Source organism: Rhinolophus ferrumequinum, chromosome 5 (genome assembly GCF_004115265.2).
Source record: "Rhinolophus ferrumequinum isolate MPI-CBG mRhiFer1 chromosome 5, mRhiFer1_v1.p, whole genome shotgun sequence".
Classification (NCBI taxonomy): domain Eukaryota; kingdom Metazoa; phylum Chordata; class Mammalia; order Chiroptera; family Rhinolophidae; genus Rhinolophus; species Rhinolophus ferrumequinum.
In genome coordinates this window covers 67,462,160-67,534,248 of record NC_046288.1, presented here as the reverse complement: position 1 = coordinate 67,534,248, position 72,089 = coordinate 67,462,160, and positions in this window count along the sequence as shown.

Below are 72,089 nucleotides of genomic sequence, written 5' to 3'. Positions count from 1 at the left end.
CCAATTGTGGAAACTCAGGTACAGAGAGGCAAGGTAAAATTACTAAAGATCACATAGGTAAATAGCAATACCCAGGAATCTAGCTTCAAAATATACGGTCTCAATCGTTGTGCTATGGTAGCTCTCAGTGTGGTAAGAGTTCTGAAAAAAATAAAAGTGGAGCGTGCTAAGAGAAAGCAAAAATGAATATGTAGGAGAGTGGCGTGTTTTACGTGAGGAGGTCAAGGAAAGCCTCACTGAGAAGATGTGGTGGATACGCATGCAACTAGATGAGGAAGAATTCTGAGGAGAGTGCAAGGGAAAAGCCTTGCATTGGCGATGTGCTTCCTGTGTCCAGGGAGCAACACAGAAAACAACATGGACGACCTGCAACGACAGGGAGATTGTGGATATGTTAACAGAGTGGGCAGGAAGCAGATCTTGTGGGACCCTGAATCTCAGTACAGTTTTTATATGTGATGAAAAATCCTTGAGGAACTTGGAGCAAAGAAGTGATACATTCAGATGAAAAGGATTAGTTGGACTAATAGTGTGGAAAGTAGCATAAGGACACTGAAAGTGGAATAAGAAGAATCAATAAAGATTTGGGAGAGGATGCCTGGGGTTTTTACAGTGGAGGTAGCTAGAGATGGTCAGATTTTTCACATATATATTAAGATTTCCTCGTAACCTGGAAGTGGGATGTGGAGATAATTGGAGTCAAGTTTGACTTCAGAATTTTTTTACTTTGCCATTTATAGGCAAATGGCAGTGCCAGGTACTTCAATGGGGAAAACTAGAGGAAGAGCAGATTAGGGGGTAGGCAGACTACCCCCTAAATTGGGGTAGATTGGGGTTCTATAACTTTGAGACACTTGCTATTCCTAAACTGTGAAATGTGGTAGTCTTTAGTACTTGTGATGTGGCTAGTACAAAGCAAATTTCGCATTTCATTTCATTTACTGAATTTAAATTTAAATTTTAAAACTGCTACTCAATTCTGTCACTGAATAAATGAGGTGTGTTAGGATCAACTGGATTTGTGAATCTAGTTTTCCAAGGGTAATTTTATGAAGTCTAAAAAGAGGTCGAGTAATTGATGAAAAATTTGCATCTGAACTGAGATATTAAGTATAAAATACACAATGGATTTCCAAGACTTCAGTTGAATAGAACATAGTATATACATCAAGTCTGGAGTTCATTAGAGAAATTGTCGGCATCAGTATATGAATGGTATTGGAGTTTCAGGACTCAATCAGCCAATCAGAGAATGAGTTTGGTTACTAAGGAGCAACATCTTCATGTGGGATGCCAATCAGATTATAAGCAATACCTGGCTTCTTTGCATGAGGCTTGGTTTGTTTATTTCACTTGCATGCAGAGGTTGGGGTAAGGTGGGGTCGGGTGGGAAGCAAAGGAATGAAAGTTTTTATCTTCTTTGTTTTCATACAATCTTAGAATCAAAGGTAGATGCTTGTATTAATATTTCAATCCCTTTGGTAAAAATCCCTTTGGTAAAAAAACTCCCCTCCCCATCAATATATAGAGACCAATTTTGAAAAGTTGAAACCAAGACCCAGATCATTCCGCTAATTTTCCAAAAGTTTCCCAGGTAAGTAGTGATACATTTCAGTTAGAATTTATATACATTTAAACTCTTAATTCAGCATTTATTCTACTATATACTTGGGGTGAGACCAGATGACCTGGTTTGCCTGAGACTTTTCTGGTTAACTGTGTCTTATCCTGATTTAATTACCAGTATGTCCCCTTTCACTCCAAAAGGTTTCCTGATTTAGATGACAAATTATATACTCAACCAAATTATTCTGTTATTTTTCTTTTAGTTTGATGAACCAAAGTTTTCTGTTAGTTTGTTTGGAGTGGATTTCTGTTTTTGTTTGTATTTAGTTTGTTTTACTTTCTTTTGTTTTGTATTGCCTATTACCTGTCATGTCATTCTCTCTGTTCATCTCTACCTTATTACTTCATATCAAAACTATATCAGTTCTTACTTGGATAATCAATCAGATTTTAACTAATGTTCCTGCCTCCCCAACTCACCACTTTAATCCAATGAACATGGCAAACTTTGGAAGCCTATTCTTTTCCAAAACATATATCTTAATAAGAACAATAAAGGAAAGCAAATGCAAAGGAGTTGGGATTAAAGGAAACAAAGAGATTCAATGTAAAGAAAACTGGAGCTGAGTGCAGCCACATGATATACTGACATTTGAATTGAACTTTGATGAATAGACAAATATTTTCTTGGGGGCGAGGGAGGAGAACAGGCAGGGGTACTGATGACCAAAGAAAGAATGGTAAAACCAAGAGAAATCTATGGACCTCCCTGACATATGACTGCTGCCCAGTTAATGTTTTGTTTTGTTTTGTTTATTTGTTTTGTGTTTTTTTCCTAAACTGCTCTTAACTTTTTAAAAAATCCCTTTTCAGACAATGATTACCTTCTTTTTCAGAACAATGATTTTTCACCCAAAACACACTACATAAATACCCTATAAAAAGTGATATTTCAACAACATGATCTCAAACAAAGACACATCAACAATTTGCAGAGGTTTCCAGGACAAGTTATTAAGTTTGTAGAACAGCACATGATACACGTTTGAGTTATAAGCCATGTTTGGATGAACCCCAAGCAATTCACTTTCCTCTGTATATGCCAATCAAAGGCAGGTAAAAATATGGCATTTACTGCAACTCTGTTTCACATATGCATTATTTCCAAATATTAATGTACTTATTTAGCCTTTATTTTTTCCTAAGAATTGTTTATGTGTTATAACTTGTTTTAAAGGCATTTTTGTTGTTGTTGTTGTTGTTGTTGTTCCCAATAACTGAAACTATGAAAGATTGAAAAAAATACACAAGGAAGAATGCAACTTCCTAAGAACGATCACTTTATTGCTATGATCCATTAACCACCAGTCATCTATACTTTTTTGATGAGTGCCTCAGACCTTCAGTATATTACACCTTATGAAGAAAATGTATAAATGACTGATTAATAATTTGATGTTTTAAACAATTCCTGTTAGGACCAGAGACTCTTAGCGTAAAGAGATGCTAACTATAACAACTTCTTCCAAGTATATACACACAGGCTCATGGCAACAGTGAAGTCATTTTCACAAGGGCATGAGTAGATAGAATAATTGGGAATCGGGAGATTTGCACTGGAATCTTATACTTCAACTGAGAAGAATCCTGAAAATATGGACTTTATATGCTGCTGTATTCTAGCATCTACACCAAAGTCTAATATGTATTGTATTAAACACTAAATAAACACTAATGAATAAACTCATGGATACCAAGCACAACAGTTAACATCGCAGATCTTCAGTTTCCTCTCCTGAAGTTAAACGGACATTTCAAAGGCTTCTAATATCTCTACTATATCCTATAGTCTATATTTTAGCTAACAAACAAGGTTAATTGTTGTTTTTTGTTACCTTTCCCCCCACAGATACTTCCTTCTTTCCTTTTCTTCTCCATCTCTTCCTTTATTTTATTATTTTTTTCCCTCAGCTTTTTCTTTCTTTCCCCACCCCCTCCCTTTTTTTTTCCTGGTGAACTTATAGAAAATAACGTTGCATTTTTTTATTTTATTTTATTTTTTTTACAGTTTTTCAGTGGCATGAGTTGTCTTTGCTTGGAAGCAGGAAATAAAGAGTGGTCTACAAAAGGGGAAACAAGGAATTCTCCCCTATCTCTAAGAGAATGCACAGAGCACACAAAACACTTCTCTTCATAAAGGAAAGGAAAGGTTATCAGCCCTAAGATACCGGGTGGTTCTGAGATATCCCGTTCCTATCTTTGCATCTGCTGTCAACTTTTAGTTCCAAAGCTCTGGCAAAATTCATGTCTCAGTCATGAATGTGGGCTCTTCCCCGGCCACAATGTTCTGTATTGTCTCATTCTATTACAGCTGTTAACTTTATAGAACCCTACAGTTGGGCTTCAGGTTATCTTCTTATTTCAGTTTGTCTGGAATGAAATATACAATTTTGCACATGTTTTTCCCCACCCATTTACAGTCCAGAAATTGATGACATGTATATCTATACTAGATACTCAATTTTAAAACAATACGGGGAAAATAATAATCTAGAGAAATTAACAGGTGAGTTTTTAAATTTTCATTGTTATCTCTAATTTTGAGGGTTATTTTTGAGGTCATTTGTTTTTTTCGCTGAAATCATGCCAATGAATAAATGAGTGCTTCTTTGCTTCCCAAACATAAGTATCATTTCTGCCAAAATCAGATGTGTGGGCCAGGCTTCAGCTATCGTTGCTTTTGTTTTTTTCTTTTTTATTCATCTGGATGTAATTCTAGCTACTAACTTATCTGGCATTTTAGTGCACTTAATGCCAGAGCATGCTGACTTAGAAACAATAATAACAACAAAACGTTTGAACAGACTGGTGAACAGCAGTTAATGAGTAAGGGAAGACTTTAAAATCACAAATGATGTCTCAGAATAAAGGCAAAATAATTCCTTGCAGGAGACTGCATGTGACTGGCAAGATCTATACCTGTTAATGCATGAAATTTTGAAAAATTGTATACTTTTATGTTTTTTTCTTTCTTATTTCCCTGTTTTCTTAGAAATGAGTAATTTACACATGTCAATCATCACACAACATGATTCACTGGCTCTTTTACGTCATTTTTAAAACATGTATTAATTGATTCAGTTTATTCAATGTATAAATGGTCACTGTTGCCTGACCACTAACCTTACCCACTTACCACTGTCTTGTTGAATTTTTCTTAGCTGTTTTAATTTTTTCTTATATTTCCTTTCTTTACTCTTGCTACTTTAAGTTTTATTCAAATCCTTTTCATCATTCTTTTACCCAATAGTAATGAATTCTTAAGTGTCCTTCCTTTCTCCAGTATTTCATCTTTTAACTCTATCTAGCAGTCTACTTCTAGATTCACTTCCTCCCAAAGGTACTCACATTACCTCACTCTATGTTCAAAAATGTCTATACTTCTGCATTAAATAGAGTCCAACCTGGCTTGTTATACGACCTAGATTAAAGCTATATTTCCAACTCTCTGATTTGGTATACTCAGCAGAAGACCTTGAAGCCAAGATCCAAGTGCAATATTTTGATAGTGATCACGGTAGAGAAGTAGAGAAGCAGCGGTAGAGAAGGAGAAGCAAGACAAAATGGAAAGTAGCAGAAAACTATACATTATCAAGCAAGTTAGCACTGTGTGGGTCTGGAATTATTTATGCAAGTGGGTGACATTGGGAATTAATGGAGGATTTAAGCCTCTGTGTTTTCCCATGCAAGGGGCAAGAGAAGGGATTTTTATGCATAAATAGATATGAATGATGATAATAATACATCAAGTTAGTATTTAACCGATGTTGGGCTCTGTATTAGGGTCACTCAGATGCATTATCAATCTATCAGCACAGAAAATCTGTGAGATTGCTATCATTATTACAATCCCCATTACACAATATTTGCAGATGTTAGGTGACTTGTTCCAAGTTAAGCTCACAAACATCTGAATTTGATGTAGTCCCATTTGTTTATTTTTTTCCTTAGTTTCCCTTGCCAGAGGAGCTACATCAGAAAAAAAAAATATATATATATATATATATATTCCTAAGAGCAATGTCAGAGAGTTACTGCTAGCATTTTCTCCTAGGAGTTTTATGGTTTGGGGTTTTATCTTTAATTCATTAGGAGTTTATTCTTGTGTATGGTGTAAGAATGTGATCTGGTGTGGAATATAAAGAATAAAATAAACAAATAAACAAAACAGAAACAGACTTTTAGATACAGAGAACAAACTGATGGTTGCTAGATGGGAAAGGGTTGGGAGGCTAAGTGAAAAAGGTAAAGGGATTAACAAGTACAAACTGGTAGTTACAAAACAGTGATGGCAGTATATAAAGTACAGCAAAAAGAATATAGTCAACAATATCATAATAACTATGTTTAGTGCCAGGTGGGTATTAGACTTATGGGGGGGTCACTCTGTAAATTATATAAATGTCTAAAAACTATGCTGTACATGTGAGACTAATATAATACTGAATGTGAACTATAATTGAAAAAATAAAAAAAAAGGCTCACATTCAAAATTTAAACTCCTATCTTTTGTCAACGACAGTCAATATTTGACCACTGTTCACTGTGCACTGCTTTTGGTAATGAGCTTTGGATCATCATTGGAATCATAGGAAAGAACCATCAGTTTTGTGAATTCGTATACCATTCAGTGACTGTGCATGTGATCCAGCAGTTGACTTCTTGTCTCCGCAATTTCTGGAATTATTTCATCAGTCTCAGCTTTGTCTACTTAAATTACAAACTTCCTCAAAACAGTGACAATTTTCTCTACATAATTGCTACTACATAACAATCTAATATATAATTATTTTCTATGATATTGATAATAATTAATTTTTTCCATTGCCTATTATTTAAACATTGCATCTAAACATTTCATATGTATCATTTTCAATACCAAATTTATTAACATTCATTACTATGTCTACTACAATGTTTTCTAATTTAATAGCTGTTGTATTGCATGTTTTCTATACCTTTTTTCAACTCAGTGACACTAAAGTGTATTTGTACATAAAATATATGCAAATATATAATGTTATACATCTATTTAATAAATACATTAAAATTAATTTGGAGTGCATTCTTTAGAATGTATAATTTTTTGGATTGTTTGAAAGTGTTACTAAAATGTGCTAACAAAACTATCTTATGTTAAGGAAATACATATTTCATTTTTGGTAGCAATAATTCACTATGCATCTTTGCAGTCATTTTCTACAAGTGTAAAAAAGCAATGTAATAAGAGCTTGAAAAGACACATAATCAAATGATTAATAGATATCTGCAAAATTTTTAAAGAACTTGACTCTCTTTTTCTGTTTAACAATGCTTATGTTATTTATAAGATAATGCGAATATTCTCACATTAATTCACCACAGCCTCCTTTAAAAATAGGAGAAATTGTTAAATGGGGTGAAAAATGCAAGATATTTTTAAATTAAACTACTATGCTGAGTTTATGCAAATATGAATATTGCTAGCTAAAATAATAATTTTTAAAATGTTGCCTTTGAAGTGTTCATTTCATTAGCATGAATATTTCTCTAAAAATCCTGTATTTAATATTGTTATTTTGAGATAACATAGCGATATATTATGTGCACATAGTAAATGCTTCATTGAATATTTCACTTTAGCATATGAGACATAAGGGAAAGGTTCTCAGATTTGGAGCCATTTTCAAGTAGAAATAAAACATCTATAATTTAATTGTTTTCTTTTGTATTTGTGCGCAGTTTGGATAGTCAGTAATATTATCATTTAAGTTCTGAAGATTACTGATAATACAGACTCCCTATACCATGCTTATTTCCAACAAGAAATATTTTCAAAGAAAAATTAGCTGCAAAACAGATTTTCTTTGCAATGATGTTGATATATTACCTACTTCACTCCCATCCCCAAAACCTGTTCAGACAGCATAATGACATAAGCATAGTGCTGGAAAGTAAGCTAAAATGTTATCACTCTGAGCAAGAACTTTACCTACTATTCATTGCAACATCCATAATACCTAAAATACTGCCTGAAATACAATGTACGAAATAAATGTTAGTCAGTTATTTCTTTGAAAAGATATATTCAAATGTATGCTTGATTAATACTACTAGGTGCATCTTCTTTTACTTATTTATTTTTTAATTTATTGGGGTGAAAATTGTTAGTAAAATTACATAGATTTCAGGTGTACAATTCTGTATTACATCATCTATAAATCCCATTGTGTGTTCACCACCCGGAGTCAGTTCTCCCTCCATCACCATATATTTGATCCCCTTTACCCTCATCTCCCAACCCTCACCCCCCTTACCCTCTGGTAACCACTAAACTATTGTCTGTAGACACATCTTCTTTTAAAAGTGATCTTGTCACTAAACCATTTTAGACCAATCACTTTTTTCCCTCTACATCATGCATTTTTAAGCAAATATTTATTAAATATTTACTTTATTCTGTGCACTATTATAATTCCTAGAGACAAAGCACTAAGTTACATTGAAAAACATCTCATAGAGTTTAAAATCTACAGCAGGATTATAGACGAAACCGAAATAAAAAAACAAAAAAAGCGATGATATATCTCAGAAGAAAAATAAATCAGAGAAAATTAATGTGGGAACAGGAGATTTCAAGGAAGGATTTTTGAAGGTTACACAAAGTTTCACTAAGAAGATGCCCATTGAGTAAAAACCCACTAAATGAAGTAGGCTAAACCATAGTGATATCTTAGCAAAAATTATTCCAGACAAAAACAGTGAAGTATCAAACTCTCAAGCAGAACCATGTATGGTGTGTCCAAGGATCAGCCAGAAAGTTTCCGTGACTGGAGTGGAATGAAGAAGGGGCAGTAGAAGATGACAGCTAACTAGTGATTATACTCTTACCACCAGCTACTGATTCTGGACTTTTAGAAGTAAGGATAATTTAATATGTATAAGCCTCTAAAAATAAGAATACCTATTTGCTTTTCAAGGTGCCAATGCTTAGATCCAGATGGATTCTAGTACATGTGAAAAAAAAAAAAAATCAAGTGGCAGGTTGCAATGCTGGTCAAGAGTACAGATTTTGAAATCCCAGCTACATCAATTTATAGATGTACAACCCTGAGTAAGTGATTTAATCTTTCTGTGCTTTAGTTTTCTCTATTCCAAAATGGGAACAATGATTGTGTCCCATAGATTTGTTGGAACATGAAGTGAAATATGTACATAGTGCTCTCAACACAACGTCTGGCAAATAAATTGCTCTAAAAAGTCTGAGATTTACTATTTATAATTTTAAGAGTTGTAATAATAGAGTAGTAATTCTAATATAGTGGCAGAATTAGTATGGGTGGCTTTGAGAATCATAACAATGACAAAGTTGTAAGCCATTTATGCAAATATTCTCTTGATATTCAGGAAAAAAAACAAAAACAAAAGCATTTGGATTTCAATAGTCAACTACACCCTACACCTGGGCAAGCATGTTGTTGATATATAAGGATTGGGGGCTTTTGAAAGAGAAAATTATGATTCCTAGGCCATAGTAAGAATTGAGCAAGAACAAGTCATGCTAAATCGACCATGTAATGGAATTATTAAAACAAAAAGTTCTGAGAGATGCAATGAGGATTTCATATCTTAATTTTATTGGAATGTTAACAAATCTCTGACAATGTTATCTTTATAAATGAACAAAGTCAGCCTATGAGATGTGGAGAAATTGAATCATTTGCCCAAGATCACACTATTGGTTGTCTTTAACAATAGAAGTGATATTAGACTCTCTATCTAGAATGTCCTATGTGGTCAAATATCCCCCCAGTTTTCCTCCTTTAGTTGTTTTTTGCTTGTGGCCAAATGCACCTTCTTGAAAATACAGAATGAGGCCAAAAATATAATTTAAGTTCCTCAGTTATTAATTTACAAACTCGTGGACTTATATCAGTATCTTTAAGAAAGAAGTAAAAAAACAAAAAGTCTTAAAGGATAAAAGAGACCATGAATTACAGGGTTTCATTTAATGTCACTGTGATGGCAACCATTTAAATATTATATATATATATATATATATATATATATATAATATATAAAATTATTATATATAATATACAATATTTATAATTATATATAATATATATTATATATTATATATATAACGTATATTATATATAGTATATATATATATACTATATATATATATATATATATATACTATATATGTATTCTATTGTACCGTTCTAGGATGCGTAACATTTTATTCTCATTGTTAAATACTCATCTATCTTTCTAGGGTGACTATAACAAAAAAATAAGTGTTGGCAAGGATGTGGAGAAACTGGAACCCTCATACATTGCTACTAGAAATGTATCTAATACTAGAAATTGCATCTCTGCTGTGAAAAACAGTTTGGCAGGTCTTTAAAATGTTTACTATAGCATTATCATATGATCCAGTATTCCACTCCTAAGTGTATACTGAAAAGAATAGAAAACAAGTACTCAGATGTTTATACCAATGTTCATCACACCATTATTTGTAATATCCAAAGGTGGAAACAACCCAGGTGGCCATTGAAAGATGAGTGGATAAACAAAATCTCGTATATACACACAATGGAATATTATTCAGTCACAAAAAGGAATACATTCCGATATATGCTGCATCACGGATGAACCTTGAAAACATTATGCCTAGTGAAATAAGCCGGACACAAAAGAACTAATGTTCTATGATTGCACTTTCACAGAATATCTAAAATAGGGAAAGTCATAGAGATAGAACATATTCATTGATTAGAGGTTTCCAGGGGCTGTCAGAAGCGGGTATACAGGAGTTACTGATTAATGAGCACAGAGTTTCTTTTGGGGTTTGTAAACATTTTTGTAAATAAATAGTGGCAATGATTGCGCACCATAATCAATATCAATACGCCAATGAATTGCAGGATAAAAAATGGTTAAAAGGGCAAATATTCTTACATGTATTTACCTCAATAAAAATAGTATATAAAGGTGACTTGATTTTGAAAGCAGTGTCTGAGATCCTAAAATTTTATGCATTAAGATAATCTCCTTAGTATTTATAATAATAATAAGAAGAAGAAGAAAACTTGCATTGTAATTAGTTTTGATCCTTTAGCAATTTTGACTCTGGCAACTCAGCAGTCTATAACTGTCACATCCCCAGTGCATTTTCCCTCTTAACAATAATTTTATTTTTCTTTAGATTCTTTTCTCTTTTTTATGTGAATAGAGTATTAAGAATAGAGTATTAAGAATGTCATATTGTAAGTGTACTATGAGATATCATGTTTTGAATTTAGTATGTACATAAATTTTTCTGTCTCTGGAAGTTCAAATTTCAGGCATAAATTGTTGAATACACTTTAGTATGTGTAAATACTTTAGATATGCATGCTTTATTTAGAGATAAACCAGGAAGTCGAACTGCCTAACTTTTCCCACCAACTCTGGATATTAGAATTTTCATTCCTTCTCCTTTCGCACAAGCTGTCTTTTATCAGTCACAAAGTCCTATTATAGAACTTAATTACCCTCTAACTTTTCCACTTGTTTCATAGCCCCCGCTATAGATCATACCTTCGGCATTCTTGGGCTGTCTTACTGCAGAAGCCTCTTCCAGGTCTGATTCGGAACTTTATTGTAATTACTAGTTTGTTTTACTTACCACCAAGCGTAAGTTCTATTAGGTCAGGTATTTAGGCCTATGTTTAGCTCTTGTCTCTTTTTAATCTTTTGTACCTGTGGAATATAACTCAGTGTTTGGGAAATATGGTGGGCAATAAATATTTGTTTAATGATTAACTAGCAAGTGGTCTGGATTCACACAGACTAGCTTGGACTCTGAGACTGAATGATACAAAATTTTGAAATTTGTGCTATGGTAAGAATGGTTGTGCCCCTTCCCCCGATTAATATGTTCAAATTCTAATGCCCAATGTGATGGTATTAGGGGGTTGAGTCTTTGGGAAATGCTTACTTCAGGAGGGTGGAGCCCTTATGAATGGGATTAGTTTCCTCTTAAAAGAGACTCCACACAGCTTCCTAGCTCCTTCAACCACGTGAGGATACAAGGAGCAGTCTGCAAGGAGGAAGAGGGCCTCCATTGACCTTGCTGACACACTGATCTCAGACTTCCCAGCTCCCAGTCTTGTTGTTTATAAGCCACCCAGTCTGTGTATTTTGTAATAGCAGCCCAAACATAGATCATCCTTAACATGGTTTTGAGTTCACAGTGAACCTGTTTCCTTGGTCTGGTACCAGCCTTCTCCTCTTACCTCAACAGCTTCACCTCATATTTATCTCTAGACATGCGAGTACTATGGTTATTTTAGGTCTTTAATGGGGCCACATTCATGCTTGACTCCAGGTTTCCCCACATGCTATTTTTTTCTTTCTTCCACACTGTTCTATGTCTTTGCTCCTCCTGTCAACTCTAAAGAATTTTTATTTATTCAGCTCTTTCTTAATCTTGAATACACTTATAACCACTAGGAAAATATTGGTTTTCCTATATATATTGTAGTGTTTATAGGGCAGTGGCTAAGTCTATTTTGGTTAATAATATATGCTCAGTGCCTCCTACCATATTAGATGGCACAGAGTAAAACCTCAATGAGTATGAACTGAATGCAAGATAACTAAAACAACCCTTGAGATAAACTATACTCAAAATATAGAGTGATATGTAGCATAGGATGTATATTTTTTATGATAAAAAATAAGCTATACCACCATATGGTATCAGTTTTTGTTCCACCCTCATTAAATAAATGACAGTAATACTTAATAAGTGTAATTAAGGGCAGATCTCTATATTTATTGGCTCTAGAGAGTCTTTCTAACATTTAAATTTCCCCTCGTGCTATACAGATTGGTAGGGTAGGGAATAATTTCTTCTTTATTTGTAACCATTGTTACCAATTATATGTAATTCTACATCTTTCCACAGAACCCTTATAATGGTTGTATAATACTTCATTTATTTCTAGATATTGTAGGATTTATTTGGAATCTCTCAGGGGAAAATCAATTTCCTGCTCTGGATGCTCTTGAAGTTTTTATGTTGTTTTTGGTGGTGTCATTGTTTGTGTGTGTGTGTGTGTGTGTGTGTGTGTGTGTGCCCGCGAGCATGCGCAAGAGAATATTCTCCCCTTTACACTAGGAGACGACCAACAAAATAACAGATTTACCATTTACCTAGAATAATAATTCTAGTTTAATATTATTAAGCTCTAAATGTATTAATAATTTCAAACCAAGACAGTAATAACTGTTTGTTGAGCTTTTATATGGAAGCAAAATGCTAACTGCTTTACACAATCACCTTATTTAGTTTGTCAATAAATTCATGTACCAAATACTATTAATAATATTACTATATTACTGATAAAAGCCCTCCCAGTTCAATGATACAATGGAAACAAAGACAAAAATACACGTATGTTCATCCTTTCAATCATTGTACTATGTTGTCTCAAAATTAAAAGGAAAAGTAATGAAATAATGCTAATTGTGTACAACAAAATGTACTTACAGATGTAGTTTTTTCTAAAAAATACAACGTATGTACTCTGGACAAGGAAAATCAGGCCCGTGCATATGAAATCAGAGGGCCACAATGACTAGAAGCTCTAATTATGCATTAAAAAAAAATTCTCATACAATCTTTCTATTCCTTACATAATGTTAGTTTTGTGGCAGTTTTAATATGCATTTCTATAATTGCAAATAAAGTGTAATTCACCAGGATTTAAAGTATTCAAAGCTGTATCTTTGGTTTACGTTTTCCAAATAAATTGTTTTTACAGAATGATTTACAGAGATGACTGAATATATTAACTTCTAAATAAAATATGACTGTGTATAGATATTCCTTAACTTTTCCACAAAATGAATTTCAAAGATCCTCTACTCTTCTTGAATCCATTATGCTAATAAAAATTACTACTTAAAATATTTTGTTTGTGCTAAAATATTTGACTTTTCAGATTTCCATTTATATCTAAGATTTTTAATAACGATGCAGTGCATAGTCAACACAGGACACTGAAACTCATAAACCAAAGTGTATATCAATGTGACATGGATTTATTTTGTTAATGTGCTGGACAAGTTGAAAGCAAGTGACTCAGGAATGCAAATAGGCTTTGGTTTGGAACATAGCTTCTGAATAGAGATGAATGAAACTAGTGCTGGGTTTGAAAACAGAACTTAGCCAATGTGCTGTAGCCTGCTTACAATGCAGGCCCATTTCTGAGAATGACTCTGGAAACAAATTCTGGATGTGACTTCAGTGTTTATGAAAAATACTTCCTTGTTTTTGTCATAAAAGTCAGTATCTTCATTGATCACATTTCTAATGAAATTAATCAGTAAATACAAAGACACTGATTATTAAAATAATGAGTGTAAGACTTTAAACATACCTTAAAATAACATTTGGTGTTAAGTATCAACTCTCCCATTTAACTAGCTTAAAATATTAATATATCCTTTAACACGGAGAGATATATTTTACTTACTATATGAGTGACATAGGAAAACTCAGGTGGGATATTTGATGCCAGCATTAATGAAAAGCCTAGAGTACTTTACTGGTTTTCTTTAATTTTGTTATTTCTCTTCCTTATTTACTAGCTTTTTATGTACTTGGTATTTTTTGCTGTTCTGACTAGCTTAAGTGCCCTTGTCAACAGCTGAGCTGTTGAATGAGGCAAACTGTTAGTTATAGTGTGAAAATATGGTGTGCTGTCAGAAAAGGGCAAGCCATTAACTTGCGAATTTCAACTTCCAGTGTTCCATAGCTCAGTGATAGCTGAAAAGCCTCCCTTCTGAATTACTATTAAGGGTAACATGACATATGCATTTATGAGCTTTGTAATTATGCATGATACAAACCTTCATCATACAAAATTACACTTGCAGGCTTTTTTTTTTTTTTAATATATCAAAGGCTCTATAACTATAAAATGGATGTTATTTTCAGAGATATAATTTGGGACAAGAATGCATCCTCCAAGAGACGACCTACGAAACTCTTATGTCAAAGGAACCTATTTTCAAATAATCTCGATAATTTTTGAAGTTGAGAACAATCAGAGTCAATTATGTTATTGATACAATACATCTAAGTCAAACCTTTGTATAAACAAAATAGCAGAGTGTATGGAGGTTCACGACCTTGCTTCAGAGTAGAGTGCCAAGAAACTGCATGATCAGTAGTCATTCAAAATGGGAAATATTATGTGAGGACAGGGTGATGATGTGTTATCATTCTATTGCACAAAACAACGCATTATCTTTAGACTCCATGGTTATATGGAAGTTATTCTAAGCACTCTTAGAAACTTTGAAACATCTGTGGCATGTGTAATTTCTGTCATTTAAAGACATTTAAGTATCAAACATTATGTAGTTTTTAGGATTATTCTGAATCCTGATTTACATAATATGAGAATGTATGAAAATAAGAATTGTCTATAAAATTCCCAGTAGAGAATCATAATCTCACACACACACACACACACACACACACACACACACACACACACAATTTTTTTTTTTTTTAATTTAACCTTAGCAGTCTAATGTAGTGTTTTGAAAACTTGAGACCATTGACATTCTGGGCGCATAATTCTTTCTGGTGGGGGTTGCCCTGTGCGTTGCAGTGTTCAGTAGCATCCCAGGAATCTATTCACTAGGACCAGTAGCACAGTCCCCTACAGTTGTGACAACAAAAATGTCTCCAGACATTCAGTGCTAAATGTCTCCTTGGGGTTGAAATCATGTCAATTGAGAACCACAGCACTAAATCAATGTGGGATAATATTTTAATGATGAAATAACTGTAAGGAAATCTCAATTCTGTTTAAAATGCCTTTGAATATGAAATTTTTCCCCACCTCCTCACCCTCGCGCTGCTTCACCTGGAAGATGATAGCACTGGACTAGAGAAAAGTTTTCAAACTATGTTCTTCAGGTATTCACTGTTCCCACAAATCAAATTCAAATTTTAATGGTTTTCAGGTAATACTTAAGGTAATACTAAGTGTAAAAGTGAAAAGTTTAGAAAAGACTCTAATTGACTCTGATATATACCAAATAATGTTTTCTAAACACTCACTTGTAGCACTTTTTTGTGCTGACTTCAGAAATTATGCTTCTTGCCCTCCTACCGCTGTGCATCCAACAGTATTTCTTTTTTCTTTTTTTTTTAAGAAGGGCACGGCTCACAGTGGCCCATGCAGGGATTGAACCAGCAACCCTGGTGTTATTAGCACCATGCTCTAACCAACTGAGCTAACCGTCCACCCCCAGTATTTCTTATAAATATATGATTGAGAAGAAAGGGTAATATTCTGCAGTTGATTTTTTAAAACAACAGCGTGTGCATGCACAACCATCTACTCTTGCCCTGCGAATCTCATTGTGTAACATATAAGAGCCTGCTAAAGTATATGTCAGCTAATTGTCAGGCTTATGTGCTCTTTGACACCTAATTGTCAGTAGAAATGGGTAATATTGGAATATAATTGTCGTGCTGACTTGTCAGCTTTGACTATTTTCTGTTATGTTATTGACCAAGAATGAAAAGTTACTGGGTCTTGAAATTTAATACAAAAATCTCCTACTTCTATTTCAAACTTCTACATTTGTTTAACTCAACAGTGCCTTGAGGTTACCAAAAGTCCTACGAGAACTATTTCCATTTTCTTTGATTTCTGTGGATTCATATTTTTCAAAACTATATTAAAGAGAAAAAAAGAAGACTAGATACTGACACTGGTATTCTATTAAACTGTAATCACTGCCCATGATAACCACTACTAATATGTATTTATTAAAACAGGCTCATTCCTTCCATAGGTTGACTTATCATATGTACATAGTTTATATTTGAACTTATAAAATTAACTTATTGTAATAAAGCACCCATTTAATCCATTTTTGATATTAGAGGGCTGCTTAAGTTTAATGCGAAAAATAGTTCAACTTTCAAAAAATATATGAAATCAACATCTTTCGACTGCAATAGCTCTGTTTCTATTCTTTGTATATCAGAAGTTTGCACACTGTGAAGGCATTTAGATGAGGGATATTTTTTGCCAAGATCTTAGTTTTTATATAATTCTCTGATTAAAATAATTGCAGAGGCACTTTTCCTGCAGGTGTGTGTTTTTATTAAAATCACAGTATGAAATACAGCCATCGCATTTTTATCCAATCCATGGTAGTGGGCCCCTTGTGTATGACTGATCCTTCACAAAATGGATGTGGTCTGCCCCATTTCTCCTTTGCCACAACCTGTAAATACTTACTGAGTTTTCTTACTGAACTTAACTCCCAATTGCAAATAGATGCCAAATAATCCATTGTCAGATATTATATTTGTAAAAACTAGAATCTATAGCCAAGGAGGGTGCGAATTATTTCTCCACAGGTGTCTTAGCAAGTATAGATGGTGAAATCTACTCCTTGTTCCTCACCACTCTCTTTCAAGAGAAACACACCCCAGTTCAGTTTTCACCTTAAAATTCCCCTTAGGAATTTGAATACGTTGAAATTGCTGGAGGGAATGGGCTATTGGATATTTTTCACATGATATTAAAAATAAAAAGAGGCAGTGCTTTCAAGACACTGCAGTCCACAATCTCGGTCTCTTAAGTGACACATATTTGTGTCTGCTATCTCTCACTTTTCTATAAAAATACACTGGAAGATTCAAAAACATAGAAGTAGTACAAAAACAGACATATGTGATTGACGTGAGGGAATTCTTGTGAATTTCCTGGAAAATAATGTAGGTGGAACTGTCTACAGTGGTTCAATGTCTAGGCTTTTGAATGAGACAGATCTGATTTTGAATTCTAGGTTTGTTTCTGTAACTACGAATAGTGCCGTCTATGCGTCTATTCGTAGTTACAAAAACTACGAATAGTTTTTGCTGAGTTTTTGATATGTTTTGACTAAGGTCTTTGCATTTTCTTATTTACCCCTTACACGGCTACAATATAGATGTAATTACTGCTGTTATACACTTGATGGATTTAAATGAGCCTCAGAGAGGTTGTCTGATGTCACAAAACCACTTAGTGGCGAATTCAGGTTACTGCCAAGCTCTGTTACTTTTCCCTTTCCAAGAGTTAACCAAGAAAGGATCAAAATAATTGGAGGAACAAAGCACTAAAAATATTATGGAGCAAGCCCCCAATTTTTTTGAACATCAAATTGTTTTCCTTACTCTCTTTTCCAACTCTGAGCAAGTGATTAGTTTGTCTACAATCTAATCCAATACTCTTCTTAAACTCTATGCTCTATACTTTCCCAATAATATTATCACCTACAGTAAGATAATTTCTCAACATCTCCTTTTCTTGTCTTTAGAAGATGTAAGAACCAAAGTGAAACTAAGGTCAGTGCTTTTGATAGAGCCTGAAAATTAGTAAGTTGTTTACAAAAGACATCAATTACTGAGTACTTACTGGTTCAGATTATTGGGTACATTGCATGGCCTCATGTTAAAGAGGCACATAGGCAGGTAACGATGACCAGGATATTCAGAATAAATTTAGTTGCAGAACTTGAAAGAAATGGTAAAATTACTCATCTTCTTAAAATAAATTCTCTAGTAAATTGTTTGACTGATTCATTTAGCAGGCATTTATTGGCATCTATGACATGCTAAGAAGTAGGGAGATGTTTTTTTACTTAATGTGTAAGTGTCTCTGCAAAGGGAATTTATAACGTGTTAGAGAATGTGTTCTGTTATTAATGGTAACAACACCAGGATCCTGCTTAGGTCGTTTCGCCATATCCACGGTGGTTTAAGACTGGCTTGGCCTTAACAGAGTAGAGCAGGGTAAGGCTAAGTGTTGGCCATCTGCATTTTGACTGGGGTAAGTAGTTGAAAACAAACAGCAGGAAATACCTCCACATTAAGTTTCTTGAACAAGTTGCCATGTTCCTGCCTTAGGTCCTTTGCACTTATTTCTCCCTGTGTCTAGAACCCTTCCCCACAAACCACGGCCCAATATCTGAAGGCTTGATCCTTCACTTGCTTCATACCTCTATTCCAATAATCTCTTTCCAGTATGGATTTCACTAACTATTCTATTTGAAAACAGCACCACCACCATTAAAGCCTTCTAAATCCACTGCTCCTAAAATCTTTATACTTATCTGCTTCAGTTTTTCCCATAGGAATTTTCAATCCATGCTATTTTTTACCATCATCCAAAACAGTTCTTTTCACAGTGTTGGTGCTCAATAAATATCTGCAGAATCATTTTTGCGTTCTAACAACAGTGTGGTCTTGAGACCCGCTATCCCAGGAAATCATACATTTCATAGAATCAAACAGTTATTTGCAGTGGCCTGCTTTTATTAAAGAAAATAGGAAGAGTGATGTGGAAGCTGTTTAGAAGGTACAGTATTCCTGGAGAGAGAGGTAGTCTGGGGACTGCTTTACTCACTCAAAAGCCAATGGAGTAGAACCTTTTAAAGGATCACTTAGAAAAATCAGTTGGGCCTGCGGAAATTGAAGTCTGATATTTGGCTCCCACGTTGTGTATCTGTTAAGTCAGTAGTTCTACTGATGTGCCCTGTACTCTCTGCAGATCCTGAGATAAGTGAGGAGACATCCTGGAGAAGGAGAGTGGCAGAGCAGAGTGTCCATGTCCCCATTATTTGGCATGATTGGGCTGAATCACTAGACATTAAAGTAATTATCTGGACTTCTGTCATGTGGTCTGTACCTCAAATAAAGGAATGTGTTTTCAGGCAAGAAAACTCAGCAGCAAAAGACCATGAGGTCTAACACTGGCCGGGAAACTGTGGGCAGGGGTGAGGGTTCGATTTAGAAGCACTGAGTTTCAAAAATCTGGAAAATTTGAAGTGGGAGGGTATTTGTTGAACCCCTCTAAACCGCCCACTAAAGAACCACAGAAAAGCTGGCATTCAGTCATTGATCCCAGAATAGAAACTGAGTACCAGGTAGTGTTAGTAAGCGAAACAGGACATCAACCACAAGAGAGGCTTGTCACCTGACCTGGTAGAGTAGACAAATAGTTACCATACCCCCTCCCTGTAACAATAAATGGAGAAGCTAATGATATGAAGAGGGAGTGAAATTTCACAGCCCAAGGATCCCTTCTTTCCTCCATTACAAACAGCTCAGACCTCGACTTTAGTCTGTAATTAGGGGCGAGGAGGTAATAAAGCTTTAAAAAGAAGTCGAGATTAAAATTAAAAACAAAGCAAAATAAAAAAGGGGTGACTGGGTCTTAATGAGCCATAATGAGATAGCTATGGAAAGCTATGAATTCAGTTCAGATGTCATTATAGAGTCACTAAGTATTACTTTACCCAGTATAGTTATAAAGATGGTTATTAGAAGAAATAGACCCTTTTAATATTTATAAGTCAAGGAGTTCAATATTATAGCTACAATGAGATCTACATATTGTTTAGACACCATCTCTCTCAGTAATAAAAATGTTACTTCCATCTTTGGCAGGTATTATGCTTTGTCTTTCAAAATGAGATCTAAAATCAAAGCCTGAAACATTGGTTAAAGTCCTGGCCCAAATTATCCTATTAAAAAAACATAGCCATTTTAATTTTGATGGATAAAGGCAGTTATTGTTTTGTTAGCATGTCTCAGAGTATCTAACAAAAAGAAAGAGAGAGAGAGAGAGAGAGAGAGAGAGAGAGAGAGAGAGAGAGAGAGAGAGAGAAACCCAAATGCAAGCTGACTCTTCAATGAGCCATGTTGCATTTTAAGATGTACTATAACCAACTGATGATTTGTAAAAAAGGAAAATTTCAAGAGGTGTCTCAGCAAATGTTTGCTGAATGAAAGAAAGCACTCCATACCTTTGCATTATGAATACAGCAAAAACGACTTTAGCTGAATAAAAGGAAACTAACACTAATAATCATAATAATACTAGCATTGATTTCAAGTTTTGTGGTCTCCTATGATTAGTGTTATTCGCTATGGTCATTCTGTATTGCTGAGGTCAGTTAAGCCATCAGAATTAGCCCACGATTTGGACAGTATAAAGAATGGTCATCCCATCACATTTTTAAAATTGTTTAAAACATAGCAATCATTTAAATGGATACTTTACCCTAAGAATAATTTTAATGCATTAAAAGAATTGAATAGGCAGTGAAGAGGAAGTATTGAGCTGTGGTAAGTGGAATGCACTTTTCCTTCTTGCATTTATGTCACAACTACATGTACTGTAACTACCTGACATTTCAGTTTTGAAGTTTCAAAATGTATATCTTCTTTCTAATCAAATACTGTTTCTGTTCAAGAGAACAGTGAACATTTCTAAGTTTTAAAGTTACACATCTTGTGATCAATGTGTAATTAATACTAATAGCATTTTATGCTTAGCAGTATTTATCAGCAGTGATCAAAATGTTTTAAAGGCTTTTATTTATAACACTGTGGGGAGAAGACTGGCATTATAATCTTTTTAAGTTCTGAGAAGAAAGGCAGTACTGTGTTTCCATGAAAATAACACCTAACCGGAAAATAAGTCCTAGCATGATTTTTCAGGATGACCTCCCCTGAACATAAGCCCTAAGGAGTCTTTTGGAGCAAAACTTAATATAAGACCCGGTCTTATTTTCAGGGAATCACGGTATGTTAATACACTTTATCAGTAAGTGATTTCTTTTTAATACACAAAATAAGTGAGTAGGAAACAGCTGCCAATAGAAATAGAATATTTGAATCTCAACTCTGTACTTTTATAAAGTGAGTTGTTCATAATTATTTTGTCAGTGGCAGTGGTGGTGATGGTGGGAGGGTTCCCTCAATTTGGTGAAGTCAACACTTATATGAAAACACATTACCTTCTTTTCCTTCATTTCAATGAGACAGTTTCTAGAAAAGAACCCATAACGTTCAGAAAATTGAAATTAGTATAAAATTTCCAGATTCCTTTTACTCATAATTCTCATTTTATAATAGTAAACTCATTACATATTTTAATATACATATAGTTAAGTTCTAAGTTTAATTAGTATTAAGAATATTTAGAATGGGCCTTTTTGAATATACTTATAGGCCTTTTTACACCACGTATCTCCTGTCTTGCTGGAAATTCATATATTTTTTGGATCCTTCATTAAGCTTTTGGAGTTTAATTTTCTACATTTTACTAACGGTAGAATTATACAAGGAAGGCATTTAGTAGTAAAAGCTGGAGTTTACTCTCAAACGAGGTGAATTATTGTCACTTAAGGAGAACAAGATAATTAGGGAATGGGAATGGTTTGGGCTTCACTGAAACTGGACATGGTAGAGGGTTGTGAGGGGGATAAAGCACATTCCTGTGACAAATTTGCTTTAGCTCTGTTTTAAACTCTGAAAGGGCACTGGAAGATCTTTTTCATTCTCCACTCTGTTTGTAGCAATTACAACAATTTCTGGCACCAAATAAATATTTATTTTATAAGTAAATTCATACGTATACTTTGATATTAGGCCAGTCTCAGTATATGATTTCTTCCCCTAAGTTTTTTTAATAAATCCAAAGTGGAATTAAATTTAGTTTAACATCTAGCTTTATGATTACATTGAAGTAATCTAATACTTTTGAACTCAATTTCTTTATATCTATCTCTTCACATTCATCAATTCTTTGATTCAAAAAGACGGCACTAGCTATATCTAGACACTAGTGCTCCTGTTTATGTTTGTAAAGCACTCACAGTTCAAATACATAAAAGTTATAGGCATTGTGCAAATCTGCAGTATGTTAACCTATTTGGAACTCTGAGTATATAGGAGAAAAGACAATGCTACCCCCTTTTCTAAATTAGATACAGTAAAATTTAAAAATATACTATGTTGGTGCACAAACACCAACATTTCTTATTTTTACTTTTAATTTTGAGGTTTTGACATTTGCAATAAATATTTTACAAATTTCCGTTAAGGGAATGGATATATAGAATTAGGGCAAGAAACAAATAAAACATTATAGGGACTGGATACTCCAAAAAGAAAACAGTCTAACTAATAGAGGCAACTAACATTTACTTCATTAGTATAATATGCAAGAAAACCTCACTAACAGGAATAGGTGGGTATGTGATGGGTCCAATCAATGCATTCCCATGAATATAAATGGATGTAAGAGATTATACTAATTATTAAGCATAGGATAAATTCCAAAAATAACATTAAATGTTTTTCATTCAGAATTTCTGAAAATTAGCCATTTCGTATAATGAATAATCAAGGTAACTGAAGAAACTCATTAAGGGATGAAGGAAATAGTTTTGTGGTAGGCAGAATAATGCTCCAACCCGACCTCCACTGTCCGAGAGATGCCCACATCCTAACCCACAGACCTGTGAATCTGTTACCTTACATGGCATAAAGGACTTTCAAGAAGTTATTAAAGTCAATAATATTGAGACAGAGAGATTACCCTGGATAACCCAGAGGAGACTAAATTAACCACATGAGTTCTTACAAGTGGCATTATTCCTGGATGTAGTCTGAGAAAGAGATGTGACTATATAAGAAAGATTAGAGACTTATGATGTTGCTGGTTTTGATGATGTAAGACAGGTACCATGAGCCAATGAGTGTAGGCTGTCTTTAGAAGCTGGAAAAGGCAAGAACATAAACTGTCCCCTAGAATCTCCAGAAAGCACAGATCTGTTGACATCTTGATCTCAGCCTAGAGAGACCTGGGGCAGATCTCTGAGCTACCACATGGTAAAGTAATAAATCTGTGTTCTTCTAAACCACTAATTTTGTGGTAATTTGCTACAACAGCAATAGCAATCTAATGCAATTTCCAAAATTGATTTAATTAGTTATTGCTAATTATTGATAATTCAATAATTTACATATTGAAGATCCGAGGTCAAATCCATGCTTAGCAATTATAGCATTAAATAAAAATGTAAGAACTGGCTTCTTTTTTTTTTTTTTTAAATACAATTGATGATACTAGACTGGTATACCCTATAAAAAGAAAGAGGAAAAACTGAATTAACAGTAGTTCCTAGGTACTATATATCTGATCTGATCTGGGTATTTGTCAAATGTTACATCATTAATTGTAAGTACAATGATGTTACGGCTTTTCATTTAACAAATGAGGAAAGTGAGTCAAAAATTTAAGTAAAATTCCCAATTTCCAGACAGTTATTATTAATAAAATTTACATTCTAAAGAAGGTTTTAAACTTACCACTTCATGGCTCTGTAATAATTTCTATTCTGACTGTAATTCTTGAATCCCTTCCTTTCCACTCAATTTGCTGCTTCTAATCATGTATGGAACAGGGGAATCAGAACAACTAATTTTCTTAGAGTTGGATATGAAATAGAGTAATAATGAGGACATGAAGGTCAATCTAACAACTAAATTCATGAGCTTCAATGATGAACTTTTTATATTCATATTCATGATATGAGAAGTATGCCAGTTTTTGGACCATTGTACACTGTTATTAATATACCTGTACTGGCAGAGACAAACCCACTTAATTAGCTCAAGTTTTGGTGTTATATAGGCTGCATGTTTATTTCTCTCTGAAATTCATATGTTGAAATCCTAACTTTCAATGTGATGGTATTAGGAGGTGGGGCCTTCGGGAGGTAATTAGATCATGAGAGTAGAGCTCATGAATGGGATTAGTGTCCTTATAAGAAGAGGCATTAATCCCATTCTCTTTCTCTCTCTCTCTTTCTCTCTCTCTCTCTCCCCAGACACACTTTCCCTCTATCTCCCTTCTCTCTGACATTGAAGACACAGTGAAGAGATCACCATCTGCAAACCGGGAAGACTGCCCTGACCAGACATCAAATATACCAGCTCCTTTATCCTGAACTTCCCAGTCTCCAGATATGTGAAAAATAAATGTTTAAGCCACGCAGTCTATGGTATTTTCGTTATGGCAGTCCAAACAGACTACGACAATTGTCAACCTCAAGATAAAGGGCGTATTAATAAAACTGTGCACATGGCATGGCTGAGGTCAAGGGTAATTTAGTTTCCTAGGGCTGCTGTAATAAAGTACTAAAAATTGAGTGACTTAAAATGGCAGAAATGTATTGTATTACATACAGTTCTAAAGTCCTGAAGTCCAGAATCAGGGTATTGGCTGGTCCACGCTTCCTATGAAACCTGTAGGAGAGAAAACTTCCTTGCCTATTGCAATACTTTTATAGTCGCAGTTGTTCCTTACCTTGTGGCAATATAACTCCAATTTTTTCTTCCATCTTTTCATGGCTACCTTCTCTGTGTGTGTGTGTGTGTGTGTGTGTATGTGTGTGTCTTCACATGGAATTCTCATCTCTGCATATATTTTTGCCCAAATATGCCTCTTCATATAAGGACACTTATATGAAGGATAATTCAACTTGCCATGTTGAATTAGGACTCACTCTAACGACTTCACTTTAACCTAACATCTGCAAAGGGCTTGGTTCTAAATAAGGTTACATTCACAAGTAAGGAGTTTAGGACTTCAACATACCTTATTGGGAGACAAAATTCAATATATAACAAGGGTGATTGACAGATTCCATAAAAAACTGAAAAGAAATATTTTTAAGGTGAACTAGAATCCAAATGACTAAAACTTGAACAAGTGTTTCAGAAGAGGCATTCCAAAATAAACCATTTGAATGGTGTTTGTATACCACAGCACTTACTCCTGATGGCTCTTAGATTCCTGATACGGTGGACATCTGAATGAAAACTTGGTACCTCATTTTTACTTTGCATTTTTGATGCTGTCCTAGTTTCTGATTGTTGGTTAAATGAGCTCTACATAAGTGGGAAGAATATAAATTTGATTATGACAATAAGAGAGAAGGATGAATACACATTTAATTTAGCTATAAAACACCATCTTCAGATTTTTCATAGGGACTGAGATTGTAATTAGGCAGAAAAAGAAGGATGGACACAGATGAGTAACAGGAAGGGAGTATGTATCTTAGGCAAACATTAAACTCTAAGCAGAATGAAAGGACCAGTGACAGACATAAAAGGGAAACTAGACAAAAACTCTGAATAAAATTTGACTTTTTAACTTCCACAAACTGTATCTCAGATAATCGGGCATTTAACTACATGAATTCTTAGACCATTAGCTCAGCATGAAATATAATCCCAAAAAGATAGCAAGGGTTTATGCACACTTATAATTGTCTTCAAGTCAATAATCACTTTCTAATGAGTTTTATTTTCATCAATAAAAGGTATGTGAAAACACATTCAGAATGAGTAAACACATTCAGAACAAAAGAACAGAAATAACACGTTAGATTTTACATGTAAACCCTTGTCAATGCTTAAAATACAAAGGAAGTAATATACAAAAAACAATCTGTGTGATCTTATTTGTACTCCTTAAACCAATAAGTCAAATAAGTGCACCCTTTCTCTTTTTTTCTGTAGAAAATTCTCAGAAAATAATCAACTACAATTGCTCAGCTTATTCTAATTTTGTGAACTCTGTCTTCACTTATTTCTTTCTTTAGATGTTTGCTCCTGGAAAACTCTAAATATATTTCACTTATATATAAAATTTGCTTTTACAATTTAACATGGAAGCTATGGAACTATTTACTTCTGTTTGCTATTAGCAACACACTTGCAAAGTCATCGCTCCCAAATTGCACTGAACTTATCTGAAATTTAAAAATTTACAAAATTACTTTCATGTCTATTTTCACAGCATTCAATAAATCCTGTATTTTCTGTTCAGCATAATAGTTAATAGCTTAGTATCTGAAGTCAGAATGCAGAGTTTCAATTTGACCTCTAAGCCTGCTCTTTCTGCTACGAAATGAAGATAATAATGTTGCTGAACTCACAGCATCCTGGTAAGGATTAAGTGAGGTGTACGTATGAGGCATGCATACCATTACTTGCCATGTAATCGGCAAAAAATAAATGTCACATATTAATATTATTGTTAAATCCATTTTCAGAATCAACCATAATTTCAGTTTTAGAACGTCTAAGTAAAATATCACCCCTATTTGGGAAATACAAAATTGAGGAAAAAAATACATAAGTAAAGAGTAGACCAAGAGAGGAAGGCAAAACAGATGGAAGAGAATGAGCAAAGATTTTTGCAATGAACCATGGCTACCTCCATCGTGAACAGCAGCTCTTCTTTCCTCTAGAATACTCTATGTGATACATATGTTCAAATGCACACCGCACCACAAACATTACTTTTAAATAAGTCCTGTTTGCATGTTTTGTATTATTTTGTAGCACACAGTAGTATCTCTTAAAATTTGTATTTTATTTCTGTATCTATTTCTTGCACATGCAACAGCTAACACACACTTATTTCTTTGAAAATGATCTCACCACACCCTTCCCCATCTAGTTGAATAGCTCTAACCCTGTTAGTTGAATAGCTCTCTTCTTATTTTTATTATGATAAAAAAAAATTATCTGGCAATAAACAAACCATAGGGTAGAGGAATGGAAGAAACCCAATTGGCAGAGCCAGAAGCCCCTTTATTCTACAGAGAAAATGAAAAATAGGCTCAAACATTACACGTTATTCACACTGTATCTAAAACAACATTTTAGAGTGAAAAGGTAAATGTTTAGTTTGCTGTGTTAATCTGGGTCTAACCAGAAAACAGAAACCACCTGAATATATAAATAGAGTAAGGGAGAGAATTAGTTATTCAAGTGAAAGTAAAACTAAGAATGCAAAATTAGGAGAATGGAATAGCCCAGAGATTAGCAATATCAAGCAGCTCCCATGACCTCTAGGCTGGAGGCATAAAGGGAGGGGGAGGTTTTAGAGCCCCAGACCAAGCATAAGGAGGAAGTGGAATACTTAGTGGGTTTATGCGGAAGAATTTGCATCCACAGAGGAGACACAACCACTCCAGAATCATTGAAGATAGAAAGAGAAGAGGAGGAATTCATCTATTCCTTTTCTACCCCCAACTGAAAATCTCCCAACAATGCTTTCCAAGGGCCATACCCAGCAGGAGGTCAGCTGACTAGAATTCTTAGAAAATACAGCACCAGACACCCTATAATACATAGTAAAGAAAAGAGCAGTGGTCAGTACATATAAGGATTCAAGGACCAACAAGGACTGGAAAAATGCAGTTAAGTGTTAGAGAAACTGGTGCTGTGGATTTCAGAAAAACAATAATTATATTATACCAAAACTCAGATGGAAGGATGTGTGGATATATAGATGAGAGAGAGAGAGAGAGAGAGAGAGAGAGAGAGAGAGAGAGAGAGAGAGAGAGAGAGAGAAGACAGAACAAAGGAGAAGCAAGTAAACCATAAATATCTATCTTAGGTAATACTGTGTTTCCCCAAAAATAAGACTTAGCTGGACAGTCAGCTCTAATGCGTCTTTTGGAGCAAAAATTAATATAATAGCCGGTCTTATTTTACTATAAGACTGGGAATATAATATAATATAATATAATATAATATAATATAATATAATATAATATAATATATAATATAATATAAAATACCGGGTCTCATATTAATTTTTGCTCCAAAAGATGCATTAGAGCTGACTGTCTGGCTAGGTCTTATTTTTGGGGAAACATGGTAGTTAATTACGGTAAGTATTATTAGTTTCAAGGGCAGTTTTATTTGCTTTGATGAAGGTTTAGTGACATTAACTCTTTATGTTGATTTACAAATAATAAATATCTTTTATGTCATGACATTTGTGTTTGTTATTTCTTTCTGAAAATTTTCTAATAAAGAATATTAAGCGACAGGACACAACCGTATTTTTCCCCTACTTAGGGATGACTTCAGAATTGTAACTATTGTCTCACGTTGCGTAGTGTCTTTGTTTTCACAAAGTATGATTTCTTTAACAACAAGTAGTAACATCAGCAGCAGCTCTTGGCTCACTTTTACTTAAAGATTTGTAATCCGTGTTGTTCCATTTCCACACACAATATATATTCTTTGTTTACTTGTGGAGAATCGTATTTCCACCTTCTCAGCTTATTCATTGGGAAGACAATTCCATTTTCCTTCATATAGTATTTATAGCTTTGAAAATCTATATTATTAGAAACCAAGCATTGTAGTTATCTTTTTTCATAGAGCGTTAGAAAGCCTGCTTCCGAGTCTGCTCTCTCTAGAAATATGGTTGATCAGGTCAAAGTCGTCAGAAATCCATCCCATCATTTTGGGATCTCAAACTGATTCTCTGGGGGTTTTCAAGGTAAAAACGTTTACTGTGTTTCCAAGAATACCCTTAACCCAGCTTGGTCACACACTAACTAATCCGAAACAATATAAACTACTATTTTAGCCTTTGCAAACCTCCATTTACTCATTGATAATTATTCTCAATGTTAAGCTTTATGCTTTACATATGTACTCAGTTGAGATTCATGCCTTTACCTTCTATTTTTATAGAAAAGATAAAGTTTCTCAGAAGGCTTTGGGTTCTCTGTTATGGTTTTGACTCTTGTGATTGTCAGAATTTTTTTGTGCCTAGCCTCTCACCACTTTAAATGTATTCTTCCAATTCTATAACAGATCAAGCAATAATTTAACCATGCCAGCAAAAAAAAAACATTTAAATAAGAGTAGGTTGGTTCTGCGTGAAGACTTAGGAGTTTGAAAAATAATGTGTTTAATGTGTATCCGTTTTACTACATGGACTTTATGACATTAATTTTGGCTGGTTAGACCCCATTTTTTTTAACCTCATACTTGACTGAATATTGCATAAGCAAACTTAGGTTGTCAAATAATGATCTCAGTATGTGACATAATACTGTATTTTCTTTAGTATCTCTAAGAAATAAAAAAATAGTGATGCTATTTCAACATTTTGCAAATGATTTAAGAATTTTCCTCCTGTTTAAACACAATTGTAACGTTTCTTTGAATAATTCATTGTCTTTTATGATTCCCTGTAGTTGTAAAAGTAGTAACAATGCAAATGGCAACAATGAGGTAGATTTCATTATTCTCTGTATTGGTCACACTGTAAGTTTGTAGAAGCCACAACAAATTCTAAGTATAGTGTAGATAATTTCCATAGGAAAGATGAAGCATATAAAATTTGTTAAAAACCCTATCCCCTCACAGCCTAATCATATGAATTGATCTTGCTTCATAATATAAACTTATTTATTGGTTTTAAATAGTGTTTATACATACTAATAAATGTATAATTTCATTATCGCACTCCTTGTGCACTGTCACTGTTATATCTCTGATTTATTTTCTCTCCTCTATAATCATAAGGTGTTAATCTCTCATAGCAAGCAATAAAGCACCAATCATTGATGGGAACGAGTTAGAGTGACTTTTAAAGTATGATAAAGACTTATTTAAAATAATAGAATGAAATTTAAAAGTCTGCAGTATTAATTGCTTAACTAAATGCAGTTGAAATACTTCTTTTTTTCAATTGAATGAAATAATCATACAATAATATTAAGCAGCAATTATGTGAAAGATGTAGGATGCAAAATAAATAATGTTGATAGTAACATTGTTTATGTTCACCGTAACTACAATCTTATGGGGAAAAAAAAAAAAAAACAACAAGCAGATAATAACAAAGTCTAATACATAACAGAATTTTTAAATATTTATTATCTCTAAAACCTATGATGGAGGCATACGAGAAACAAAATTTATATTGACATTAGAAAATATCATGGAGAAGAGAGTATAATTGTTTTAAGTTTTTCAGGTAAATTATTTTAGAAATGGAAAAATGGGAGACCAGATCTTCTCAAACTGAAAGATAAGCATGGGCAAAGATAGGGGTAGGAAAAAGACTTTAGCAAGCAGAAATCAGTGAAATGTTGGACAAAAAAATGCTTGAGGGCAATGAATAATGAGGCTGAAAAGGCAGTCTGGGACAAACTCACACAGAGATTGGCATCCCATTGAAAGGAATCTGGTCTACGTTCTCATCTTCCTGCTTCCCAGCATACGGCTGTGTGCTCAGGTAAGAATGGCTATCGGTCCAGGCTATGTAAAGTCAAACTGGATTCTCAGACATGTAGCATGACTTGTAAATGCCCAGACACAACCACTCGGAAAACGTGTCAGAAGTTTTAACTATATAAATATAATTACACTTTTCAGTTGTGTGTCTCTTTTTTCTTTTCCTTTTTTTTTTCTTTTTGTGTCTATGAAAATTGTCAAACTTTTTGGAAGAGTCAAAATTGAATTCATTATTAACAAATGCCTCAATGAATGAATAATAGCTTGAATGTGTAATAGACATTTTATATTAAGGTGTCAAATGCAAACTGTGTTCTCTTCTCACCCAAATCTGCTTATCTAGTTGCTAGAGCAAATCAGATCATGTCAACTCCATCCTTGCATTTTTTTTTTAATAACAACCTTGGCATTGTCCTTCACTACTTCAGTAGTTTTTCAACTCATATCCAAATTCTGTTAGCTCTGCATTCAAAATCTATTAAGTTTTTTCTTACTTCTCACCAGTTCCACAGTCACCATCCTGGATTTTTCCCTGGATGTACTACCCTCCTGAAATACCTTCCTGCCTCTAGCTGTGCATGTCAGTCATTCTCAACACATCATTAGTGCATTTTGCTGTTATTATTATTATTATTAGTAGTAGTAGTAGTAGTATTGTATCATTATTATTGTTATTTATTGTAATTTTTTAGCACAGGTAAATCATACTACACCTTGGTACAAACCCCTGAAAAATGTCTCCGAATGTTAATTTTATATTACCTTGGCTTGGCCATGGGGCACCCAAACTCTTGGTCAAACATATTCTACATGTGTCTGTGAGGGTGTATCTAGATGAGATAAACATTTGAATTGGGAAGCTGAGGAGAACAGATTGCCCTCCCTAACCTGGTAAAGCCTCATCCAATCAGCGGAAGACCTGAGGAGGGCACAAGGCTGAATAACAGAGGCTCCTGTTGCCTTACTACTTGACTGGGGACATTTGTCTTCTCCAACTTTCAGACTCAAACTGAAAAATCAGCTGTACTTGTTTTTCCAGACTACAACCTTGAGGACTGGAACTTATATATTGATTCTTCTGGTCAGAGTCCTTCTGACTCAGAACGGAGCTATGTCATTGGCTCTCCTGAGTTTGCAGCTGGCCAGATTGTGGTACTTTCCTGCCCCCATAATCACACGAGCCAATTTTATATATATTCTTGCTCTATTTCTCTGGAGAAGCCTGATTAAGACAGATTTTGATACTGAGAATGGTTTTAGAGGAACGGAATTTTAAGATCGATTTCTCTGAATTTGTTCTGGGATTTATGGAATTGGTCCTCACATCTGATTATATTTGAAAATGAGCACTGATTGTCCACACCAAGATCTAGCAACAGAGACACATAAAGTATCATAACTGGACACCCCAACCAGGTACAAGAAGCAAGAAGCTAGGTGACTTTATATATGATATTTTCCGCTGGCATGGATACAATACACTGTATTACTTCAAGGGCATATGGGAACACTCCAGCTCTTTGTCATGATAGAGTTTGCAGAGATCTTTATTGCCTTTCCCTTCCATAAGACTTCACAAAGGGCCATTACATTGATGATAGCATGCTGATTTGGCCTAGTGAGCAAGTAGAAACCACTCTAGACTTATTGATAAAAATGTGCATGCCAGAAGATAAAAAATACATCTAAAAAAAGTTCAGGCGTCTTCTACATCAGTGAAATGTTCAGAGGTCCAGTAATGTGGAAAAAGTTGAGATGTCCTTTCTAAGATAAAGGATACGATGCTGCATCTGTCCCTGCCTACAACTAAAAATCACGCTCAATGCATTGGGCCTCTCTGGACTCTGAAGAGAACATGGTCTTCATTTGGGTGTAGTACTCTGGCCTATTTATTGAAGGACTCAAATGTTGCTAGTTTTGAGTGGGACCCAGAAGAAGCAAAGGTCTAGGCTGCTGTTCAAGCTGCACTGCCACTTCGCCCACATGATCCAGCAGAGCCAATGGTCCTTGGAGTTTCCGTGTTATGGAGGGATGCTGTTTGAGCCTATGCCAGGTTCCTACAGAAAAATCACTGTGAAGACATTTGGATTTTAGAGAAAAGCTCTGCCATCCTGTGCAGATAACTACTTTCCTTTTGAGAATCAGCTCTTGGTCTATTACTGGGTCTGGGTAGAAACTAAACCCTTAACCATGGACCACCAACTTACCATGTGACCTGAGCTGCCCATCAAGGGCTGGGTGTTATCTGACTCACCAAGCCATAAAGTTGGGCAAAGATAATGATATTCTATCATCAAATAGAGGTGGTATACATATGATCAGGCCCTAATAGGACCTGGAAGCACAAGTAAGTTTCATAAAGAAGTAACCCAAGTGTCCATGGTCCCCACTGCAACTACACTACCTTCTTACTCTCGGCTGACCACATGGCATCATCGGGAGCTCTTATAGTCAGTTGACAGAGAAAGAAAAGTCCTAGGCCTACTTTACAGATGGTTCTTCGCAATATGTAGGCACCACCAGAAAGTGGGCAGCTGCCTCATTACAGCCCCTTTCTGGGAAAGCCATGAAGGATGGTGGTTAAGGGAAATGTTTCCAGTGGCAGAACTTCAAGCAGTGCACCTGGTCGTTCACACTGCTTGGAAAGAGAAATGGCCACATATGTGATTATATACCGATACTTGTGCTGTGTACAAAGGTTTGGCTGGCTGTTTGGGAACTTGGATGGAACATGATTGAAAAACTGGTGATGACAGAATTTAGGGAAGACAAGACTTTTATGTAGACTTTTTTATGTAGACAGACTTTTCAGAATGGGCATAAAACATGAAGATATTTGTGTCCCATGCACATGCTCACCAAACGGTGACTATAGAAAAGGAGGATTTTCATAATAAAGTGGATAGGATGACCTGTTTTGTGAATCACTGTCAGCATCTTTCCTCAGCCCCGCCTGTCACTGCCCAATGGATTCATGAAGAAATTGGCCATGGTGGCAGAAATGAAGATGATACATGGGATCAAGAACATGGACTTCGATCATCAAGGACAACCTGGCTACAGCTATTGCTAAGTGCTCAATGTGCCAAACATAGAGACCAACATTTAGTCCTTGATGTGGCACCATTGCCCAGGGTGATCAGCCAGTGGGAGGTATTTAGAAGCAACTACAATAGTATGTTTTCCTGAATTTCAAAATGGGAAAGGAAAAAGGAGATGGATAAGAGTTAACAATCAAATGCATATACAAAAGCATAAGCTATTCTAACACAACCACCTTTTTCTTTCTTCAATAGTGCTTCTTATCCTTATGCAAATAGCCAAGCACTCGTAAAACACAAGGTGTTAATTTGTCATTAACCCAAGATGTCTACAGAATACAGTCATGTTCTACAGGCCAACTTGGAATCTAAACTTAATCATAAAGGTCTCCTTAAAGTTGTCTAGGGCATGGCTCTGGTACAATATGGTCTATAAAGGTGGAAAACAAAAATGTTTGAAAATAGGTGATGAGGAAAATTTTTTTCTGGCAATATGGTAAATAAACATTTTGAAAATCCCTCACACTGCAAAATATTTCAGTGTTGTTTACATTGCCATAAATATATATGAAAGGACATTGCCAAGCTCATGAGAAATTACGTGAATTCCCAAGCCTCCCCCACCCCACTGCCCCGTATATCTATTTTCACTCTAAGAGAAGTAACAAACCCTCAGTTAAAGGATGGATTGAAAAACAAAATCCAATTTCTGAGGTGTAAAAAGACAAGATCTTTTAAAAATTGTGTTTTAGTTTAAATGTATACTATATAAGATTACCTTTCACCGTAAGTGAAAGTTCATGAGGAAAGTTGTAACTATTCAGGGAAAAAATGTTTTTTTACGATTTTATTTTCTCAGAGTCCATAGATCAAAACAAGTATAGGCCATTGAGAGATTTGAAAATTAGGTTAAAAGCCTCTGTGCCCCCATATATAATTGATGTTGCACAGCAATTAAAAAAAATTACCTAGAATTTTTATGTACAATGGCTTAATTTATTTTTATCATCATGCTTTTATGTGGAGCTAACCATTTATCACACAGACTTGAAGAATTCTGATTAGGATTGAGTGAAGCATATATATTACATTGGCTCTTTTTTAAATTATCTAAAATTGGAAAACAAAAGCAATTGTTACAGTCTCATACTTTCAAAATATTACTTTAGCAATATGACATTATTTAATGTTTTTCATTTATACTCAATTAAGCTTGGATCTATGGTTTCTGAAACATAGAAAGTTAAAGCAATTTACATAATTTGGATATCTTAATACATCTTGTTACATACTACAGAGGTTGTCACATTTGTCATCTCATTAATTCCTATATCCTTATATTACCCTTTCAGGATATTTTTTTATAGGCACAGATCTTTCCTTTGTGCCTCACATTTTCCTGTGTCCTTTTCAGAGCCCATTCACTACCTCTGTGCCTGGTACCTCATTCGCTTTCTCATCAGTGTAACTTTCCAGGAAACCATTGCTAAACCCTGCTCTACACGTTAAGGGGGATTATTAGTCACTTGTCATGTGCTCATTTTTAAGTCAGGAGGGAAGCAAGCCCATATTCTCCCTCTACGATGAACCATCACTAGATAAATATGCTACTAATATGATTGGGCCAAAGAGACAATTTACATTTACAAAATTTAAAAAAAAAGCATGAGCAAATTAACAAGTGTTATGTTTTATATATTTCAAAGACAAAATTATTAAACCCCCTACTCAATGTCCCCAATGAGACAGGGAAAATTCTAGTTGGAAGTCATAACTAAACATAATGTTAAGTAAACTTCTATAAATAGGCCTTTAGTAATGTGGTAGGGGAGGGGGGGTAGTCTAGAGTCCTGTGATCAAGTCTCAGTCTTTTAGCGAGTCTGTGCATCTGGACTGTGCATTTCACACGTGTTTCACAGATATTCTCCTCCCCCCACTTAGATGGGACAGGATGACTGGTATTGATCTTTCCCTTGGTCAGTTAGACTCTGACAACACCCTAGTTAAGCTCTAGTTAACTAGTTTCTCCTGAGGGCAGGTCTTGTTATTAACAGAGTGCTCTGGAGAATTTCAAACTGGTTCCTTCCTCCCTCTCCCTGTTGGAAGCCCTATGGGATTTTTCTCTAATATTAACCAACTAGAGCTTCTGAAGGTAACATTACAAAAGTGTGGGGACCTGCCTCTCCATGACTGGATCCCCCTGGAGTTTTTCAATTACAGACTTGTCTGCACTGAGCTTCTACCAATTCATCAATTACAGGTCAGGTTATCCTACCCTAGCTGGTTCCTTCAGAGGTTTCCTCTTGTGACTCCTCGCTGCAGTAAGCCATGATGACCTGTACATATTCACCTGTCTTTTTCTCTCTCTCTCTCTCCAGTCTTGAGAGCAGCAGTTTGACCTGTGTTCTCTCTCTTATGATCCGAGAAGAGTTGCTGATTTTTTTTCAGTCTATTTAGCTTTTTCCTTTTTGTCAGGACAGAGTGGTGACTTCGAAGTTCTTTAAATGTAGAACCAAGAACTGGAAGTGCAGGTCATTACTCTACATCATCTCAATAAAAGAGGGAGAAACCAAAGTTCACCCCAGGGCATATGAGGACCAGATTGTGTCCACAGAAACTAATCTAGAATTAATCTCTTATGCTCTCCGCTAAGTGTGTATGTGTGTGCTGGGGTGTGGGGGGGTGGGCAGTCGGACAATCACAGTTCTTCACAGTCCAGACTCCTTAATTGATTCTAAAAGAACCCTCACAATACAGCGCATGCCATACTTAAGTTAGACTTAATAGTATTTTCACTAGAACATGAAAGAGACATTTTTTAGAAACCTTTTACTTTTTAATGTTTATCTATATTTTGGAGCTCAAATTCTTCACCTTGTAAAACAAACAAGTTAATATAGAGTATGGTAAGAGAAAAGTAATCTCCAAAATATCATCGATAATTCCACTAAATCAGGAGTTTAGTGGATGAATTTATGGCTATTCCAGAATATTTTCTGGTAGAAAGTAACAGTACAGTTTTCAAAGAGACCGTAGGTTAAGAATTAATATTCTTAGTATATGAAGTTATATATGTTGCTAAAGCTCTCTGTACTCATGCCCTCCTTCCACTGCCAAGCTCTTTCTCTCTTTTATTAATATTCAATCCATTGTAATAGTTTAAAGAGAAGTTGGTGTAACAAAGCATTATTTTATCTCATTGGCTTTACTTCTTTATTTGACATTCACACTCAAACCAGTGAAATCTTGTTTCATCCTCTCCTGCTCAATAGAGTATATCAATAGTCTTCTCAGTAAGTCTAGTGGATTCTTCACAGAACATATCTTAACAGTGCAGCATTTTAACATTGAGGGCAATTTTCTTCATATTTTGCATTCTTGGAATTTTCTTTATTTCCATGACACAACTCTCTCCAGGTGTTTTTTATGTTTGTTTTTTTTCGTTGTTGTTGTTTGTTTTTAAAATCTTTCTAGCTGCTCCTTCATTCTTAAGCTATTTTCCTGTCCGAGCTTCTCAATGTTGCTATTCCACAGAAAGAGTGCCCTATACTTGGGAAAACTCCTCATTTTTGTCCTATGGTATCTCAGTCACTCTAATAGCTTTGTCCATATATTCTGGACAGACTTTCCCCTTGAGCTCTACTCTTACATGTAAATCCAAATAACCTTTTAGGCATCTCCACATAAGAAGTATAGAACACTTGTTAGTACTAAATTCAACTTGTTGAAAACTAAGCTTATCGTACCCCCAGAAAACATGTATCTATTGTCCCCATCTTAGAAAAAGACACTTTTAACTACACCCTTCTCAATCCATCATGAACCATTTAGGTGTACTTGTTTTGATTGGTTTCAGTAAGGGACAAAATTGCTTTTTGATTGAAAAGCAATCAAAGCAGAAATGTACCAAATTGTCAAAAATCACAAGCCAATTTATAAGGCTTCAATGCCAAGAAAATGAGTCTAATATCTCTTAGTCTGGCACCACTTAGTAATGACGATGGTCAAATAAATGAGATTTCATTTAAACACCATCACCCTGTTTGTTTTAAACAAGGCCACGTGGAGACAAAATAAAGCAGTACCACACACAAAAGGTCTGGCCTTATAGCCTGCACATGTCAGATGCTTTTGTAGCACGATCTCAAATATGATATTTGATTTCAGCAGCCTTTATAGTGGACAGTTCTGTGCAATACCTGTTCAATCAATTCTCTGTATTACATTCTCTCTGTTAAAATAGCTGGTGTGATTCCTATTTTCCTACCTGAGCTTAACGGACCCACCAGTAAAGATGGAGAATAAAGATAAACACAAGATCAGGGCTACATGCATGTATCTGTCTCCTCAGGGGCCTTGTGACTTCTCAAAGAGCCAATCTGAAGTACAGAGGCCCTAGCCATCTATGTGGCACAAGGAGTCCATCAAGTAGAAGAGAATAAAGGCATAGGGAGGTGGGGTTGAGAGTACATGTCATCACACAAAGGTCCAAGCCATTAGACTATTACTTACTGAAATTTCTTACTCTCCAGAGTTAAATGATCAAGTTCAATTTTCAGCAGCTTTGATGGGCTTTGCTTGAAATTTCTATGTATCAGGATGGTCATGATCCTCCTCAGCCTATATGATGTGACCCATTTCTCCACTCTTATCTACTACCCTACGCCTCTCAAATAGTCCAGCAATAAAGCATCATCACTTTTCTTTAAGAATATTAAGTTCTTTCCTGAATTATGCATTTTCACACATGAAATTTTCTATGCCTAACATGTACTCCTCCCCGCCCCCCACCCCGATACTTTCCATAGTGGTAGTATCTAACATTTTTTCTACCTGGAGAACTCACAATTATTTTTCAGGAAACCTTATTTCTTCAGGGAAGCATTTCCTTATTATCACTCTCTCCTAGAAGTCCAGATTAATTCCTCCAATATATATTCTAACACTTCATATATCGTCCTATCATATATATCATATAGTTTTTATTGATTAATATTTTATGTCTGTTTCAATTTCAAGAATGTAAGGCTGATGAAAGCAGGTACTATATCCATGTTATTCATTACTATATGCCTAGATCTAAAGACAGTGCCTGATACACGAGGATTCAGTAAAATATCGATGGCTCAATGAAAGGGTAAGTGATGATTGAGTGTCACTGTCTATATCAGTGCTGTCCAATATAACTTTTTGTGATTTTGGAAATGTTCCAAATATGAATTATTTGATATGGAAGACTATAGACATACATGGTTATTGAACACTTAAAATATGGCTAGTATGACTTTGGACTGAAAATTTAATTTTAATTACTTTAAATTTAATTTGAATTAGCTGCCTGTGGCTGGTTGCTAATATATTGGATAGTATAGGTATATGGGACAGAATCCATAGGGATGTTCAGTGAAAGATATGACTGAAAAATATATGTATACAAGAGACAAATTTGGGATAATCATAAATCTTAGATTGGGCTTCATGTATGGAAAGGAAAAAAATATATCAGAATTTTTGAACAGGAAACATAAGATCACAGAATACAAATACAACTCTGGTTGGAACATAACTCTTTTCAAAAGATAGTAAAACACAAGTTTGTTATATTTTTTTAAACTACAGACATAACGTGACCAAAATTCAAAAGAAAATAAGTTTTTGTTTTGTTTTGTTTTGCTTTTTTTTTTTAATGTCCTGTTTCTCAGAAAAGTATGGGAGGACTAAATCTTACTAAATATGAATCCTTTAAATGTGAATATGATCCAGCCTCAATTTTTCATTATACTTTTATGCAGTATCTATAGAGTTCACAAAAAAATGGACAATTTGAATATATATCAAGTGTAATAATCAGTATTTAATCATTTTAATTATGTAGGCTATATAATAAAATTAGATAGCCTATTGATTATATTATTAGAACCTACTCACATTTAGACTTCATAATTAAATTTTTGGCACCAATTGAATCCTCCTTTACACACATTCATATATACTATTTATGCTAGCCAACATTGTCTTAATTTTTTCTTATGACATATTTATTTCCCTCATGATGTAAATGTGCCCACTTTTATTTCACTTCTTGAACTGTTCTCATTAGAATAATATATTTCTGTCCTTTGCCATTGTATACTTACCACTTCATAGAGTATTAAAGGTTAAGAAGGAGTAACAGGTATTGTCAATGCATATTTGAATATTCAAATATAACATAAGCAAAGTTTATACTTTCATATAAATATAAACATATTCTTGTAAATTTGGAAATATCCTACATTTTATCTGTACCATTAGCTTTCAAAATACATTTTTTTTCTAACATGAATTTCCTTGAGCCATACAAATGCTAACTTTTCCCAATGTTCTGTTCCCTTTGATTTAATTTTGCTTTTGTAATGGATAAACTCATATGACTGCATCTGAATTCAGAGTTACTATCTTAAAGTTAAATCACATCTTCTAGATATTTATTCTAGATCTATGTATGCTTCCTCTGCCTTGAGAATAGTGACAGTTTCATTTTTTTTCTGAAATGGTAGTACCACCTTTGTTAAAGATGCTTATGACTCATTTTCAATTTCAGAACTTGTAGGCAAAAGAACATTACCCCTAGTCACTTCTTACCATCCTCCTTCACACCGGAGATCTCAAACACAAGCCAAGAAAAATATAAGCCCTATCATCTATGAAATATCAAAGATATTTTCTACTAAATACAACATTCTAAAATTAAATCTATAATTTCTTTTAGAATCAAATAGTGGCCTAATGACACTCTTACCCATGTTCTTGGGTCCTGTTTTTCATGAAGATAAATTTCTATCTCTAGAAAAGTAAATTTTACATTTTCAATAGTATAGAGGAAAGTGAGGAAAAAGAGTTAGTAAATTCCATCTTCCAGGTGTTTTGAATACAATGTCAGCCTCTAAAAGGTCATTTAATCATAACTCTCCTCATTTCCCACATGCACAAACACACCAGCATAGATAACACCAAGCTATTGTCTCAAAGCTGACAGACAATGCTTACCACTTACCAGTAACTAGACAACTCTACTGTCTTTGTCTGCATTACTTCTCACTGATGTATCAATGCCTGAATCATCACACAAAAAGCTTTCCCTTCCACAAGAATGCTTTCCCCTATCACCACCATGAAAACTTTAACAACCAGACACCATCTTGGACCAGGCTCCATCTATGCCATGCCTACCACTCAGGATGATGCCCAATTCAACTGCCAATGAGAGAGTAAGGCAAGTCCGACTTACCCCCTTTCTTTCCCACAGATTCCCTGTGCCAACTGCATTACTCTTCAGACTGTGATGCAGGTCTCCCACCTGTGGGAGGAGAGAGGTAATGAAGGAAGACTAAATAAGAAGGGTCATGGACTGTAGCATAGTTCTAACACAGGTAAGATGAGACCACTGGGCAGTGCCCGAATGAAAGCTGCCCGCGGAGGAATCCCACATTTCATACGAATAGGGTTGGCTTATTACCACCACACGGCTCAGTTGTTGGCTGACAGCACAGCAAGAATGGCCTCGACTGACACAGCAGTGGATGCAAAGGGGCAGCACCCGGACCTGCCAGTCAAATATGCTCCTACAAAAGCAGGTCTGTGAAATGCATCTTCATGGCCACCACACTGTCATGCAAGGTGTTAGGCGAGGTCTCAGCTCCCACTCCCCACTAAGAACGCAGGATATGGTGAGGCCAAAAAGGAACACCCATGGAGCCATAGATAGGGGAGTCATACCAAAATAGTCTCACTGGCGGCTGGGTTGGAGACACAGGAAGCAGGAGCCACATGATCTGCAACCTGCCGTCTGCTTCTCTGCCAATCAACCAACCCCACTTGCTAGCTGCAATTCGCCCTGCTAACTGCAATCCACGCTTGCTAGCTCAGCTGCCATCTTCTTGCTGGCCCCCATTTTCTGCTAGTGTAGCCACAGCAGTTATATTAGTGGCCAATGGCTCACTGGTTACAGCTGACAGCCAACTAGCCACAGCTGATGGCCATCCAATCACAGTTGATAGCCATTTACTACCTGAGCCAGCACCTTTCTATGTGAGGCCGAGAGCCTGGAAACTGCACTCCTGGCTCTGTCCCCACACACACCAATTTCAATCTGCCCCAATCATTTCACAGGAGTAATGTTTGGAAGGTCACCTATAGCCTCAATATTGTTAGACCCAATGAAAGTTTTTCACTGCTTCTCTTACGTTACCATTCAGACCATCAAGCATTTGACACTACTCGTGCCTGTCACTTCGTCAAAACACTTTCTTTGATTCCATTGACACCACCCTTTTCTGAAGAGCCATCTTTCTCTCTGGTTGCTCAGTAGGGGTCCCATATGCATACTCATCCTCCTCTGCTAGCTACTAAATATTTCAGTTTCTCAAACACAAATTGATGTATATTTTATTTTTTTCATCACATTCTGTATTATTTTCCGTGGTTGATCCCATCTACATTCAAGTCCTCAGTTTCCACTTATACGCAGGTAACTCTCAAGTTTATATATCAAACTCTGATACTTCCTTTGAACTTTAGACTTATATATCCAATTACTCTTTACATGTCATCACTGTTGAAACACACATCAAAGCCAACAAATAAATACTAAATTCATAGACTCTTCTCTCTTCAGCACCAGCAGGTTACTTCTTCTATGGTAACTGGTTAAAACAAATAGTATCTCCATCCTTGTAATAACATAATCAATAAAATTCTGTTATTCTTGTCACATCCTTCCCCTCTCACCCACAAATCCATCACTCATTTTCATGGAATTTATCATGTAAATATATAAATTTAATGTTCAGAAATTGGTTGTATTTTTATACTCCAATAATAAACTATCAGAAAGAGAAATTAAGAAAACAATTCAATTTATAATTGCATCAAAAAATAAAATAAAATAAAACACTTAGGAATAAATGTAACCAAGGATAAAAAAGACCTATATTCAGAAAATTAAAAGACATTGAAGAGAGCAATTAAAGAAGATACAAATAAATAAAAATATACACCATGCTCATGGATAGGAAGAATTAATATAGTTAAAATGCCCATACTACTCAAAACAACATACAGATTCAATGCAATCCCCATGAAATTACCAATGGCATTTTTCACAGAACTAGAATAAATAATCCTAAAATTTATAAGGAACCATAAAAGAACCCAAATAATCACAAAAACTTTGGGAAAGAAAAAAAAAAGCTGGAGGTACCACTCTACCTGATATCAAATTATACTACAAGGCCACAGTAATCAAAACAGCATGGCATTGGCATAAAAACAGACACTCAGATCGATGAAACAAAATAGAGAGCCCAGCAATAAATCCATGCCTCTTTGGTCATTTAATCTATGACAAAGAAAGCAAGAATTTACACTGTGGTAAAGAGAGTCTATTCAATAAATAATGCTGGAAAAACTGGGCAGATACATGGGGTAAAAAGGAAACTGGACAACATTCTTATCCATATACAAGAATAAACACAAAATGGATTAAATACTTAAATGTAAGACCTGAAACCATAAAACTAGTAGAAGAAAATATAGGAAGTAAACTCTCAGACATCACCCTTAGTAATATTTTTATTGATACATCTTCCCAGGCAAGGGAAGCAAACAAACAAACAACAACAAAAAAAAGATAAACAAATGGCACTACATCAAACTAAAAAGTTTTTCCACAGCAAAGAAAACCATCAACAAAACAAAAAGACATCCCACTGAATGGGAGAAGATATTTGCCAATAATACATCTGATAAGAAGTTAACATCCCAAATTTATTATTTAAAAAAATCCAATTAAAAATGGGCATAGGATGTAAACAGACATTTCTCCAAAGAGGACATACAGATGGCCGATAGACATATGACAAGATGCTCCAGGTCACTAGTCATCAGAGAAATGAAAATGAAAACCACAATTAAATACCACCTCACACCTGTCAGAATGGCTATCATCAATAAATAAACAAAAAACAAATGTTAGCAAGGAAGTGAAGGAAAGGGAACCCTTCTGCACTGTTGGTGGTACTGCAAATTGGTTCAGTCACTGTGGAAAACAGTATGGAGGTTCCTCAAAAAATTAAAAATAAAACTACCTGATGATCCAGCAGTTCCACTCCTGAGTATTTATCCAAAGAAATCCAAAACACTAATTTGAAAAAAATATATTCATCCCTATGGTTACTGCAGCTCTCTGTTCACAACAGCCAAGATATGGAAACAACCAAAATGCCCATCAATAGACAATTGGATAAGGAAATCGTGGTACGTTTAAACAATGGTGTATCACTCTGCCACAAAAAATAATGAAATCTTACCATTTGCAAAAACATAGATAGATGTTAGTGAAATACGTCAGACTGAGAAAGACAAATACCATATGATCTCACTTATATTTACAATCTAAAGAACAAAATAAACAAAACAGAAATAGACTGATAGACACAAAGAGCAAACTGATAGTTGCTAGATGGGAGAGGGGGATGGAAGAGAAGGTGAAGGGATTAGAAAGTACAAACTGGGAGTGTAAAATAGTCATGGGGATGTGAAATACAGCATCTGGGAATGTAGTCAATAATGTTGTAAAAATTACGTATGGTGTCAGATGGGTACTAGACATATCGGAAGTTTACTTCATAGATTATATAAATGCCTAACCACTGCTCTGTACACCTGAAACTAATATAAAATAATTTTGAATGTCAACTATAACATGTATAGATAAATAGATAGATAGATAGATATAGAGATAGAGATATACATGTAGATATAGATATAGATATATAGCTATAGCTATAGCTATACCTATAGATATAGATTATAGATATAGATATAGATATAGATATAGATATAGATATAGATATAGATATAGAAATAGATATAGATATAGAATCATGGATGTAAAGTAAAGCCCAGGGAGTATAGTCAGTGGTATTGCCATAGCTATGTACAGTATCAGATGGGTAGTACACTTGTTGGGGTTATCATTTTGTGAGGTGTATAAATATCTAATCATTATGATGTTATGTACACCAGAAATTAATACAAAATACTAATTATTTTAGACCTCTGCCAATTATAGGGTTGAAAAGAAGACCACAATTTGTTTCTTGAACTTAGTTATAAATTAAAACATTCTTTAACTTCTCCATGTAATCTTACATCCCATCACATTTATTACAGGAAGACATGCATTTAAGTTAAATGTGTTAAATAGATACCTCATACAGATTTCTTTACTCCCCAACTCATAAAACTTTAAGATTATACACCTGAAACAATTTTGTGATTATATATTTGAAAATTGAAAAAAAAAAAGTATCTTCAAAATATAATATTGTTTTCAGTCACATTTGGTAAGACTTGAAAATGAGTGGTTAATGTGGACACTGGCATAAAGTTAAAATTTGGAAATCTGTGAATAAAATCAATTTAAGGCAGGCAAGTAACTTGGGTAGTTCAATGATGTATTCTAATGTTCCAATTGTGTGATTTTGCACATCTTCTGAATACTTAACTCTTTTGAATGACATCTTCCTAGTTCCAGCATGACAAGGGAAACAAAATGAGGCTATTTTGCTTGTAACACAATTTGTCTTTTGCCAGAAAAGGGGAGAGTAAGTTCTTCTGTTACCATCATGAGTACAGTATGTGTATGTTTCATTATATTAATACAATTTAACATTCAATATAAATTCAAAGAATGGATATAATGACACACTAGAGTCAAGTCCTAATGACATTATTACTTTTTAATTAAAAAATATTACTGTGGTGAAATACCAAAATATTTTAAGAAGACAGGAATCATTGTTTTAGCTAAGCATTTTTCTTTTGGTTAAACTAAATATTAAATATAAATATAACATGGAATTTGTAAAGGATCTGCCATCTTGACTGAAAGAGTCCGACTCACCATTTTCATTCTCTTACCTCAGATTAGAAACACACGCAATTTATAGGTTTGCTATAGCATTTGTTTTGTAACAGTCGCATCTTCATCAGCACCACTGCAGTATCATAGATATTTAGAGGCAATGTAACATAATCTCAATGCAAATTTACACACACACACACTTTTGCTATGTTGATAAGAGTTGATAAGAATTGCTTGATCGATTCTAGTCATGAATAACCTCCTATTTTTAGATAAGTTGCACTGTTAAGATTATCAAATTGTTTGAAATTATATGTTTACATTGATTATATATTTGCCTCCTTTGAAGTAGTTTACTGTTGATCCTATTCTATGTATGTAAGAGGGAAAAAGTAGAACTGTCCTTCATATGAGATAGCTTTAAAAATATGAACACATCGATTTCACTTTATTTAGGTCTTATTTGAGTTAAATATTCTTATTCTCCACTCTTGCTATACTCAAGGTATAGTTTGTGATGCCGGAGTCTTATTAGCACAACCTGGGAGCTTGATAAAAATACAAGAAGACCCTATCCAAGAAATATGAATTAGAACCTGCATATCAAGACCACCGGGTGATTTACATGCACATTATAGTTTGATAACCATGGTCCTAAACTATTCTTCATATGTATGTCAGAGTATCTTGAACCTTCTAACTTCCAATTATAGATACATACACACACCCATCCTTTTTTCATTTAAGCATAATTTACATATGGTTTCATGCACAGATCTTAAGTGTACAGTAAAGTCACTTTTGATAAATCCATACATCCATGTAACCCCTAACTTCCATTCAATATAGAATGGTTCCATCAATAGGCAAATATTGCCGCACCCCTCAGGTCACTATTGATTGATTCATATCACTAAGTCAGTTGTGAATGTTCTAAGCTTCATATAAATAATTCAAGCTATATTAATTTATGCAAGACTTTTTAAATCCATCATAGTATTTTTAGATTCATCCATATTGCTACATATATGAGTAGTTTGATCATTTCCATTGCTTGGTGGTGTTCCATTGTGTAAATATGATGCAATTTATTTATGCATTCACCTGTTCATGGGTACCTGGGTTTATTTCAGTTCTTGGCTAATATGAATAAAACTGCTATAAATATTTTGGACAGCATCCTTTGATAACATATGTTTTCATTTCTCTTAGGTAAATAAGAGAAATATAATCACTATAGCATTGTAGATGTATAATTTTTCCAATGTGTTATTATGGAAATATTCAAATACACTGAAAATTTAAAGAAACTCGGCAGTGAACACCCAGACCCACTACCTAAGTTATTCCATTAATATTTGAATATATTTGTTTTGTAACATGTCTATCCACTTAGTTATTTTTCTATCCATGCATCAGTCTATTTAAATTTTTGATAAATTTGAACATATAGACATAAATAACAGACATAAATTCAGTACCCCTTGAAATTTCAGTACTTATATCACTAACTAGAGTTGTCTTTATGTGTTTTTTTTTACATGATATAATTTACTGACATGAAATTGTGTCTGTACATTTCTTGAGTTTTGACGTATGCATCTACCTATGCAACCCAAACCCCTGTCAAGATATGCGCCATTAATATTTCTCCGGAACATTATTTCATACTTATTTCCAAACCCCTACTGCACGTTAGCTAAGGCAACCACACTACGGCTTTGTCCCAGCATCAATTCGTTTTTCTAGTTCTAGAAATTCATATAAATGAACCTACAGCTCTGTAACTATTTTGTAACTGGCTTTATTCATTTTCATTTAACCCATTTTATGGTTCATTTATATTGTGTTTGTCAGTGGTTTATTTCTTTTTATGACTGAGTAATATTTTGCTATATGAATAGACCATAGATTTTTAAGCCATTTTTCTACTGATAGAAACCTAAGTTGTTTTCAGCGTTTGGCTATTATGAATAAAGTTACTAAGCTTTTCCATGTAGTAGTTTTTGCACAAGCATATTTTCATTTCTCTTGAGAATATATCTAGAAGAGGAATTCTTAGGTCAAAGGTAGGTCTATGTTTTGTTTTATTAGAAACAGCTATAACATATTTTAAAGTGGTTGTAAAATTTTACTTTCTGCAAAACAATTGGAGGGATGAGCTGCTCCACATTCTTACTAACAGTTTGGTGTTGTCAGTCTGTTTTATTTTTGTGTCGGATGTGAAGTATGAGTGGAGGTTCATTTCTTCCAAAATGAATATCCAGTTTTTCCAGCAATATTATTGAAGAGACATTCTTTTCACCTTTGGATTGATTAGGCTCTTTTGTTGAAAATAAATTGACCATACAAATACCTGACTTTATACTATTTAATTAATAAGCATATCAAAATTGTCATTGATTATGGCAACATAGCAAACAATAACAACCACATTAATCATAGCAGAAAACAATAAATATTTACTCAATTTTTCTTATATAGTCATCTTGTTATATTCTTAATTCTCATAACGATTATATAAAGTAGGTGCTATTTTTACCCTCATGTCACTAATAACAATTATAAATTTTGGAAATTGTCGAAAGTCACACAACCCATGTTCTTCACTAGCACATTAAATTACCTCAAGATTTTAGGAGAAGCAATAGAAATTTGTTTCCAATTAAAAATAGTTTATAATAAACAAAACATTAAGTATATTATCCAATTAGCTATGAATTCACCCAACTTAATTATTGTCAAAAAAAAACCTCATGAGAAATTTTTAAACACTTTAAACAAATCAAAATTAATTATAACCATTCTTGTCTGATCTCATTAACAAGATATAATATTACTCATACTTTAACGTTTTCTGTAATGTAAATGTTTTTATTGCATTATCTAATTTTATTATCTTGTCTCATATGTTTTGGTTAAAAAAAAAACCACAATCTTGGAATCTGAACACTATTCTTCAAACACTATGGACATTGCCTTGATTGCTTTATGGAAGATAAAGGCATGGCCAAATGTCTGTAAATAATGTGAAGCAACAGTGATAGAAATTAAAATTAATGTGATTCTTCTCCCATTTTTACTATTAGTACTACTTATATTACTACTGTGCCTACTAATATACTACTACAATACTGCTGCTACTACTACTAGCAGTACAATTTATTGAGAGTTTATTAAGTTCCAGTCATTGACTTACATGTAGGTTCCATTACTTTTTCTACAGATGAAGATATCAAGGCTTGGAAAATTAAAGTAACTTACATAGAGTTACACATTTAATAAGTGGCAAAGTTTTTCATGCGGAATTCAGATCCAAATACTCATTCAACCTAGGAAAAAAATGCAAGAATGTACTATAAAAGTACTAAAAACACGAGTAAATTGAAGTGCCTACTTCTAAGTACTTTCAAAATGCTATCTTCAAGTAAATCTCCATTTCTTAAACATTTATGTGTCTCTGAGTAGTGTCTTTCATGAATATATTTTAGTTATATTTGTTATAGCTTTATGATAGATTTTGTAATCCAGGAGGGCAAGTCACATAATGATTCATTTTCTTTTTTTTAATTGTTTTATATTACCTGTGGATTCTAATGGATAATTTCTATAGTCTAGCTTTACAATGATTTTACCAAGCTAAGAAAACAAAGGAGGAAGAGACAAGGAAGAGAAAGAAGAAACTATTCAAATAACAAAATCATAAATACAAAAAAAATTGAGATTTTTTAATTTGGAAAGAAATTCATTTAATGACTGATTGTTTTCAATTCAGGAATACATGTATATATGTGTGTGTGTGTGTGTGTGTGTGTGTGTGTGTATATATGTATGTGTGTGTGTGTGTATATATATATATATATATATATATATATATATATATATATATATATATATTTCTATTTATTTCTTTTAACCCCATATTTTACAATGTTCACTTTATGTATATTGTGTTATTTTAAAAGTTTGCATTGCTATTCTCCATATCTCATTGTCTATAGATAAAGCTAAAGTATATAAGATTATCTTTTATCCAGTCACTTCACTAAACATTAAAGTTGCTCGGTTATTTTTAATATTAGCATTCTTCCTTATCTAGCATGTTATAATACTGGTCAGACCTTCTATTATTATATGATAATAGGTAATCCTCTTGGAACCTTTTCTTAGCATCTTGTGAAGACTGCATTAGTATTTAACAACAAAATTAAATAATTAATAGATATAATGATATTTTGGATAATAGTCTCAACATTTCTAATTTCCTGATATTAATTTTAACAAGCAGAAACAAATATTTAATTTAGTTAACAACATTCTGACATCAATTAAAACACATTATTTTTAGTATTTTTTTAATTACTTTCCTAACCTTTTTGTCATTTGTGGAAGAGAGAACCTTCAAATATGATAAATTATTTAAATTGCATTTAAACATTTTGTATCGTTATTAAGACTTCCCATAGAAAAATTTTTTATATGTATCTTGTCTTCTTATCAATGTTTTACTTGCTTTCGAAAATAAATTTCATAGTATTACTTCTTTTTTAAATAACCTGGAATATTTTTTTATTTTTTGGTGTTTCTGTTTCTTTAAAGAAGTGAACAAAATAACTGTTGAAATTATCTGACCCAAAAGACTTGTGGAAGATATGTTGAATAATTTGCATTTTTTTCCTATGGTTTTTATTTAATTTCATTTAATAATTTATAATTCCTCCAAAAATTAATCAAAGTGTTCAGATTGTTAATCAGTATATTATCTTTTAAAAAATCTCTTTTCACGTCATTGTATTCTCATATATATATATTTTATTGATTTATTTTGGGTTCAGTTTTTTCCTACTTTATTTATTTATTTATTTATTTATTTATTTATTTATTTATTTATTTTAGTAATCAGATTTGCCTGAAATTTGCCTATTTTGACTTTTTAACAATCAGCAGCATTTTAATGTTTAATTTTAATGATGTTATTTTATTAATATCCATTGATTAATGTTTTTGATACTGTTGCTTTTAATTTTTATTTTGGATTTAGTTAATTATGCATTTTGCATGGCTCATTATTTCATTTTAAGTCCTTTTTACAATTCATCTAGTATGCTTCCCCATTATTTTTATTTGCTTGCCCTTTTCTTCTTAATGCTGGATAATCTCTTTATGTTTATATCCCATGTCCTGATTAAATATTCTGCAGGATTATTTTTGTTTGCATTTAGTTATTTTTAAATCTGTTTATCTCAACCTAATCCATTTTAATATTACCGTTTTGATTTTTTTTTTTATCCTTTTCTTTTTTTATGGTCTCATTTAATGGCCTTCTCCTGTTATTGACACCATTTCCTCTCATAACTCTTTAAGACATCAAACAGTATACTTTTTTCCTATTTTATGCAATAAATAATTTTTGTTATAACCTTCTTTTCATACTCAGAATTGCTTTGCTTTTTCTTAGTGCTGCTGTATGTTATTTTAAATATGTCTTATGTTAGCTCACTTTATTGATGTATACTCAAATATATATATATATATATATATCAAAATATTTGATATATATATATATATATCAAAATATTTGTTCTGACCCATTCTTTCTCGCAGCGAGTGTGAGGATTATCCTAACTCTGTACTTGATGTTAGTCGAATGCGCTTTCTCAGTTAGATGACTACGGAACATGGAACTATGCAGTCCCCAAACCAGTAACTGCCTCCATATTCTCTTGATAGTGTTGGTACTTTTTACTTCATTCTTTAAAAAGATTGATCATCTTTCTGTGTTTATTCTTTGGCAAATTCATGTCCATTCTTTTTTAAGTGTCTCCCCTTGAATAACGCTTTCCCAAAATCCAGGAGGCACCCACGTGTAATACGTCCCTCAATGGTCCTTTTTATTTTATTTTTTTTATGTATTACTCACCAGTTTTTATATAAGTAAAGTATTTATTTGTGGGTTTTCCAGACGGAATGTGAGTGTTTTGAAGAGCAGGTGAGTGCTTTGAAGAGTTGAACAGCAACATCCCATGGCAAAGAGAAAGCATGATTTAAGAAGCTGCTCACTTGTCAAGATGAGAATTCATCAGTGACATTGAGTCCTGGAAAGATGAGTGTCTAACACAAATGAGAATTGTGTGAGAAATTGATAAATAGACTAGATACTACAGTGAGGTGTTACAGAGGATGAGTTAGGACTTAAAGATCTAAACATGGTCAACCTCCTTTATGCCTGAGTGATATAGACATGGATAGCTGTGAGGACTCTTATACTGAAATGCTCCTCGTTGAGTGAACATTCTCAATTCTGTACATATAACTCTTTAAAATTACTTAGTCTCTTCCTTCATCACCTTTTCTCTTTAATGGCAATAGCAAACTTCTCTTCTTATTTTACTTCATGTTCTGATCATAAAATGGAATACACAAAGGGCTTTGTGGCATCGGAAAGAGAATGAGATTAGGTATTATCATTTTACTTTCACTCAATTAAATCATAAATTACTGTGTTGGAAGTAATAGAAACAGGTCTACTACTTATAAATGTACATTTAATGAACAATACTTGTTCATTATTCACAACAATATTTAAAAATAATATTTTGACAGTGATTGCAAATGTGCCACCTTGTGAACTGTGGAGAATGTATTTCAGTTTTCATAACTATCCTAATAAGAGTCATTATAATGGAGTTAACTTCTGGAAGAATTAGATGTGAAAACTTGCCAACATTACATCAATCATGATTTTAACTAAGCCTATAAAGTTATATTTAAAATACGTAACAACGAAACTTTTTTAGTTCTAGGGTTGACAATGAACTCTGGCTGCTAAATCATACAGCTTAAATTAAAAACAGAATTAAACCATAATTAGAAAATTCCAGATTTGTTTCAAAGCTATTTTGCATGACTTGAAGAAAACCATTGTGTAGTTGCTCCCTACACTCCCTTTTCTTACCCAGATTGATTGCATAATTATCCTATTCTATACTTCATTGAGTCCTTACAGTCACTGAACAATCAAGAAGAAAACAACCCAGCCATTTGCATTATGGCCTGTATTTAGAGGCAGAGGTGCCTTGGAACCCATGGACAAAATAAACATTGTTACCAGAAAATAGCAAGGAAAAAATCAGAAAATAATAGAAACTATTTAAAAACTCTTATTCCCTAGACCTTAATTTACACTTTTTTTAAAGAATTGGAGACAAGGTCTTAATTTTTATGGATTGACTGTCTTCACAGTTTTTTAATACTATGTATGAGAGTTATTGTAGACATTACAAATAGGAAAACAGGAAAAAAGAAAAGAATGAAGGATAATTTATGCTCCACAATATGTTTTAGAGAGGGGGAAAAAGGAAAAAAAAAAAACATGCAATCTGTTAAAAACAAAACACAATGGCTTGTTCTAGAATAAAAACATAAAATCTGGCATGGGGATTATAGAACAGAGACCAAGGCTATGGAGTTAGGCTAAGACTCCACAGTAAAAGAGAAATATATAATAATGGATAGAATGTGTTCAGTCATTCACTGAAAGTTAGAGATTGAATCAATAGCACACAAACTTTCAGAGATTAGTGATCAGGAATATAACTCATTATTTTAAGAGAAAAATTTGGGTAACACAGGTGTTTGTTTTCTTTTGTTAGATTAAAGTTCCAGGATATTATTTCTTAAAAAAAAAAAAAAAAAAAACCTACCCCTGAATGAACAGAAAGAATTAGCCAGGTAAGGAGTTGGAGTGATAGTATTGGAAAGAGATGACCACAGCAGAGGAGGTGGATACAGATCCTGGGAGCATATAGGCGTAACACTTACAATTTTCCATGAGTACATCTCCAGTAATTATAGGGATAATTTTCTCTTGGTATGTGTGTGATATAAAACTAATAATAGTCTTCCTTAATATTAAATTATATTTATATAAAAAAAGTGAAGTGCACTTATTCCCTATAAAATAAGTGGTTCTTACAAGACTTTTTCTTTTGGCTTTTATAATTATTTTAAAGTTGTATTAAAAGTCTTTTTTATTATGATTTTTAAATCACTATATATTAAGTGACTATCTTCTGGTTATAAATAACAATAAAACAGGGAATTAGAATTAAAAAACAACCTATTCACACTTGAATTATAAATACGAAAGATACACAGTGACAATTATTCATCTTATTTAAGTACTTAGCATACTCTCCTTTTAAATTTACAATACCAACAGTAGTCTCATTAGAGGTTGGACTTTGATACTTAGTCTGCTCCAAACTCAAATTGCAGCTATTAATAACTTGTTGCTGTCCACTGAAAGCTTTAGAGTTAGGCGTATAAAATAAGAATGTTAGCTTGTGATGCCCATAATGGACAATAAGTCCTTACCCGCATAATCCTGTTAACTGGGTGAGTTACAATTATTAAGTTGAGCAAAAGTAATTGCGAATTTTACAAATTGTTTATTAACCTTTTAAACCTCAATTACTTTTGCACCAAATTAATACCTTATTTTTTCTAATGTGTATACCTGTTCATCTATGTTAAAGAAATTAATAACAGCTGTCTTGTTCCCTTTTCTGTATGTGTCGTGTTTTCCTGTTCTTTCCATACACCAAAATAAGTAATATCTCAAGTGCTCTTTGTGTTTTTCAGTTTTTATATTTCCTTTCTCTATTATGTAAGCAAATTACAGGCCATCCTAAGGAAATCTGAATCATAGGCACTGATAACCAGAGGCCCCTTCAAAGTTTTCTAGGAGGTAACCTCTCTCCTTAATTTTTGTTAGTTGTACCTATTTCAAAAAAAAAAAAAAGTCTTAAAAATAAAGTGGGTTCTCATTATTCTTAAATTCCATATTGTAGAGTTAACTACTCCCTAAAATTTATTTATAACCTCAAAATCAATACTCATGGGCTTTCACAGACATGCCCAGAGGAACCAAAAATTTGAGTTCCTTGATAAGCAAGTTCATAGCTGAGGTCAATCAAGGATATACTCGGTGTTTTTGTTTCAGCTGTCATCCTGTAAATGAGGATTTTTCAACCATCTATTTAATCATTTACATATATATATATACACACACACACATATATATTTGCATTATATATATTTGTATTTTTGTGCCTTTTGTCAGTGAATTTACTGTTTAAAATAGCACCCAAAGTTAGAGCTGAAGTGGTGTCTATGTTTCTTCTAAACACAAAGTTGCTATGATATTCCTGCTGGAGAAAATACACGTGACAAGATACATTCAAGGCTTGAACTATTGTGCTATTTGAGTTATTGTTATTCATCACTGTTAATGAATCAACATGAAACATCTAGAGAGAAAAAGAGGAAATTATCTGATGCTTACATGAGAATGCTTCAAAAAGTGCTAAAATAACATCTATAGTTGATGAAACTTGAAAAGCTGGAAAGTGGCTACTGATTTCTTATAAATAAATAGTGCATATAATTAATTATTTTAAGAGATCTATATTAAATTAGGTGTCTATAACAGAAACACACATAAGATAAACTTCTGTGTGATTGGTTGATGGAAATGTCATGGTGAGAGTCTCTCAGGAATCTGTTTATTTGCCATAGGAGCAATGGCTCCCTATTCACCAACTCAGAAACTTTATTCAGTACATCAGCAAATTCATTCACAGCAACTTTATGAAACATAACTACCATGAGAAAAGATCAACTGTATATAAAATTTTGTTAAGCTCTTTTTTATGAAGAGAAAATTCCAGTTTCTCTATCGTTTCTTCAGTAGCACTTCTCTATGTAATCAATAATCAAATATGAGAGAATCGGAAGCCATGTAATAGAAGAAAGCAAAATATGAAAGCAAATGAAGTTTTACTCAATGTTCATAAAACAGGACTTCTAGAAACAGATTTCATGTTGGGAAATGCTACTTCTGTTTCTTTTAACTTAGAGAAAATATGTGTATGTGTAATAGTATTCATAGTTGATAGAGGAGAAGGTTTAGCTAATTAAATAAATTTTTTTCACAACTTATATAGGGAATTCAAAGAGAAATATGATCTAAAACTGATAAGAAAAATTAAATAGACTTAAAACTAATAAGAAAAGTTATTACGGAATATATACTGAAAAATAATAGACTTTTTTTTGAAATTAAGTGGTTTGCATAAAAATATGCATTTGTTTTAATTCATGGGAACAAAAATTTAAACTCTGTGAGAACATGCATGTTGTATTTTTTTATATTGTCCATATTATCATGCTAAATTGCTTCTAGAAACAAATAAATGTGTGTTGGATAATTACATATTTGAAGGCAGTCACATAATTTCTATCTAACTAAAGTTTTTATTACCAATTTTCTTTTTTTTATAAATTAGTTCTTTAAATTAAAATAAATGCTTTTAAATAGGTAGAAAATATTTAAACTATTTTCAGAGAAATTTAATGCTCATTTAGATGAAGAAAGCCTGTGCATTTGCAACTATTTTTTAAGAAAGAACCAAAACCGAGTCTAAAAACACCAAAAAGCAATGAGAACGTGATGTCAAGTATTATTTTAGGAAACCTAATGCATTTTTTCTTATTCCTACTCATATTTAATACGTTTTTCAACATATTTCTTTGGGTCTGTTTCTAATATGAAATCTTGTAGAGATGAATAGTGGGAAGAATGACCTATGTTGCTTTAAAGTGGTAACTCCTTTTTAAATTTCAGAGTATATATTTCTTTTACACAAAAATGTATAAAAGTAATTTGCCCCCAGGCAGGAGCATTGTAAGTCAAGGTTTTGCCATAATGAAATTTTTGCTTTCGAGTTACAAACCTATGCAAAAGTTATAAACCCTGAAATAAGACAGACTTCATAAGAATGGCACAGGTGGTGTTGTCATACTACAGCAGTCACTTTAGAAAGCACCATAAAACTAAATTGAAAATGCATGTTTATTTTCAGAAGATAAAATTTCAGAGGGAACCATATTCAAATAATATTTTCAAATAGTTTAGGTAAAAGACACACAGCTGAAATTTATCTCTCTTACACAATCATATAAGAATACATATTTCCAGAAGCAATAGCCATGAGCAAAACTGTTACTGTGGATCATTCAAAGGTACTCATAATCTAAAAACCATGTTCCACAAATCGACTCCTTTTAATAGGCCCAATGCAAAAGTAAAAGTGACCCAATTTTTAAAATTTCAAATGAATCACAGTAAAACTGATTTCTTTAGTGAGGAATTTCTTAGACTTCAATGATAAAGTTGGTTATTAAGCTTCAAAGTAGGGTCTATTTAATCTTTTCACTAATTTATTTATCCACAAAAGCAGGTGTGTGTGTGTGTGTGTGTGTGTGTGTGTGTGTGTGTGTGTGTGTGCCTTGTCTCTGGCACCTACTGTACTACAGAACAAACCTTGGGAAGCTTTTTCATAAAAAAATATGCGATACTTTCCAAATGACCCTGTAAAGTATTTATTTTTTTTATTTTGTGGGGGGTATTTGAATATAATGTCTGAGAAAATTAGGATAAGTTCATTGGAAAAATATTTCTACAAAAATGTGTATTTTGATTTCCTGGTATAAAAAGGAGAAAAAAATGGAAAAATATATCTAGGAAATATTTAGTGATGAAATGCACAAATATAGAATACTGCCTAAAATCTTTCTTAGAATTAGGGAATTAGTAGGGATGATAGCAATAGACAAATGCTTGGCACAATATCTATTAATATTCAGTTATCATAAATCTTCAATGTGTCTGTTCAGCGAAGTCTAAGGCCTGTGACTTCACTCATTCCATGCCTCTACAAGTAACTCATCACACAAACTCAACCTCAAAACACAAAAGTGTCTATAAATTATTCTGCATTCAATGCACACTTAGTACTGATTGAGGTTAGACTAATATCCACTAGTAACAGAAAACAAAATATTGAATATGGTTTTTGAGTCATCAGTATTGACTGAACTACTTTATATATATATTAGTACTTATATACATTATATAAAAATATGATAATTAGATTACTCATATATATGTAAGAGTTAATAATATTTTAAATTTTAACTTAGCAAGATTACATGTAAGAGTCTTTATTGATATTATTATTTAAATTTTATCTGAGGAAGATTTCTGAGTTAGTGATCAATCATTCAATATAGAGAACTTGTAATATTTTATTAGATTCCATTATGTTCTTTTGGCCACAGATCAATTTGAAGTCCATGGAATGATGTGGATTTTCAGTACAATATTTAGGTGTCTATAGAGCTGGTTTGAAATTAAATTGCAGACACTCAGTACTAACATCTAATTCATAGCCTCACCAGTTAACAGAGATACAACATTTTGAAAAAGGCTCAAGTCTTTTGATAAAGATCTTCCTGCAGCAAGAAGTGAGAAAACTGCTCACTAACCAGAGGCCAGGTTCTGTCACAACAAATTTTTTTAAAGTTGATTTTAGAGGCTCACTTGGAAACATTTACCTCACATCTCACTTCATTTCTCTTTCTAAAACAATAGATTTGGTATGCATATAAAAGAGAGGACCTTGTATTTTTAGGTTATTAAAAAAAAATCCTTCAAAAGGAAAATACATTTAAAATACCTAATAATGTGTGTTTGAAGAAGAGTTAGTAATTGCTCAGAAAAACAAGGGTAGAGAATCATTGAGGATCTGTAAAGGTGTCAAGAAGATGGTTAGGGAATAAAATATTAGGGTATTTATTGTGAGATGAATTATTTAACAATTAGAATGTGAACTATAAAATATTGTTGATTATGGAGAAGCTGATCTCCACCCTTTCTTCAGCCTGCCAACGCGCTCCAGTTCTCTTTCCATGCAAATGAGGCTCAAAGGCTGATCAACAAGTGTTCTGCCTACGCAAATGTCCCACCAGGTCATGGGATACTGGTTGTCATTTTTTATAGGCACTGCCACTTTTTACAAGAGGATACTGTAAACAATCCTTTTGCATGGGTAAGGATTACCAAAAAAACATGCATACCCCAGTCTAAAAACTCTATCCCTCTGAAGTTTTTCCCTGATTTTTGTCTACTCTACCTAAATAAACAGGGAGGAAGTGAAGGTGTGGCACCAGGGAAAAAAGATGGCAATGTGGACTCTCTGTCCTCTCTCTGTAAGGCCTATGGCAATTTCTTTTAGAACACAGCAAATACTAATGAACTATGTTTTTTAGCTTTGGAAATTGTAAGGAAACACTTGTCACATTTCCCAGCACACAGAATTTAACGACTGATAATTAACCTGAGATGAAATAAATGTCCTATATCATGTCACAGTGTGTTAATATTTCTAATTCAGGTAAACTAGATAGGGTTAATGTATTGTTTCAATTAGCTTTCTACAGTGTAAAACCTAGGTACTTACACCCTCACTTATTCGTAAGTTTTATCTATTGAAGGTAGATATAACAGTACAATTTTTAAATAATTGAAGATTTTGGAACAATGAGAGGTTTTTCCAGGCTCCCAGGAACTATGAGATTTTATTAAGAATTGACATAGAAGGGTGGTAGGATGTCTCAGCTGGTTAGAGCGCGAACTCTCAACAACAAAGTTGCCGGTTCAATTCCCGCATGGGATGGTGGGCTGCACCCCTTGCAACTAAATTGAAAATGGTGACTCCACTTGGAGCTGAGCTGCACCCTCCACAACTGGACTGAAGGACAACGACTTGATTCGGAACTGATGAGTCCTGGAAATACACACTATTCTCCAATATTCCCCAATAAAAAATAAAAAAAAAGAATTGACACAGAACTTGTGCACCTCAGTTTACGCTGCAATCCAAAGACTGCTTCTTGGCATTAAAAAATTTAATTTATATCCAAGAGCTTTAAGATATATTTTCCTTAGGAACAACCATGGAAAGTTACTTTAATTTAGTTTTTGAATAAGTCAAGTAACATTTGTAGAGGACTTTATTTGGAAAGCGTAGCCTATGGCTGTTACTTAAATTCATGATATTGAGTGATATGGTCACTTTTGTAATAAGGAGAGTAAATTTAGCATCAGGTACACCTTAGTTTTTAAATAAAAATCTCAAACTGATTATTCTGTTTCAATTTGTTCTCTCTGGACAAAGTTAGTCTATTCAGCTCTATACTACTAAACTAGAAGAAACACAACATGTGTAATATTTTAATATGGTACTTAAAAATATATTGACTAGTATTTCTGATCACAACTCTATTTAGCTAATGTAATTAAAAGACTGTATATTGACACAGTCATCTTCAGTTATATACAATCTATAGCAACAATACTCACCATAAAAAAGCAAATATCACATTAAAATCCCAAAGGAGCGGCAATTTAGTCAGATTATAAAATTATATAGGAGCACGTTTCCCAGTATTTCCTAAGTTGATAAGCTCATGTAGAGTTAGGCTTTTTTATAATTGAATCGATTCATTATGTACCAACAATTGCTATTTAAAATGAAATATTTCCAAGAAGATTTATCCTTATTTATGAAGATGAACATATACTAAGAAAAATATAAATACAAATTGTATATTAGGGAACTCACTGTACGTATATGTTTTTAGTATCTGTTCGCACAATGCCAGCCAATAGTTACAGTGTTTAGCAAAAAGTGAAGTTTTCAAATTCTAAATAAATATGATTTGTCATTTTTTTCACTAGAATACAAACACATTTTGGTCTGAATTTATTACAGAAGCACAGCCTATTTGTTTTCAAGTTCACTTGCCCTGGGATAAAGTGGCAGTAAATGGATAATCCATGGCTTGATTTCACACAGTTAGGCATCCCAGCATGCATTAGGAATAGGGCAAATGAAAGAATTAGGACATTTATAACAAAGCTCCCTGCAGACTCATTATTGGCAGTGCCATGAACCATTACAAACTCACAGCCCTGAGAGCTCAGAAATGCATGCTGTGGTATATCACATTCATTGAAATATAACATAATGCATTTTCTAACTCTTTAGTTTATATTTAACCTTTCATTTCTAAAAGCTATAGTAATTGAGTTTCACATGTAGACAAGATTTAGTTAATCCATTATATTTGTATAAACAATCTATTTGAAACATAATATACACATATATGAATAATTGAAACTTTTAAAAGCCTTTTAATTCCTGATAATGCCACAATATCTTGTGCTTTTAGTTTTGAAATGCACATTTAATATAACATCTAACCTTTAAAAAAAAGTCAAAGTAAAATGCTACCAAATTTTATCCAAGTATTAAAAACAACAAAAAAAAATGCTATCCCTTTTCACAAGAAAACATGATTGATGGTAATATATAAAAAGTCAATCCAGAACAAAAACATTGAATTCACCTTATCACTTCTCCTGGTCAAATGATATACATGTCACAGTAGGAAAAACAAATCTTATAAAACAGTGCAAAAACGTTAAGTCACCAAAAAAATCCAGTTCCTATTTGATGCACAAGAATCATAAATGTGGAATTAGTGCATTGACAGCAAGCATTTTATAATGTTAATCAGAACAATAACTACCCATAGGATCAAAAAAATTAAGATTGGGCATGGTTGATAGTTTATGGCTAGCCTCAAAATAAGTTGAAAAGTCCAGAAGAAATCCACAACCTGATTATTACAAGAAAAAATTATTTACAACGGTATAGCCAAGTTTAAAACAGACTTATTACCAAGAGATGTCAGATGATAGATCAATAGGCAGATAAAACAATGACGATGTGGGCAGTGTTGATAATTCAAATTATGCACATGTGTTATCTACAATTTTAAGGCTCTAAACTCACTATGGAGAAGTTAAGCCTATAGTGATAATTTTTATATTAATAATAATTATTATATCTGCTTTTATTAATTATCTATAATGTACCAGGCAGTAGCTGGGGACTTTTATATAATTAGACAATCATTTAACAAAAACCATTTTAACTTTAAGTCACACAGTTTATAGTTTATAAGTATAAGCAAGTTTATAAGATAACAGTTTTCATTTTCATACATTTTTGTTAAGAAGGTTAACAGAGTTTTGATAAGTAAAGGAAATACTGGGACACGTTAGCAGATGCACACTTATTGCCTAGAAGGTATTTTCAACATTATGAATCTCACTTCATGGTAAATGTGTGAAAAAGCATTTCCAACACTGAAAATAGTTATATACACAAAAAATTTCCCAGAGTCTAGATCATCAGTTGGTAGCATATGGCCAGCTCACCAAATATAGCTGGTGAGATAATTTTTAGTAAAGACATTGTGAAAAAAATTCTATGGATAAGTGCAAGAATTAATTGTGAGAGGAAAAAAAGTAACTGTCAGCAAAGAGTGTTTGATTTTGATAGCTTTTCTATTCTTCAGCTAGTTAGGTCCATTTTCTGAACCTTCTTTTAGGGACACATTTTTTTTCTGACCACCCTGCTCACGCGCTTACTCTTCTAAGCAGTTGGCGTTACTACTCTGGAATCCCTTCTAAGACATTAACCTGGGGCTAAAAATTTTTCTCATTGACAAACTAATTCATTTTGGAGTGACAATTTTAAGATGTTTCATTTAATATTTTTAGGGTATTATTGTTATTTATTTACTTTTTTAATTAAAATGTATTGGTGTGACAATGGTCAACAAAACTATATATAGGTTTCAAGTGTACAATTCTATAATACATCATCTGTATATTGCATTATGGGTTCACCACCCAGAGTCAGTTCTCCTTCCATCACCATATATTTGACCCCCTTTACCCTCTTCATTTAGTGTTTGTATATTCAAAATATTTTGTATATTAAATAAAAAAGGACTATGGGATTAGATTAGGAGCTAGGATTCACAGTCAGTCTTACTTGCAAAGCCTATCAGGTACAGCAGGGTTCCCTCCCATCAACGCTTTCTCTGGACTTTCTTTCACACCACTCTGCCCGCCTCTTTATTACAATCATGCTGGCCTGTTGTTGCTCTTGGAATATGTCGGGCATACTGGACCTTAAAGTCATGAAGAATTGCTCTTTTTTCTTGTCTGGAATATACTTCCCTCATACAGTCACACCCATTAGATTTTATTCATGTGTCACTCAGCTGACAATATCCCTACAGGCCAATATTGAATGTCACCAGAGATAGGTAGATGGTAGTGTACTATTGAAAGCTTTCTGCCTGAAATATCTGTCTCTATCACTTTTAATCTCAACTGAACGAAAGAAATCACTTGGTTAAAAGTTTCCATTTTCCATTTCCATTAGAAACAAATATTAAATTTGCATTGATGTACTGATGGAAATTATTGTTCATTGTCAACCAAATATTTCCATGTTGTTAATTATCCTATTTGTAACAAATAGTATGGCAACACAATTTAACTACCGTTTAACCGCCTTGATGGCAAGGCTTATGAACACTTTTCTTGTACGTCTACGTATCCCACCCTTTACCCTCCTCTCTGTGGTGGGACTCCAGTGCTTCAGGGTGTACAGGTATATTGAGTGGACCGATGCTTTTGGAGTTTTTCAGGAAGGCTGTGTTTATATAAACAGGTTTATGTTTGCATTGCAGTTCTCAGCTCAAAAAGAATTAAAGGCTATATAACACATCAAAATGTAGGTTACATAGCTATTAGTAAGGGCTTTAAGACCTCTTTATTTGATAAATATCACTTTGGAATTTTGCACATAAATATGTGGAGATTGAACATTTGATTAAAGTTTGAGTGCTCAAACTACTTTGTTTTAATCTAAAATCATTTGAGCACAGCTTTTATGCCTTTAAAATTTCTAGGGGTAATATGCACGATGAAAAAAATAACTTTGCACAGTTTTACATGTGAATCAAGTCAACATAGGTGATGCTCATGAAGTGAAGCACACTAATATCCTACGAGGTTCCTACTAAGCCCTCATGAATATTGTTTTTGGTCAGAATTCAAAGGCATTCCATAAAAATGGTACTAAGCTGAAGTTTCTTCAGAAATGTTAAAAAACGAGTTGTTCAACTCAAAATTCTCTTAAAAAAAAACCTGGAAAACCTTTGTCATTCAGAGTGATCTATTTCAAAGAGCCCTGCTGCTTTCAGTATTATTTGTAACTTTTTGGAGGACTCATTTTATCAGCATCTGTTTATAGAATATTGGGGGACAACCTCAGTCACCTATTTCCTCCTTTTAGAACTTAACTAAAGGAGAGAATATTGGAAACCCTAGTGGCCTGGACTACGTAGAATCAACATTGATTGCATAGCTGGGGACTTTCAATATACATCTAATTTTTAAAACATATAAATAATGTCCATTATGTGACAGAAACTCAAAATTTCTGAGGCCTTAAAGATTAGTAGCATTAAAGTGCCTCATCTAGAGAATTCACACTCATAAATAAATGCAAAATATATTAGGTCCTACTGTTTCTTAATCTCATAAAACATTAATTATACATCTTCCCTTAATATAAACTCAAAATTAATTCATATATTTCATGTTTTACCCATTGATGTACATTAACTTGTATCATTATATAATACACAAGATACACCTGAGATAATTAATAAAATCTTCAGTATCATACACTTAAACTAGATTTAAAAGATTTGTCAGGATTTATTTTCAGTAACTTTTGTGTTTACTCATTCATTAATGCTTAACTGTTTGTCACCTCGCGTTTTTATTAAGAAACTATTTGAAAACTAAAAAGACTAAGTTTTTTTGTTTGTTTGTTTTAGTAAGTGAGTACTTATTACCAGGTTGTTTCTCTCTATTTATATTTGATCACACAAGGTCTCTGGCTGGAGAATTTCTGTGTTTTTCTTCAGAGAGAGTGATGATAAAACACAAGAAAGGCAACTTAAACCTTTACACTTGGAAAAGGGTATCTCCAACAAAATATCAAAAATGTAAGTTATTTCTTCACACTTGCATGTATTTAAGTACTACAAAAAAGAGAGAAGCTTGGAAAAGAACTGGGGGATTTGTACTAGGATTTAGAGTGTTACAACTTTCTAAATTAGAAAATAAATCAATTTCTCACCTCCAGCCTTTCTAACCAGAAGATTCTCAATTTAGGATACAGTTTAAGGCCAAAGAACTAAACTCGGGTAAGACACAGTCTTAAAATAAAGATCAAATGTAAAATAATGGCTGTAACACCCTTTGTTATGACCTCTGAAAAGAATGTGGTCATGTGGTCTAGGAAAACTTTCCAGTGACAAAAAGTGTTCCAGAAAGCATAGGGGAAAATATATCAGTAAATTACTGTGCTCAAAGATCCTGTAATTAAATCAAGAGAGAGAGGAGCATCTTAAAAAGAATTTTTGGTGTCACTTTTAGCAGAAGAAGTAATTATAGACTGGAATCAAATCCATAGAATATCCACAAATACTTTAGAGAGCTGTATTAGCAACAATGCTGCCAATCTGGATTACAGGAAATTCAGACTATTTATAGAAAGATTTCTAGGCCACTAACTTTTCAAAGGCAGAGTGAGATTTGATCAGCAGCCAAAAAAAGGGCATATACTTCAGTGTCCATTTCTGAACTGGCTAGCGTAAATGATAGAAAAAGAAGGAGGTACCAGAGTGTGGAACCAACATCTGAGCAAACAATGAGCTGGGAAACACTCTCAGGGAGCAGAACCAGAACCCTTTAAAGAATATTTCATACCCAAATATAATAGGTCGAATTGGCAAAGTTGCCCAATGGGATATCAAAATTGACATGTACCAATGACTACTTTTATCACTGGGTAGCAGTTTCCACTTAGACATCAAACATCATTGATGGGGTATTCATCAGACATGTAAAAAGGGGAGGTGACATGGTACAACAATAGTACTCCAACAGCAATTAATTGTGGAGTCAAAGAAGGAAAAACGATGAGAAAGCCATAACAGAGAAAATCTACCATGTATTATTCAGGCCCAGTAGCGGCTATACGTGAGCTCATAGTCTAGACTGAGCCCAAATTACAGTGAACAATTGACCAAGCAAAAGTATCAAAGGTAAGGAAACAGACAAGTTAGAAACAAGGAAAGGAGTGAGAGGCACAAACTAAGTAAAGACACATTATTAAATTCTTAATACGTGAAACTTACATTATCAATATTCATACAGTTTTACATAGGTATCGGATATCCTTAGTTATATTATATATGGCACTTATATACACCAGACGCTGTTCTAAGGGCATTACAAATATTAATTCAATTAATGCTCAGCACAATTGTTTGTGGAGGGAACTATGTAATCCCCATTTTACAAAGGAGAACCAGAGGCCAGAGATGCTTATTAACTTTTCAATGTTCATTCAGCTAGTAAGTGCCAGAGCTGCTATTTGAGCACATTATCTTATCCTCTCAATTATCCCATGTTACAGAACATATCACCACTATTTTACAGCTAAGAAAACTGATGCCCTGAGAATTTAAATAATTTATGTGAGGAGAAAACTAGAATTCATTGCAGCTTATAGTTGAAGCCAAGTGTGTGTGGCTCAGATACCTATGTGCTTCCCACTCACCACTTTCTCTTTGCTTATGTAAAAATATGGACCAGACAGTGCATGAGGGAGTGAGCAATGAGTCAAATGTGAGGACTGCAACTTATTAAGCAGGAAGCAAAGAATCTTTATGACTGCAGTATAATGAATATAATGAATTAAAACAAAAAAGAAAAAAAAAAACTAATGAGACAGGTCCCTCATTAGTATGGAAAGATGTCCATGAGAGGGGTGGGATGAGAAATATATATGACATGAAGATACTTGAAATAACGAAAAACTAACTGTGGATGCCAAAAATACTGTAAGGACCAGGACATACTTTGCACAGCTCTGATTTTTTGTTAATGACACCTACTCAATGTTTTTTTAACATGCTAAGCAAAATAAAAAGTGTCTAGTAGCCATAAAAAAAGCTAGAAGGAGTGAATGAGAGAGAGAGAGAGACAGAGAGACTAACAGATGAAGAATCCATGAGAGAAAGAAACACAGAAAGAGACAGAGACAGACAGAAAGAGAAGAAGGAAGAATTCAGATGATACAGAAGTCCTAAGTAGAACCTCTCCATTTCAAAAGCCAGATCTTTGTGTTAAGAATATTAGCAGAAAGGACAGCCTTAAAATCCTTATTTTATCCTTTATACTGATTTATCTTTGATATTTTTCCTTTTAATAAAAGTAGTTATTCTAACATATCTTTGTATATAAAATAGTTTGAAAGAGATAAAGTCCTTGACAATGTTACCAAGTTGAATATATTTTAAAGTTGATTTACACTGTTAACAGAACTCTGAAGAATGTTCAAGGTTTTAAAATAAGTCACATTAATATCCCACTTGGAACTCATTTCCAGAATGAAGTGAGGTGTTCTGGATAATCAGCAGTACAACTGGGACTGTCAAGACAATGCTAACACAGACACCAAGTGAAACTATTTCTTCATGTTTTGTTTCCCTCATTATCAAATAAACAACAGATGTGGATCCATTAATTTTTAAGCAATTGATAGAAAAAAATACCTTAGGACATTGTTATGATCCGAATGTTTGTGCCATGACCCCCAAATTCATATATGGAAATCCTAACCCCTAAAGATGTTGTTATTAGGAGGTAGGGCCTTTGGAAGGTGTTTCAATAATGAGGATGGAACTCTCATGATGTAGATTAGTGCCTTATAAAAGAGGCTCCAGAAAAATCCCCCAGTCCTTTCCACTCTGGGAAGACACAGCACGAAGGTACAAGCTGAGAACCAAGAAGAGAGCCTTCACCAAAATGTGACCATGTTAGCAGCTTTATCTTGGGCTTCTTAGCCTCCAGAATCGCAAAAATATAAAGTTCTCTTGTTTGCAAGGGGCACAGTTGAAGATATTTTGTCACAGCAGCCCAAATGAGCTAAGACAGATGTTAATTAATGGCAGCCAAATAAAATTGTTTACTTTCAAGGTTGGGTTTTCAGTTGTATATTTACTAAATAAATATAAAAATAATGTATAAATATAAATACTGAGGATATCCAGGTCCAGCATATTAACATCAACAGACCTTAACAAATGGACTCTAGACTAAGGGACTATGGAATTGGTAAAATGATGAAGGGAGGCTTCTCTCATATGATCTAAACTCTGTAAGTTTTGTCCTTAAAACTTTTATAAATACAGGTCAGTATATTATCCTCGAGACGTCATCAAAATGGCAGCGTGAGGTGAGCCTCTGGAAATCTCCCCTGGAATTTACAACAAATTGAAAACTATAACTACACAAAGGACTCCCTGCACAGCAGACAGGCAAAACTAAGAGTCTCACTACTGAATTCACCTAAAGGTGGGCAAATTGCGTGAGCAAGCGAGGAGGAAAGGGAGAAGTGGAGAGATGGGGACCTGTGGGCGCAGGACAAAAAACTAGCTGAGTGCTCAAAGATCGCTGCATCCCAGAACTACCACAGCTGTGGAAGAGGGAAGAACTCCGACTGCTAGGGTTCTGTTTATGGCCCACAGGGCTGAGGGTAGAGCATATAACACGGCTGAACCCAACACTCACAACAAAGACCTTGGAGCAAAGACTGAGGGAAGAAGGCTGGAAACGACAGTTTAAGCCCTCACTGCCGCAGAGAGCAGAAGCATTAGGCACTGAGACTAGCCACCCCCTCCGTACCCTCCCAAAGCTCGCCCCCCCACACCTGCCCAGTGCTAGAAGTGGAACTGTAGCAGTATCAGATCAAAAGAACAAAAAAAATTGCATTTCTGAGAACTGTGGTCCACAGACACAGATTCACAGCCCAACTAGATCTCGCAAAGGGGAGGGCGCTATGGAAGCAAGACCGGCTGTGGTGGTGGTCACTGCCATTGCTCTGGGCCAATTCTCAAAACTCACCCTGCCCCTGTCCCCACCTATCTGGATATATCCCTGCAGGAGTAAACAGAACTGCTGAAACACACAGGCTCTGAATCTGGTGCAGGAAGAGCTTTGCAACTTCAAAAGGGACTTGGCGTCTTATGACCCAGGTGAACTATTAACAGGGGAAATGTCCGCCTTCCAGGGAATACCCCCATTGTGTGAGCAGGAATAGTGCAGAGAAAACATAACACTACAGTGTGAGACCGAAAAAAAGGCTGCAGCCTGAGATAAAATGAAACATTGTACAAACACGTACTGGAAAACAAAAGAAAGACCTCTTCCTATCCACCTATTGCAGAACCCACTCCTGTAGATGTCTAGGAAGAGAAATAATAAATCATTAATTGTCATGAGCAACCAATGCAACAAGACAGCTCAGAAAGAAAGAGAAAAGTCTCCAGAAAATGAACTTAAAGGTATGGAAATATGTGACTTAAATGACAGAGAATTCAAGATTGCAGCCCTGAAAAAACTCAACGAGATGCAAGAAAACACAGAAAGGCAGTTTAATGAACTCAGAAACACAATCAAAGAACACCATGAACATTTTACCAAAGAGACTGAAATTTTAAAAAAGAGCCAAATTGAATTTCTGGAGATTAAGAACTCAATAGAAAAAATTAAGAATGAAATAGCCAGCTTAGGTAGTAGAGTTGACCAGATGGAGGAAAGAATCAGTGGCATCGAAGATAAAAACGTGGAAATTACATAGATGGAAGAAGAAAGAGACTTGAGACTTAAAAGAAATGAAATAACTCTACCAGAACTTTCTTAATCCATCAGAAAGACCAATATGAGAATAATGGGCATACAGAAGGAGAAGAAAGAGAGAAGGGAACAGAGAGTGTATTCAAATAAAAAGTGTATGAGAACTTCCCAAACTTGTGGAAAGAACTGGATCCTTGAATCCAAGAAGCAAATAGAACACCTCATTACCTCAATCCCAACAGGCCTTCTCCAAGGCACATTGTATTGAAGCTGTCAAAAATCAATGACAAAGAAAGAATCCTCAAGTCAGCCAGGGAAAAGAAGATGGTAACATACAAAGGAAAGCCTATTAGATTATCATCAGATTTCTCAGCAGAAACTCTACAAGCCAGGAGGGAGTGGAACCAAATATTCAAACTATTGAAAGAGAGAAATCATGAGCCAAGAATAATATATCCAGCAAAGATATCCTTTAGATATGAAGGAAGAATAAAGACCTTTCCAGACATACAGAAGCTGAGGGAATTTTCTAATACACGACCTGCACTACAAGAAATACTAAAGGAGGCTATTCGACCACCTTCAACAGGGACAATTTATGGCAAACAAAACACAAAAAGAGGGAGAATAATGCCTGAACCGGAATATGGGAATGGAGAAAGTAGGCATGCTGAAGAATATGGAATACTCTAACGATCAAACTTTCTTTTACATAACCTTAAGTGTAACCACTCAAAAAAAAAAATAAATCCAGAACTGAAATATGTACTATAATAAAAGTAGAAACAGAGGGAAACATCATAGAATACCACCACACAGAAATAATAGACAACAACAAAAAAGCAAAGAAACAATGGAGACAGTCTTACCAGAAAACTAAAGATATAATGATAGGAAATCCTCACATATCAATAATCACCCTACATGTAAATAGACTGAACTCACCAATAAAAAGGCACAGAGTAGCAGATTGGATTAAAAAACTAAACACAACCATATGCTGTCTCCAAGAGACATATCTCAGCTACAAGAACAAGTATAGACTCAAAGTGAAAGGGTGGAAATTGACACTCCAAGCAAATGGTATCCAGAGAAAATCCGGTGTAATTATACTGATATCATATGAAACAGACTTCAGTGTGAAAAAGGTAACAAGAGACAAAGATGGACATTTCATAATGGTAAAGGGGACAATACAACAGGAAGACATAACAGTCATCAATATCTATGCTTCCAATCAGGGAGCACTGAAATATACCAAGCAACTACTAACAGAACTAAAGAGAGAAATTGAGCAAAACACAATTATACTAGGGGACCTAAATACGTCATTGACAGCTATGGATAGATCATCCAAACAGAAAATAAATAATGAAATAGCAGCCCTAAATGACAAATTACATGAAATGGACATAATTGACATATATAGAGCACTTCATCCTAAAACATCAGACTATACATTTTTTTCTAGTGTGCGTGGAACATTCTCAAAGATAGACCATATATTGGGACATAAAACTAGCCTCAGCAAATTTAAGAAGATTATAATCATACCAAGCATATTTTCTGATCACAAGGCTTTGAAATGGGATATCAACTGCAAAAAGAAACCAGGAAAATCACAAATACATGGAGATTAAACAACATACTTTTAAAGCACAATCAGGTCAAAGAAGAAATTAGAGGAGACAAGAAAAGATACGCAGAAACAAATGAGAATTAAAATACATCCTACCAAATTTTTTGGGATGCAGCAAAAGCAGTTTTAACAGGGAAATTTATATCATTACAAGCCGATTTCAAGAAACAAGAAAAATCCCAAATAAATAACCTCATGTTACACCTTAATGAACTATAAAAAGAAGAACAAATGAAACCCAAGGTCAGCAGAAGAAAGGAAATAATAAAATTCAGAGCAGAACTAAATGAAATAAAGAACAAAAAGACAATAGAAAAAAATTAATGTGAAAAAGAGCTGGTTCTTTGAAAAGATTAACAAAATTGACAAACCCTTGGCTAGGCTCACTAAGATAACTAGAGAAGACACTGATAAACAAAATCAGAAATGAAAAAGGGGACGTAATCACGGATGCCACAGAAATACACAGGATCATCCAAGAATACTATGAAGGACCATATGCCACCAAATTCAATAACCTAGAAGAAATGGACAAGTTCTTAGAAACATATAGCCTTCCTAGGCTGAACCATGAAGAACTAGAAATTATAAACAGACCAATCTCCAGTAAGGAAATTGAATCAGTCATCCAAAACTTTCCCAAAAGCTAAAGTCCGAGACCAGATGGCTTCACTAGTGAATTCTATCAAACCTTCAAAGAGGATCTAACACCAATCCTGCTCAATGTCTTCCCAAAAATTGAAGAAGAGACAGTACTCCCTAACTCATTTTATGAGGCCAACATTACCCTGATACCAAAACCTGGCAAGGACAACACAAAACAAGAGAACTACAGACCAATATCTCTGATGAATACAGATGCAAAACTCCTAAACAAAATTCTAGCAAATCGAATACAACAATGCATTAAAAAGATTATTCATCACAACCAAGTGGAGTTCATCCCAGGGACACAAGGATGGTCCAACGTATGCAAATCTATCAATGTGATACCACACATAAATAAAATAAAGGACAAAAATCATATGATTATATCAATGATATATCAAGAAAAAGCGTTTGACAAGATACAACATCCATTTATGATTAAAACACTTAATAAGACAGGTATAGAAGGAAAATACCTTAACACAATAAAGGCCATATATGAGAAACCCTGGCTATTCTCATAATTAATGGTGAAAAACTGAAACCCTTTGTTCTACATTCAGGAACACCACAGGGCTCTCCTGTATCACCTCTGCTTTTTAACATAATGTTGGAAGTCCTCCCCAGGGCAATTAGGCAAAAGAAACAAATAAAAGGCATCCAAATTGGGAACGAAGAAGTTAAATTGTCACTCT